Raw genomic sequence first — 61,873 nt, 5'->3', positions numbered from 1 at the left:
CCTATGATCTAGCACTCTGGATAGCTGAGGCAAGAGGATCACAACTTTGAGCACAGTCTGGGGAAGTTATTTAGTTTCTTGAGACAGGGTCTCGCTATGTGGCTCAGGCTGGCTTTGAACTCACTATATAGTGCAGGCTGGCCTCGAACTCACAGCAATCCTCCTGCTTCAGTTTTCTAAGTGCTGGGATTGCAGGTGTGCACCACCACGCCCAGCTAGTCTGGGCAATTTAGCAAGACACTGTCTCAAAAAATAATGCCCCCCCCCTTTCCGGTACCAGGGATCAAACTCAGGACCTTGTATTTGCCAGGCAAGCACGGTGCTGCTGAGCTACATCCCCAGCCCTTCGAAAAACAATCTTTAAAAAAGGACTGGAGATACAATGTGAAGGCCCTGGGTTTAATCCCCAAGATGGGGACATGGGAGATCCAGGGCTTGGACCCCATGAAATCAGAACCTGGGGAGCACCCCAGGGCTTCAATGTGCAGCGCTGGGTGGAGTGCCAATGGTGTTAAGAGGATTGGAGGCGACCTAGACTACTGATTCAGCAGGGGAAGGCGCCGCTAAGAGAAAACTCTAGCCAAGCAAGCTGGGAGGCTGAGGCAGAAAGACAACAAATTCCAGCTGGGTAACGCAGTGACTCATTGAGACCCTTTCTCAAAACAGAACAACGAAGGGCTGAGGATGTGGGTCAGTGCAAAGACCCTGGGTTCAATTCTCCAGTACTAGGGGCCAAGGGTCAGGAAATTTGAGTCTCCCTCAGCTGGGATGGCTCCCCCACCAGGTTTCCAGTTCTGATCTTCAGCGCAGCCAGGAAGTCTTCCTGAACCTGCCTGGAAGCTCAAGGGAGCTCTCAGCATCTCTGAACCCCCAGCTTGCCAGGGTAGGGCCAGGAAACAGAGCAGTCCTCTTGGTGCTAAGCATCAGCGTGTGGGCAGAAGACTGTAACAACAGGCTCAGAATGGATGTACCTTGAGACCATACTGTTAAGTGAAATCTGACGCACAAGGCTAAATGTTGCATGGTCATATGAGAAACCCAAAGTATAAAGAGCAAAAGAAAATAGGAAACAGAGAGATCTTTTGCAAATGGGAAGGGGTCCAAGAGATGGAGGAAGGGGAGGGGATATAAAAAGAATTAAGCTATGTTATGGCTGGGCATGGTGGGCAATGCTTGTAGTTCCAGCACTTGGTAGGCCAAGGCAGGACTACTGAGTTCAAGGCCAGCCCCACCTACACAGGGAGACCCAGTCTGAATTCTCCTCTCAATGTGTTATGTACATATACCAACTCCCCACAATGAGTGTAATCATGTATTACAAAAATGTACAAATTAAAAAAAGACCAGAGTCAGGTCATAATAGCAAGCTGGGGGTGGTGATGGTGTCAGTTTTAGGAGAGCCTCCCAGAACACAGACCTGAGGAGCCAGTTGGGGGTGGTCATATTTGCAGAGGTTGCTGGACCTGGTTACTGGTCTCTGAGATCAGACTGCTTCCTAATCCAGTAGGGAGGTAGGAGGAGGGAATGCTTGCACAGGGTCCCAAAGGTCACCAGACCACAGACAGATCCAACCTTGTTGATGAACACATACCTTTTCAGACAAGATCGGGTGCGTTCAGGGTGGTATGGCTGTAGACAGAACACATGCCTTTTCAAAGTGAAGGTATTCTTCACAGATGTCTCCAGATATAATTTCTTCCAGAATTTAATTTTTCCAGTTAAGACTAACATATCTCAAATTTAGCAGAATTCTCCAAGTAAAAGGCAGAGACTACATTTTAGTAGTGCTATTCTATGTATTGTATGAGAGCCAGGGATGGTGGTTTGTCAATAATCCTAGCTACTCAGGAGACTGAGGTGGGAAAATCCCCCCCCCCCGCCCCCGCTTTTTTGGCACCAGGGATCGAATTCAGGACCTTGCCCTTGCAAAGGAGGCAGTGGCACCACTGAGCTAAGTCCCTGGCTCCTAGGAAAATCCCATTTGAGGCCAGCTTGAACAAGTAACTTGGGAAGACCTTGTCTCAAAATAAGATTTAAAAAGGGAGGTGGTGAGTTGACTGGGGAAGTAGCTCAGTGATAGTTACCACTCTCAAGACCCCAGGTCCCATCCTCAGTACTAGGGAGAAAATGCAAAGGTTATTCAAGTTTTTACCATAAAAATTGGGAGTTCTCCACACGCACATAAACGGGCATGGAATAGCACAAAGATAAACTATGCTCTGAGGTGGGGAGTTGGGGGCACAGAGATGAAGGACAGGGGCCTGGCTGAAGGAGTATATGAGGCCTTTGGCAGGCCTACCAACACAAGTGTCCTCTGATGCTTCCCCCAAAGCTCATCAGAAGGGTCACCAATTGAAAGAAACAGAAAAAGATTTAAGACAGGTGTGGTGGTACAGGTCCATAATCCCAGGACACTGGGAGGTTGAGGCAGGAGGATTCCAAATTCAAGCCCAGCCTGGGCAATGTAGTGACTTAGGGAGACTCTATGTTAAAAGAAACATTAACAAAAGGTATTTAAGAAAGGCAATTTAGGTAATGTCCAACTTGGAACCTGGCTGTTTTCCATGACTCGACTTGGAACAATTCCACTTAGCTCACGGTCAGCAAATACTTAGACGCCTTCATACATGGATGCTTAGAAGGAAAAATGCCCAATTTCTCCATGGTAGTTCAATATGTGAGAAGAACTGCCCCATATTCAGAAGACTAAGACCCAGCAACAAGATCTTGCTGGGAGCAGATTCTTTCTCTTTTGGAAGGAGGCCCCAAATGTCGGAGTTTGGCAAAAGGTGCTCTTGGGGAGCAGCAGCAGCACGGGTGGGTCTCTGAGAAGCACCAGGAGTTTCACCATTGCTTTTACTGCTGGGGAGGTTGGCGGGGGCTAAGGATAAACTGAAACACTGAAGCCGCCACTGCCACCACCGGCTGATGCAAGTTTTATTGAGACAATGTACAAACAGGCCATGGAAACAAGGGTTTGATGCTGGGACCAGTAACGTAAAATAGAATACAAAAATAAAAAGGCACTAATCTGTTAAGAAAAGACACTCGATGTATTCTAAGAATATAAGTCATTTAATACTGTTAATTTTATAGCACAAAATAAAACAAGCTATGATCCCCAAAAATAATTTTAAAAGCTTACACAGAAAATATTATTGCCTGAAGTTTATGATCTTTAAGTTACAGGTCAAAAGAGTTTTGACATTGTTGTTGTTTTAAAACACACAGTGAAGACCGTCTAGAAGCAAGGCCACTGTTCCTCCTTTAAGGACAACGATCTTGTCTCAGAGAACTGTCCTTCTCCTTCTTTACAACATACAAACAGTTCAGTGTTCACACTGACAGCAGTTACCGGGGACATGGCTCTTCAGTCTCAGAGGGTGGAGTTTGAGGCAGAGCTCAGTGGTGTCCACAGAAAGCGTTAGTCTTAGGTACTGTGTTAAAACAATCAAGAATTCACTCATTTTAAGAGGTTAATGAACATAATATTAAAGGATTAAATTATAAACACCTGGCACAAAACACGTCATCCCTTTTAAAAAATAAAATGTTCATATTCCTCTGAGTGAATGTCACAAGAGCAGTTGGCCATCCACCTCGGGCCTGTCTCGCCTGTAAACAGCTGTGAAGGAAGGCCAGGGGCACGAAGCTCCAAGCAGGGGCAGCAGTCCTTTCCTCCGGGTGACCAGTCATCTTAATGCAGCTGGTCAATGCACCCTCTTTGTTAAGCATGTCATTAGGTGGTACCACAAAGCGCAGAAATGACAAGGAAAATTCCTGTACTGGAGGTCTTTCCTAGGACAAGCAAGTTTTTAATCAGAATGTTGGGCCGGGGATTTAGCTCAATGGTTCCGCTGCCTGCCTCACAAGCTCAAGGACCCAAGTTCGATCCCGGATACCAAAAAAAAGAAGAATGTCAATGCCCTCTATACATAATTTGTTTCGTTTCCAGGTGAAAAACCATAGTGAGTTAATTTAACATACAAATATTTTCTACAACACAGCAGAGCAGAGCAAGTAGCAACAATGAACAATCATAAAAGATAACCTACCCCTGGGTCATATTCACACTGCTCTAGGAAGCATGAATGTCTTTCCAGACCAGCAGGGAGCCGGGTATGAAGTCGAGGCAGGGGTGCTGCTTTCCATTATTTAGTGTGAAAAAGAGAAATTTCCCTGCTTGATTAAAAAATGGATAAAGTTCTAAGTCAAAAAATTACTACTTTTGGCACATATCTTGAGAGTTCAGAACTCAAGACTCAAGCTCAGAATCTCCCAGGCAGCCCTGGAGACATTTACATGGGCTGAAGTAATTCATTATGAAACCAAACTCTAGGTTTACCAGGTGTTCTGATTCTGAAGTGCTCCACAAAGGGTGGATCAGCACACCTGGTTGAAAAGAAAGCCTACTTTCCAAAATAGTTATTTACTGCTTGGACTGTGTAAGCCAACTGCTATAATCAAAAGGTGTCAAGAAGCCCTCCAACTTAATCTGGTTCAAAAAGGCCTTAGGGCCTATGCCCTCTTTGTAAAGACATGTATTTCACCTTCTGCTAGAAGGTGCAGGGCTGAACCAGGTCACTAGCCACAAGGCAAGCAGTTTCTAGGTAGAGCTTGGGGACTGTCATATGTCCACCACTTGTGGGTGTCAGGCTGAGCCTTAATGAGAACAAGCCCACTCAACAGACATTGGCAGAAAAGGCAAGTGGAAGGGACTGGCTTCATCACAGGACATGGTCACACCTTTGATTAACGAAGCATGGATCTCTATGCCTTTTTTAGGAAAACCACAAACAGGTAGCTAAGGTGTTTTTTCCAATTCATTATTATTTTGCTACAGGAATACTCTCAAGATTCTTTAAAATGGCAGTTGTCAGCCTGAGAAAATATTGAGTTATAGAGAAATTAAAAATGAAATGGAAAAATGGTTGCTTTGCTGGTTGACACCAGGATATATCACTTCAAACCTCAAAACCTCCAGTGACAGGATCACAGTTTTAGCAGATGCTTCATAAATGCTAGAATTGCTGTCTAGGTTGTTGCTACATTTCTGGGTCTGGGGTGTTCATTCTGAGCTGAGGTTTGTCTTTACCAGGGTCCAGAAGGGAGGACAAACTGAACTATATAAAGGTTCCAGAATTCTAGTCTGCCACGTGCAGATGAGGGACCAGTCATTTGTACCAGTCCTCTTTTAGCTAAGAGAAAAATGCTTTCACATTAACAAACTGATAAGCGGTTAATGTTAAATTGGTTAAGGGTTCTTCCTATTCACTACAACACTAGATCTTGAGTGCATTAACCAGTTTTCTGAGCTTGCATTTCCTTTGCTCAGGACCATGGAACCAGCATGGACAGCACCATCTTTCTCTGGCAGCTTGAGGAGGACTGGGGTGGGCTTCTGAAAGGAGATCGACTGATCCAGTTTTATGATTCATTAATGAATCTAAAACCTCAATTTTAGAAGAAACTTTAGTCCTACACCTTAAAGGGATATGTTTACTGAAAAGGTGGACAGAAAACTGGCCAAGTACTCCACCCTCCTCATTAATCCTGTCACTGGCAGAGAAGGTCGGCAAAGGTTTCCCAGTATCACTCTCCACTCTGATGCTTTTGGGACATAGTAATCCAAGAGGCTGTGTACAAAGCTTGGCACACCATGACTGCTGACTTGTTTCTTATATGGCAAAACAGGGTACAACTGGCAACCAAGACAGTAGAAGCCTCTGCCTCAGGGTTGTTCTTTTCATATTCCTTTAGTTACAGCAGCTTCAGTATACAAGCTCAGAGGCACGTAATTCCTTGGACTACCACAAAAATCCAACCTGCTACTTAAAAATCTGTTCAGGACACACAAGTGTAGTAAGTCTTCCAAAACCAAACCAAAACAAAGAAAATGCAAGAAAAGCCATATGTGGGGAAAATTTAGGACAAAATTCTCTCTTCCGTAGGGTTCCTCTGTTGTCCAAGGGAAAACAAGTTGGCGTCAGTCACTGCTGCGGAACATCAACAACGCAGGATCTTGCCGTGGCCTCAAGCTTTCTCTGACAAACATGACAGAATTGGTACCAAGTACAAACAGGGCAGTGAGGAGGAGGAAGACCCTTTCCTTGTCAACTTCTCTCCACTTGTGTGCTTCCACCACTATTTCCAGTTTATGATCCAAAAGAATTCTAAAACCAGCTACTCTTTGACAATACAACTATGATACAAACCCCAGGAGGCAGCCGTTGTGTGCATTCCAAATGTGGATGAGAGACCTCCAACCTGCAGAGAGCTGGACGTCGGCAATGCAGTGTAACTTGCCTATGAGAGAGAATGCTTTCCCACTTCAAGGAGACTATGACAGGCAGAACAACAAAGCAGCAGAAAACAGAGCAATAGCAATCACTCATTTTCATCTGGGTTTTGAGGGTCGATGATTTTGACATGCGTAAAGGGGAAAAGCCCTTTGCGCCCATTCACCTCGCCTTCCCACTGGCCATTTATATTCATCCTTGTGACTTTTACAATGTCACCAACCTGTAGAGATGGAGAAAAAAGACAAAGTTAGGAATTACTTAGGAATTGGTCTAATTTTTTTTTTTTTCTTGAGACAGGGTATCCCTATGTAGTTCAGGCTGTCCTTGAACTCACTATGTAGCCCAGGTTGGCCTCAAACTCCAGGCAATCCTCCTATCTCAACCTCTTGGGATTATAGGCATGTGCCACCACGTTCAGCTTGATCAGTTTTTTAAGGCTGTTCAATTTTCTCCCCAGTGCTTGGACCTAAAAATCATGCAGTGCCAAAGATATAATGAGCCCAGTGATCTACTCAGATAGTAAGAACGCATGCCAAAAGCAGCTTCTGAGCACAAAGCACCTCACCATTGTCTACTAACCCCAACAGGAGAGAAATGAATGCTTGACTCTCTCAATTGTTTTTTTTTTTTTGGTACCAGGGATCGAACTCGGGTCCTTGCGCTTGTGCAGCAGGTGGAGGAACCACTGAGCTAAATCCCCGGCCCTCTCAATTGTTAAAGTCAAATAATTCAAAGCATATAAAAAAATCAGAAAGAAATCTAGCTAGATGTGGTGGCACACTCTTGTAATTCCAGCACTTGGGAGACTGAAGCAGGAAGATCTGAGGGTAGTCTTGGCTACATAGTGAGATGCTGTCTCAAAAAAACAAAAACTCTATCAAAATTAAAGGAAAGGAGGAGGGGGAAGGGAGGAATAAATTTCACCCAAATGTACATGAGATGCAACTGCTGTCATTAAGGCCCTTAAACAGCAATGATGACTCCAAGTTGTCCATTCCCCATTCCCCCTGGGGAACAGTCACTGGGATAAGAAGCCCAGCTCTGAGTATTTTAAAACTGCAGGGAGGGCCAGGGATTTAGCTCAGTGGTTCCACTGCCTGCTTCGAAAGCGCAAGGACCCGAGTTTGATCCCCAGCACCAAAAAAAGGAAAAACAACAAAAAACTGCAAGGTGGTGAGAATTCTATTGCCAGAGGATAGGCAACAGTTAGAGGCTGGTCTGCTCACCAATGAAAAGCAGGAATTTTATTTTGGAAGTGGTTTTAAGGCTACAAAGCTCTAGCGAGTTGCCTTAAGGGTGTTGCCTTAAGGGTCAGTCCAACAAATTCCGATTAGAACTTCAATTAAAAAAAAAATGCATTTCATGCTGGGTGTGGTGGTGCATGCCTGTAATCCCAGCACTCATGAGGCTGAAGCAGGAGGACTGCCACAAGTTCGAGGTCAGCTTGAACTACATGGCGAGACCCTGTCTCAAAAATTAGTTTCACAGGGCTGGGGATTTAGCTCAGTGGTGCCGCCTGCCTGCCTCACAAGTGCAAGGTCCCGAGTTAAATCCCTGGTACCAAAAAAAAATAATAATAATAAGTTTCATAAAAAGCACTTTCTTTTTTGGGGGACTTTCAAATATGCTGTAGCCTCTCACGCTTTTGGTGGTTTTCATACAAATCTTCTTTGAGAAGGTTCTTTTGCAAAATGGCAAGGTAAAGGGGTTTAAATAAGAATAAATATCTGTATCAACCACTTAGAACAAAAAAAGGTCAGCAGCTGACTGGATGCTGGGACTGATACAAGATCGAATCTGTCATTCATAATGGTACAGCCATTTTGGGGGGGTTTTGTTTTGCTTTTTGAGACAAGGTCTTGGTATATAGCCCAGGCTGGCCTCAAACTCCCAGGAATCTTCCTGCCTCCACCTCCTCCCCCAGTGCTGGGATTACAGGTGTGTGCTACCATGTCCAGCTGGCCAGGAGATTTTTTTTTTTTTTTTTTTGAGGCAGGGTCTCACTTTGTAGTTCAGGCTGGCCCTGAACTCACTACATAGCCAAGGGTGGCTTCAGACAAGTGACAATCCTCCTGCCTCAGCCTTCTGAGTACTGGGATTACAGGTGTTGGCCACCATGCCCGGCAGGCCAGGAGATTTCTGATGATCACCTTACCATTAGTGACTCAGTCTGACCTTGTAAGAATTTCTCTGGGCTGGGTCCTGCTGTGAACTCAGAGGAAAGGTATGTAGTATATACCAACATAGGGAATAAGAGGAGCAGTAAGATGGCTGTAAAACTAGGATTTTAGGATCTGAGCCTGAGCACTATATAGTAGAGTATGGAAGAAACTGGTCCACAGCTAGGCCTTCAACTGTGGGCAGCAGGCAGCATAACAATTAGGACACTTCTGAGTGGCACTTTGGAGGGTAGATCAATCTTGAAGTAGTTGGGAATCAACTTCGGTTAAGGAGCTAACTAAGGCTGGAAGATGCTGCTGATATTATCAACAGACCAAGTAGAGGCACATAAGTAAGGTACTCCCTTTACAAAATTTCACCCTTTAAAACAGGACAATCCTAATCATTATTGCAATTGTCAAAATAATACTTTTGTGCTTACCACTTGGTATCTATATGTATTAATTCTAAAATCAAGCATATCAGCTGGACATGGTAGCATGCTTCTGTAGTCCTAGTACATGAGAGGCTTAGGAGGACTGCTTGTGCCCAGGAGTTCAGGGCCACCCTGGATATCAAGTGAGACCCTAGCTCAAAAGAGAAAATGAGTGAGGCAGGACTGGTGCAAGTTCAAGGCCAGCCTAAACTACATAGTGAGATCCTGTCTCCGAAAAAAAAAAAAAAAACAGAAAGAAAAGAAAAAACGGTGGGGATATAGCTCAGTGGTACAGCACATGCCTGTCCTGCACAAGGCCCTGGCTTGATCCTCAGAAGACATACAAAAATAAATAAAATTAAGCACATATACTTGGGACATGGCCCCTTTCTGCCTAGTGTAGGTCATGCAAGGAGAAGGCAAGAAGGGTACTTCCTGCTACTGGAAAGTTTCCTACAGCCCTAGTCATCCAGACTGTGTCCTGGAAATAACTACTATCTGACTTCTGGCGTCCAATATAAAGATCAGTCAAGGCCTTAGAGCAATGATGGTGAACCTTTTAGAGTTTCCTTTTTTTTTTTGTGGTACTGGGAATCGAATTCAGGACCTTGCACTTGCCAGGCAGGTGAGGTGCCACTGAGCCACATCCCCACCTTTTAGATTTTTCAATGATACACGTGCCATAGGTTCACCACTACTGCCTTAGAAGGTCCAGGCACTGGTGTGTCACAGCAATTTTTGGCTTCCCTCAATCAGCCTCCATTTCTCATACAGATACTCTGAGACTACAAATTCTTGGGGTATGTAAAAGGAAGATCAGGAGTGCAAAAGTTATACCAGGTGATATGAATGGGTCTTTGAAAGTATTAAAAATTGTATATAAATGCATTAATGTATGTTGTTTTCCTATAGAAAGATCCTCAGCTTTCATTAGATTCTCAAAGGGGTTTGCACGCCTGTAATCCTAGCATTCAAGAGGCTGAGGCAGGAGGATCACCATAAAGTTTGAAGCCAGCCTGGGCTACATAGTGAGTTCAAGGCCAACTCCAGCTAAACAGTGAGACCTTGTCAAAAAAACCCCAAAAGCCAGGGCCGGGGATTTAGCTCAGTGGTTTTGCTGCCTGCTGCGCAAGCGTCAAGGACCCAAGTTTGATCCCCGGTACCAAAAAACAAACAAAAACCAAAAAAAACCCCAAACCCAAAAACAAAAAACAAACAAAAAACCCCTCAAACAACAACAAAGGGATGTATGATAACCCCAAAAAGATCTAAAACAAAACAAAGACTCATGTACTATATAAAATCACTAGGCAGATATTATTCTGGTATTTGTGACTTTTATTCATTTAGTCATTCAACAGATTTACTGAGTACCTATGTGCCAGGTCTTGAAAAGATATATTATAAAACAAACACCATAGGCCTTTATGGAGTGCTTGGGTCCACCCATTTTACCATCTGCCCATTTTCTCTGTGTACCTGTACCTGAATCAAAGCTGTCAGAGCTAGAGGCTCAGAACCTTTGTCTGTGTGCCCTGGGTAGCAGCTAAGTCTCACAACTGAATGCTATCTGACTATGATTTTTTTAATATTCAAAACCTGGGCCGGACATGGTGGTGGACACTTGTAATCTCAGCTTTTTCTTTTGCAGAAATGGAAAAACCGATGATCTTCAAACTTTTAACTTTTGAGGCAGTATTGGGGACTGAACCCAGACAGCACTGAGCTATATCCCCAATCCATTTCTTTCACTATATATATATATATATATTTTTTTTTTTTTTTTGTACCAGAGATCGAACTCAGGACCTTACACTTGGGAGGCAGGTGCTGGAACCACTGAGCTAAATCCCCTGCCCTCTTTCATTATATTTTGAGACACGGTCTTACTAAGTTGTCCAGACCTCAAATTTGTGATCCTCCTGCTTAGGCCTCCTACAGAATTGGGATTATAGGCTTGTGGCACCAGGACTGGCTTTGATCTTCAAATTCTTATGGAACTGCAAGGTATACTGATGAGTCAACAGAACCTTGAAAACAACCAAAGTCAGAAGACTCATACTTCCTGACTTCATAATTACCACATAAAGCTATAGTAATCAAAACAGTGTGGTGAAAAAAAAAATTGTGGTATCGGCATATGGAGACACACAATAATGTAATAGAACTGAGTTTAGAAATAAATGGACAGTTATAGTCAATTGATATTTGATCGCTGTGAATAAACACTCTTATCAATGAATGGTACTTGGAAAACTGGATTGCCATAGTTCAAAATAATTTGTACCATTTCATACCATGCATAAAAAATTAAAATGAATCAGTGACTTAAATATAAGAGCTAAAGCCATAAAACTTAGAAGACAACACAAGGGGTAAATCTTCTGACCTTGAATTTGGTGATGAATTCTTAGATATGATACCAAAGGCACAAGCAACAAGAAAAACAGGTAAAATGGATATAAGCAAAAAGCAGAATGTATACTAAAGAACATTATCAAGAAAATTAAAAGGTAACTTACAGAACCCCCAAAATATGTGGAAGTTATATATTTGATTCATAAGAGTTTAATAATATTTAGAATATGTAAAGAAGTCCTAAAACCCAACTAAAAAAACAAGAAACCACCCACCCTAAACATAAAACCCAATTAAAAAATGGGTAAAGGGCGAGACAGTGGTACATGCCCTGTGTGCTTCCAGGTATTTGGGAAAATAAGGCGGGAGGAGGATCACAAGTTGGATCCCAGACTGAGCAACTCAGTAGACCCTGTCCCAAAATGTAAAAATAGGGCTGGAGATGTAGCTCAGTGTAAAAGCCCTGAGTTTACTCCCTATTACCAAGGGAAAAGTCAGCAAATCACACAATTCTCAAGTTCTGAGTGTATAAAATGAGGCTGGTGCAACCTGCCCCACAGGGCATGAATGAGAATAAACTATGACACCTCCAGCTTACTCAATGGCTATTACCAGATTCCAAAACTGAGGTCAGCATAATGACCAGGTTAGGGCAAAGCCTTGCCCTCAATTTCATGGTATTATTCTCTCCCGATGCACACATTAAGAGAAACAAAAATCTTTTTTTTTTGGTACTAGGGATCGAACTCAGGTCCTTGAGCTTGTGAGGCAGGCAGTGGGACCACTGAGCTAAATCCCCGGCCCAGAAACAAAAACCTTTAAAAAATAATTATCTGACTCATAATCCAATGAGACTATGATATGATAAAAGGAAAAATGTTATTTGAAGTATGAGAACCTCCTGGGCATAGTGGCACAAGACTAATTCCAGGTATTTGGCAGGTTGAGGCAGGATTGCTTCTTAAAACTCAAAAGTTTGGGGTTAGCCCAGGCAACAAAAAGAACCTGCCTCAAAAAACAACAACAAAAAAGCATATACACTGGGCTACCTAGACAGAGGAGGGGGCTGGTTGTGAATTGCTTCTCCCTGGTAGACAGCTAGAGCTACAAGAAGTTAACCACCAGTGCCATTCAATCCAGGACAAATTGCCTTACAAGACAATATTCCAGAAGTTCCACAAGGACTGAAATCTTCTGTTTCTTTGTTTGATAGGGTCTCCTTATGTAGTTCAGCTGACCTTGAACTCACTACATAGCTCAAGTTGGCTTCACTGCAAGTGATCCTCCTGTCTCAGCCTCCTGAGTGCTGGGATTACAGCCGATCATATCTCAAATTCTTAGCCAGCCACCTAAATTGAAGGAGCAATTGTTTTCAGAGATCTATGAATTGAGACTGAAAGGCAAACACTATGGAAGGCTAAAAGCATTAGGAAGATGGTTAGATTTAATAACCCTAAGGGACTGTCACAACCTGTGTTTTTCTTTGATTTTCATCAATTCTATCTCTAGCCACTTTAAGTCTCACTTGCAGCCTGAGAAACTGATATTCTCCTCCACAGAATGTTTCACTTTGGTTTTTGCTCATGTCACCACCAACTGTTTTCTTACCTAAAACCATACAGGAATGTGGGATTATGGCTCTATTTGGACACTTGAACACAAATTTTCATAAAGTGACAAGCTTGGTAGCACAGGCTTGTAATCCCAGCATTCTGGGAGACTTGAGACAGAAGGACTGAAAGTTCCAACCTGGCCAGAGCAATTTAGTAAGACCCTATCTCAAAATAAAAAATTAAAAATAAAAATAAAAATAAAAATTGAGCTAGGAATGTAGCTCAGTGTCAAGCCCCAGGATTGCTATTAAACCCCTCCCACACACATAGCAAGTAGCCTTGAATATGGGTACCCAAGACTAAGTACAATTTTAAAGATGCTAAGGAATTTCTTCCCTTTCTTTTTCAGTCAGGAAAGCATACTGGAATATAACTATGTGATAATATTACAGAAAAATCAAGCATTTGCTCTACATTTTAATGAATCAAAATAGGCAATTACCTATAAACTCCAAAACTTCCACCAGTTGTGAGAAACTGGCAGTTTTATGCCTCAAATGAAGGCAATGGAGGAAAATTGTTCATCTCCTCAGAGTAGCTCTTTTTTTCTCTGCTTTTAAAAGACAAGATCTTTCTGAATAATTTAGGCTGAGCCAGGTGTGGTGGCACATGCCTGTAGTCCCAGCACTTGGGAGGCAGGAAGGCAGGAGGACTGCAGCGAGTTCGAGGCCACCCTGGTTTAACAGTGAGTTCAAGGCCAGCCTGAACTACATAGCAAGTCCCTGTCTCAAAAAAAAAAAAAAAAAAAAAAATCAAGCTGGCCTTGAACTCACTATGTAGCCAAGTCTAGCCTCTAACTTGTGGCCTCCTTTCGCCTCAGCCTCCCAAGTGCTGGGATTACAGGCATGTACCACCATGTCAGGCCTCAGTTTAGCTCTTTTGTGATAAGACAAAAGTCAATTTCTCCCGCTGTTTTTTGCTACCTTTGTCTTTTTCCCAATGTGCCTAGTGTGGTCATATACCTGCAGCTATGTCACTAGTATTAGTCTCCTGGCTTGGTACGGTTTCTCCAACTTTACCTAGTTAATGCTCATCTCTCAAATCTCTTTCTCAAGATCAGTACTTATTCATCCTCAAGTCACCCTCCCAGACCAATACCTACCCACCCTCCAGTCCCCACATCTTCATTCTCCCTCCTACTTACATTTCTGGTTTCAGTCTTTATTCTTTCACTAAGTGGTAAGCTTCTTGGTGTACGTATCCCACCAGCTGGCTACATGGATGGTAATTAATGAACAAACATGAATTTTTTTTTGTGGTACAATACTGGGGATTGAAGCCAGGGTCCTCACACTGATTCATTTCCATCCCTTTTTTGTTTTGAGACAGGTTTCACCAAGTATCTAAAATGCCCAGGTTGGTACTGAACTTGTGATCCTCCTGCCCCTGCCAAAGTGTGGGGATTACAAGCATGTGCCCAACCAAGTATTAATTCTTGAAGCCAGACTGTTTTTAGTTCAGGCTCAGAGAATTTAAGTAACCTGCTCAAGATTACACCAGTAAAAACTAGAACTTGAATACAGAAGTGTGATATTTCCCTAACACTTGCTCTGACTTCCCTAACACTTCCCTGACACTTGCTTCTCCAGTGTCAAAGAATGCTACATTGACTACAGGTATTTTATACCACAGCAGCAACCTTGCTCCAAGCATTCTCTTCTAGTCGATGATCCTTTACAAAAGGGTTAGAGTGGTTTCCTCAACCTTTCTTTTTTCTTCTCTTCCCCGCCTCCTTCCAGGCCCCACCCTACCCTGCCCTTTGGTACTGGGATTTAACCCTGGGCCTTGCACATGATAGGGAAGTATCCTACCACAGACCTATAGGCCCAGACCCTAATTTTCTTTTAGGATGTGACTTACTTCCTAAGAGCCCTTCCAGTCCCACTACAAAGACCACAGACAGCTCTGCTATTTTCAAGGAGCAGGGACACTCACCCTGGTTCATGTTACACAGGTCACTGAGTGTTCCCTTTCAAATCAAACCTTAGTATCACCTCACTTCTTGAAGTAAGAGAGGAAAATGGCTAAGCACAGATTAGTTTAAAAATTTCTACTTGTGGGGAAAAAAAGAAAAAAAAAATTCTACTTGTGGGAAGACTTTCAAAAATCAAATTTTAAGAAAAAACCTTGTGAATTAATTCAAGGAATACAGTTCATCTAAGCTATCATTCTTCTCTAGAACAGTCAAGGGGAATAAGGAAGCTTCAATTACTGGCACATTTTGTCCTACTTGTCTCTCTGTTTCTCATTTTAATTTTAATACTTCCAGGTAACCTAATTGCAACAGTCCCAAGAGTTGTTTTTAATAGTATCAGACAGCCATCACTCTCCTCATGGTTGAAGATAATATAACCATAGAAACATTTACTTACATTAGGGTCCAAAGTCTCTCTACACAGAAAAATACCATTAAGTAGAGGGTGGCAAAGGTGTACTTCTTGGGTTCCTTTTAACTCTCTCTACTAAAAAACCTGTGATGAAGCTTAGATGGCTGGGTTAGTACTGTAAGGAGGCTCAGGCCTAGAGACCTTTCTCCGGGGTCTGAGAGAGTAGAAGAGCTACATAATGACCAAGTATGAAGATTTTCTTAAAATATACATCATTAATTAGGCTTTCTTACTCTTAGTCTATTAGGCACCTACCTGCCCACTCACCAAGCTCTAAGCCAGTGGTGGCAAACCTATAGGCTGTGTGTCACAGCAGACTGTATCACTGAAAGCTCTAAAAGGTTTGTCAACACTGCTGTAAGCAATCCTTCGACAACTCCCTTGTACACATTCATCCACACAGAAGATACAGGTTGTTAAAACACATCTTGGCCGGGGATTTAGCTCAGTGGCTACGCTGCCTGCCTTGCAAGCGGAAAGACCCGAGTTTGATCACCGGTACCAAAAAAAAAAACCAAAACACAAAAAACCCCCCAAATCTTAGAACCAGAAGTGAACAGACAGGTGCCTGAAATTCTGACTAGGTACACCAACCCTGAGGGTCTCAGCCTGGTATGCCAACAACCAACTACCTAAAACTACCTAATATACAAGTCACACACACTGAATCCCTGCCAAGATTACAGAAGTGAAAATGCTTCAAAAGCCTGAAAGCACTATATAGACTGGACAGTATTAAGAGCCTACAGCAGCCAGGTGTGGTGGTACATGCCTATAATCCCAGCACTCTGGGAGACAGGCAGGAGGATCATCAAATTCAAGCACAGCCTGGGCAACTTAGTGACTTAGCAAGAGCTTGTCTCAAAATAAAAAGGGCCGGGGATTTAGCTCAGTGGCACCACGCCTGCTTTTCAAGTGCAAGGCCCTGAGTTCAATCCCCGGTACCAAAACAAAAACAAAAAACAAAAAAAAGAAAAGAAAAGAGCTGGCGATGTAGTTCAGTGCAAAGACCCCAGGCATAATACCTAAAACTGCCAAAGAGCCCAGAGAATCCATGTTATTTAAAGATGCTGCGGGGCAGGCCTGGCTACAGGTATACACTCATATATAAGAACAAATCTGAGGGCCGGGGATTTAGCTCAGTGGTTCTGCTGCCTGCCTTGCAAGCACAAGGTCTCAAGTTTGATCCCCGGTACCAAAAATAAAAAAAGCAAATCTGTGTGGGAGTGAGAAAGCTGGAGAAGGCCTGCTCCATCAGGACTCTTATCTGTGGAGCTTGTTCTGGTTTCTTTCCTGTTCTGTTAAGATGTACAAAACCACCTGGGTCCTCCCCAGTCTCTGGTCCCTGCTCTAAATCTCAGGTGCTTACTCTTTTTTCCTTACAGCCAAAATGACGGGAAATGTAATAGCAACTCTTAAACTTTCAGGTGTAGTTCAGACATTACTCCTTGTCCAAAGAAAATTGAGGACAACCAATGGAAAGATATACATAAACACATTTTCCTAACTTAACTGTGTGCAGGCTGTACTGTAGGTTAAGTTTTGCTTTTTTGAAGCAAATGACTCTATTAATCTTTTTGTGATGCTGGGGCTGTCTCTCAACTCTCCCCTATTTTGACCCTGGGGTGAATCCACAGCAAACTATTACTAATTTAATCTTTGTTTCTCTAACACATATACAGTTTGTTAATGGTAAGTAAGAGTATTCAACTGTAATTATATTATGATACTTATGTGGCACTTTGTGGTTTACAAAACATTTTAACAAGCATCATTTTGGTCTTCACAGCAGCCTGAAGATAGCTAACCAGAGCAATTCGCATTTTACAGGTAAGGGCAGACAAACTCAAGAGGTGAAGAGATCTCCCCCATGTAACAATAAGTGAAAGAGGCATGATTTCTGATATCCAGTCCCATGTTTTGACACAAAAATACTTGGAACTCATCTGACTGTACGTACTTTATACCTCAGTAAAAAAAAAACTAATGACCCCTCAGAAGTAGTTAAATCTGTTTTTCAGATCTGCCCCCTTTTTATCTTCTGAGGTCCACTATAGGGTTTGTGCTCATATACAGTCATTCATCCTGCACTTATCAACTGTCTCAACAGACATCTACTTTTTGAGATACACAGCCCTCACTCATAAGCTCATCAACACTGATCTTTGGGACCTTTTTATTGGGGGGGGGGACATGTTTTTTAATACCAGCAAGCCACAGAAAAATACTGATCTTTGAAATCTTTTTAAAAATCAGTTAACTAAGTATTTAGTTAGAAGGAAATGACTTGGTGAGTCAGGTGTTCAAGTTTTACTTCATGCTATTATAATTTCTAAAATCTATAAGCAAGGGCTGGTAATATTTCACAGCTAATAATATTTCACAATCATTCCTCTAATTGAAAATAAATTCTAAAATACTATTTCTCCTCAACTGATCACAATGTTAGAAATATGGATTCATGTAAGTGGCTATGCACTTGTACGCTGATTTTCCTCTAGGTCACTGGTCTTTTTAATTATCTCTCCTTACTGGAAAAAAACCCAACAACTGCTGAAATAAATCTATGAAAGCTTTGGGAGCGGAAAAAAGAGCAAGGTGGTGGAGTACTTGGTAGAAGTTCAAGGAATATAAAGGACAATCAGTGAAAAGAACTTTCCCCCTAATATGTGGAATCTAAAAAAGACATGAAAGTAGAAAGAATACCATTAGACAAGGGGAAGAGAATAAGGGAGGAGGGAGAGGAGAATGTAAGGGAGGATAACACGAGGGGATGGCTATAATCAAAATATGTGCACGCAAGAAAACACCACATCCAAGTCCTTTTTTTCTTTTTGTGGTACTGGGAATTAAATCTAGGGTCTTTACACTAATCCACATCCCCAGCCCTTTTATTATTTCGAGACAGTCTTGCTAAGTCACCCAGGCTGGGCTTGAACTTGTGATCCTCCTGCCTCAGCCTTCCCAGAGTACTGGGATTATGGGCATGCACCACTACTTCTGCCTTGAAAACCAGTATTTTGTAAAATTAATAGGTACTAATAAAATTAGGGGGAAAAGAGAAAGAATCAGTGAAACACTAACAGTGTATCTTCCAAAAATCACCCAGTTCTCTAATTCCAATGAATATAACTTTAAATGAGCAGACATTACTTTGCAGAACCTAAAACTAAACCCGAAAACCCAACGTCCAAGGAAGCACAAAATTTTACCTCTAATGCTAAGGCAGTCTTGTCATAAGCACAGGGCACTCTTTTCTGGATTGCTTTAGCAAAGACAGGTCCATTCTGTGTAGAGGGCAAAGGGTTGATCGTTGCTCCAGGAGTATTGGAAACTGCAGGTAGAGGAGTTGTGGTCTGAGGTTGAGCATACGCATGAGCAGGTTCTGGGATGCCATAACTGTTGGAATTCCTATTGCCATGCTTTCCATGTGGCGAGGATCTCACAAGCTTTTCAACATAAGGGACAGGAATCATTCCAACCCGGCCATCCTTGTTCCGGGCACTCCACCACTGTTCTTCAGGCTTCTCTATTATCACCAGGATCTCACCCTTTTTAAAAGGCAGGTCTTCAGCATCATTCCCAGGAAAATCATAGAGAGTCCGTACATATTCCAGATTTTCTTCTGCTGTAGGCAGGTTGGGTGCTGAGACAGATCCGATGGGTGGACTTGGGTACCTTAAGAGAGAAAGAAAGTTATTCTATGGGAAAATCTTACTCTATACTAGTGTTTGTCAAACATAAACCAGTCCTCTCTACAATTATTTCTCCCTGTATTCACAGAAGTTTATAAAGTTTTGTCATATTGTACTTTCTTCACTCTGGACTGTAACAAGTTAATATTCTGAACATGCCTTTTCAAACTGTATGTCATGTGCACAGACACACCCAATTGCTCTACCTGACTTGTATTTTTAAAATCTGAAGTAGGCTCAGCAGCTGCCTTCCTTTGGACCCTGTCACAACCACTGTACACTCTTCTTCCCAGGCCTAATCTAATGATTTGCATCCTGCACACTTTCTTAGGCACATAAAAATGACAGTCTTCTGTCTTTAGTTTCTCAAAATATAAAAAGCAAAAAAGGGCTTATTTGCTTTCCAAATTTTAAAAACAAACAAACAGGCAAAAACAATAACAAAACCCTACATTCCATCTTGTGAAAGAATTATCATCTAGCTGGGCACACACCTGTAATCCCAGCACTCAGGAGGCTGAGGCAGGAAGAATCGAAAGTTTGGGGCCAGCCTGGGGTACATAGTGAGTTCAGGACCAGCCTGAACTCAAAGCGAGACCCTGTCTCAAAAAAACAAAAAAAGGGCTGGAGGTTTAGCTCAATGGTGCCAGCGCCTGCCTGGCAAGCAAAAGGTCCTGAGTTCGATCCCCAGTTCCGACAAAAAAAAAAAAAAAAAAGAAAAAAGAAAAAAAAGAATTACCATCTAACTATTAAATGAATACCTGTAAAAGTTCCACTGCAAAAATCACAGGCAAGGGGGCCGGGGATTTAGCTCAGTGGTTTCGCCATCTGCTGCGCAAACGCAAGTACCCAAGTTCGATCCCCGGTACCAAAAAAAAGCGTTTTAGGGCCAGGGATTTAGCTCAGTGGTTTTGGCACCTGCCTTGCAAGCGCAAGGTCCCGAGTTCAATCCCTGGTACCAAAAGAAAAAAAAAAAAAAAAAAAAATCACAGGCAAGGGCTGGGGATTTAGCTCAGTGGTGCCTCCACTAGCATTGCAAGCACAAGGTCCTGAGTTCGTCCCTGATATTAAAGAAAAAAAACCAAACAAACAGGCTAGAGCTCTCATGTAAAGCATCAGTCCAAAGGCACCGCTGCCTTCACTGTGTTTATAGACCCAGTGTGTATTTGCTGAGTGACTCACAGCATGCTTTCCCCAGAGTCAGCTACAAAAGCAGAGTCCCAGCTGGGGGGCTCAGTGGCAGAGCATGTACAAGGCCCTGGTTCGACCCAATAGCACTACATGCACAAAGGCAGCTCGGCAACTGCTCTCCAGAAACATCCCATGTGCAAAGCAGTGTAAATCTCTTTCCACTTAAAAAATGTTCAGAAAAGTTGCAAATACATTTAGTTTTGGAAAAAACAATTTCACCATTACCCTTCCTTAATTTCTCTGAAGCATAGAATCTATACTAGATTAAAAAACGCTGGGCTTCATCCAGAGTCCTGTATATACCTGAGGCAGTTTCTCTACCTAGTATTACACCAAGGTGTTTCTCCACATTTCTGGTTCTCATCATGATCATTTATTTCCATGGCAAAGTAACATTCTATGAGCCTACTCAACAAAGCACCTATGGATATTTAGTTTTTCTAATTCTCCTCTATCTAACCATTAGTATTATTAAACCCTTATGAGTATATCTTCTTTTTTCTCTTTTTTGGTTCTTGGGATCCAAACCATGGCCTCAAGTATGCTAAGCACATTCTCTACCACCAAGCCATACCTCCAGTACTCGGCATATTTTCCCTACATTAGATTTCTATAAAGCTCAGACTCCCAGAACTGGAACCAGATTAAAGAACACAAACTTTTTTTTGGCACCAGGGATTGAACTTGGGACCTTGCGCTTTCGAGGCAGGCACTGGAACCACTGAGCTAAATCCCCAGCCCTACACAAACTTTTTTATGGCCTTTTGTACACTACATTGCTTTCCTAATGGCAGCCTTCATAATTTAACAAAACCTCCATCTTTCTTTTGTTTCTTTGAGACAGGGTCTCACTGTGTAGTTCAGGTTGGGCTCAAACTCACAGTGATCCTCCTGCCTCAGCCTCCTAAACGCTGGGATTACAGGTGTGTGCCACCATGCCTGGCTCATCTTTCTTTAATGCAAATAACTAGTTTTATAAAATCCTCAAAAGGCCTTGTTTTTTCTTTCTTTCCTTCCTTCCTTTATTTTTTTGAAGATGGGGGCTGGGTAGGCACTAAGGATTGAATACAAGGCGTTGGCATTGAGCTATACCACAACCCTTTTTATTTTGAGACAGGATCCCACAAAGTTGCTAAACTGCACAGGCCAGGCTCAAACTTGTGGCCCTCCTGGCTCAGCTTCCCAGAGTGCTGGGATTATAGGTATGTGGGACCATACCAGCCTGTCTTATTTCTTTTCTTTTGTTTTTTTGAGACAGAGTCTCATATGTAGCCCGGGCTGGCCTTGAACATGTATCAATCCTGCTTCAGCCTCCCAAGTGCTAGGATTACAAGTACGAGTCACCATGCCCAGGAGTCTGTCTTATTAACCAAGGCACCCACATAGTATCAGTCCATCCAAAAAATGAATAGCAGAAGTACTAGGAATGGCAATAGTAATAAAGAGTTAATACTTATTATCTATGCCAAGCACCGTGTACAGTCTATAAAGACATTAAGTCAATCTTTACATCAATCTTGAAAGATAGGTTCTGTTATCCCAATTTTACAGCTATGGAAGCCAAAGCAGAAATTAGATTTGTACCCATGCAGTCTGGTTCTATAGTCCTCGCTCATTAGCTGTAAGCTAAGTCAGCTTTGGAAATAAAACTGCATCTTTCAGTTATAAATGAATTTATGTCATAAGGCATATAAAATATTCACATCAATTCCTGAAGAACAAATTAGTACACATGCAAGCATACTCCTAAAATATATCCCTGTTTCTACTTCAAGAGCCACAGAGATTCTTTGAATAGTTTAGTGAGTACCATATATATTTCAGACACTTTATAAAGGGCACAATCAGTTCTACATCAGAGCTCATTGTAGGGTATTTTATTATAGTTTTTGTACAGTTATAAATAGTTCAGGGCTGGGAATTTAGCTCAGTGGTGCCGTGCCTGTCTTACAAGTGCAAGTTCCAGAGTTTGATCCCTGGTACTAGGAAAAAAAAAACGTTCTTCAGCCTGGCGTGGTGGTGCGTTCCTATAATCTCAGCACTCAGGAAGCTAAGGCTGGAGGATTGCCATGAGTTCGAGGACAGCCTGGGCTACATAGTGAGTTCAAGGCCAGTCTGAACTATATAGCAAGGCCTTGTCTCAAAAAAACCTAAATGGATGAATGTCCTTCAGCTACTCTGGAGACTGAAGTAGAAGGATTGCAAATTCAACGCAAGCCTGGGAAACTTAGCAAGACTCTAAAATAAAAAGAACTGGATATGTAGCTCACTGGTAGAGTACCTGCCTAGCATGCACAAGGCCCTGAGTTCAAACCACAGTACTGGGAAAAAAAGTTACTTCTACAACATAAGATCATGAAGAGATTACTATTATAACTTCAGTGGAGATCAAAACTAATGAAATCCAGATAGCCACTGGCCCTACTATTTATTAACAATGTTGCGGGCAAAAAAAATGAATAAAACCAAGTTCTTACTCTCAAAAGACCGATAATTTAGTAGAGGCAGAGTTGAAAGAGAAATGAAAACACAAAGTGTAATTAATTTATGTCATGACAGAAGTCACTAGGATCCAGGGGCACTTGAGGAAAGGCTGAGTTCCCTCAAGGGTCAGGAGAGCAGGGCAAGGAGGCAATGCACAGAAAGCCCTAAAGGCAGCCTTCCTCAAGAGCTGAAAGTTTGCTGAAGACATGTTTATCTATTTCTTTCTGCATTAGAATTAAACTACAGCCTCAAATGTTTAAATGCTCTTTTCCTCATTCCTCTCACAGCCCACACTGCACACTGCTGGTTCTCATAAGCACAGGCCAGGAGTTCTACTGCTCATGGCCTTCCAGGTCAGCAAATTCTGTAAAGGACCAGATGATATTTTAGGCTTTACAGGCTACACATGGTTTCTGTCATGTTTCTTTCTTTCTTTCTTTCTTTCTTTCTTTCTTTCTTTCTTTCTTTCTTTCTTTCTTTCTTTCTTTCTTTCTATAACCCTTCAAAAATGTAGTAACCATTCTTAGCTCCATTACGCCACAGAAAAATCATCTGTTGAGTCTAGTCAGGTGTCCACATACATAGCCTAGGGGCCACCTGGCCTACTTCACGTGATTGAAACTAGGTCCTCTGTGTTGGCATTACATTCCCAGCCTCTTCTTTCCTCTTCAAAACAAAACAACATAGGGGCTGGGGATTTAGCTCAGTGGCACTGCACCTGCCCCGCAAGCACAAGGTCCCGAGTTCAATCCCTGGTACCAAGAAAACAAAAAAAACCTTTGAGACGGGGTCTCATTAAATTGCCCAGGTTGGGCTTGAACCTTCTTTTTTTTGAGACAAAGTCTCGCTTTGTAGGTCAGGCTGGCCTTAAACTCACTATGTAGTCCAGCTTGGCCTCAAATTTGTGGTGATCCTTCTGCCTCAGCCTCCAGAGTGCTGGGAGTATAGCATGTGCCACCACACTCAGCTACACTGCCTACTTTTGTTTGTTTTTTGGTACTGGGGATCGAACTCGGGTCCTTGCACTTGCCGGCAGGTAGTGGAACCTCTAAGCTAAATCCCCGGCCCCACTGCCTGCTTTTGTAAAAAAAATTTCATTAGAATACAGCTGAGCTCACTCATTTATTGATTATAATTTTTTCTCCCCACACACGGACATTCTTAAGTAGCTGGATACACTACATGGCCTACAAAGCCTTAAATATTTACTACTTAAACTAAAGTTTGCTGACCTTGGGCTAAAGGAGACAGAGGGTGCTTTTTAATAGTTTTGATTCTCTGGTGAGGAGTACATGTATGTACATACTTGATAAAGATGGAAGGTGACTTGAATTCTCTTCACTACTCTACTACTACTATAGTGACTTTGAGGCTCATTTCATGATTCAGTGCCAGCATATCACTAAATTTGACATCAAATCTCTCCAGCTATGTCCCTGACATAAAGTCAAAGTCCTCCATCCATATTTCTCCCTTTCCTCCCTGGGGACCCAGGCCAGCCCTAATGGTTCTCTTCCTTTGCCTATTTGTGGCTGGCTCTTCACCTCCTTCCACAGCTGCTCCTCCTCTGTGCATTCCTGTTTGCCTGTTCCTTCTGGGCGATTCCACGTATGCTTAAGACTTCATTTCTACATAATTTGGCCCCAACTTCTAAATAACAAACTCACTGGATTACTAAATAACACTTGGCTCCCTACAGTCTCTTCAAAAAAACAAAACATGGGCCAGGGATTTAGCTCAGTGGTTCCGGTGCCTGCCTCACAAGCGCAAGGTCCCAAGTTTGATCCCCGGTACCAAAAAAAAAAAAAAAAAAAACCAAAACCAAAACAAAACAATTCTCCTCCAGAGGCTGAGGCAGGAGGATTGCCATGAGTTCAAGGCCAGCCTGGGGTACACAGGGAGCTGAAGGCCAGCCTGAATTACACAGTGAGACTCTGTCTCAAAAAACCAAAACAGGGCCGGGGATTTAGTTCAGTGGTTCTGCCACCTGCCTTGCAAGTCCAAGGTCCCAAGTTAGATCCCAGGTACCAAACAAACAAACAAACCAAAACAACAACAAATGAACTCCTCACCCTACTCCTTCCTCTACTCTCAGAGGCACCACTTAATCGTCTAGGATAGTGGTGGCGAACTTATGGTATGTGTGCTGCAGCCGGCTATTTGTACACTGAAAGCTCTAAAAGGTTCACCATCACTGCTCTGGGAAGTCAAAGTCACATCTCTCCCCTCACCTTCTGCATGCAGTTTCCCAGAATGGTTGTCAGTTCCTACTTTTATATGCACATTTGAGTTCAGTTCAGCTTCTCAAGGTCCTCTACCTAAGAGCCTCTCCCTACCCTGTACCCTCAGCATGACAAAGAAAAAAAACAGTTAAACTGATCTTGACAATTCTTTTTAGAAACTGGGGGGGAGGGGTCCTCCCATTGTTAACCTCATTTACATGGCCCAGGAGACCCTTTACAAATTAGCTCTATCCTTCTCATCTAGTTTCCTACACATAGCTCACATTAATTACAACCTGCACCTTTCCCAGCAGCCACTGCCACCACCTCTTCCACCTCATATGCTTGTTCTCAACTTTCAACAATCATTTCAAAGAGCACCTCCTCTTTTAAGCCTTCTCCAACCCTCAGGCACAGTTGTCCACCCTTCCTTTCCAGCTACCTGGCCTTCTACTTTAATTCTTTCAACAGACTGAGCTTCTCAATGACAAAAACATGGTTTACTCCCATTGTATGACTTGTGTGTAGTTTTGGGCTTTGGTGTATAATAGGCTTCAATGCACAGAACCATTTCTCAATTTTATCCTTTTATTGTGGGTCTCAATTTGTAGTTTGCTTTGTGGCCTAGAACTCACTGTGTAGTTCAGGATGGACTTGGACTCTCGGTGATCCTCCTGCCTCAGCCTTCAGAGTGTTGGGATTACAGGCCTGTGCCACCACGCCTGTCTCCCTTAGGTTTTTTTTTTTTGGTACCGGGATTGAACTCAGGACCTTGAGCTTTAGAGCCAGGTGGCAGAACCACTGAGCTAAATCCCTGGCCCTTCCCTTAGTTTTTAATTATGCTTTTTATTTGTCATGATTTTTTTTCCTACCTTGCACTTATCTATACAAGTTAGAACTAGAAAATTAAGCAAAGTAAGCTATACAAAACACATTTTCAATTTCTAAACCTGGGAAAATGTATTTCATATCTAAACAGTCCACCCAGAAATCTTCTGAAACATTCTGCTGTAAAACTGAAAACAGACCCCATTAAATAAAAACACTAGAGCTTGCCTGAATACTGACTGCAATTTAACCACCCCCGCAAGAGTCTCAATGTTGCCTACGCTGGCCTTGAAATCTCGACCCAAATGATCCTCCTGCCTCGGCCTTCTAAGCAGCTTGGGACAATATACAGGTGGATGCTGCATGCTCAGCCCTAAATAAAATCATAGAAATGTATATATACTCAAATAAAATGAAAATAAAAATCATTTCAAGATTTCTATTTTTCAACTGATTTGCAATATAAAAAATACTTCCACATGTACAAAGAGAATCCTTCATGTTCCCTCAAAAAGTAACAAAAGCCATCTGACATGGTACTCTTTTGGGGATTAAATTTTAAATCTACCCACAACAATACTACAGATAAATACAAAAAGCCAGAAGATGAATCTTGGGGTGGGGGTGTCTAGTTCAATGATAGAATGCTTGCCCATCACGCATGGGGTCCCAGGTTCAATCTCTCCCCAAAAAGATAAACTTCATAAATACACTAAATCAATGTTGTTTTTCCTCTTTCTTATCATCCCCCCTACCCACCAGCTTCAATTTTTATATCCAAAACAGACATCTCCAAGTCACTGCTCCACTGTTAGTCATAATTCGACTGTGGATCCAGTAACAGCCTCAGGGAACTCCACCTCTTCAAACTACTTCCTGCCTCTGAGCCCCAGTACTTTAAACAAAATACAACTCCCTTACTTTGACCAAACTCTTACTTTTTCCAAACTCTTCTCATAGGATACCCTTTCTCGGACCTACATTAGGCAGGTCACTTCTGTTACAATCTAGGTTTATTCCCTTCACAGTATGCATTCATCCTATACTTAACTGTTTTCTCCATGAAAATATAAATTCCACTGTGAAGAAAGTATGCCTGTCTCCTATCCCAATACCTATACTGGGATATAATCTTATACATATGTGAATTAAAATTAGAAATTAAGAAACGTTCCAGGGGCTAGAAGATGTTACAATTAGGAATTTCAGCTAAGCAAAACAAATTTTAAAATAAACTACTGCCCAAGGTACATAAAACCCTGGCTTTAAAATTCCAGTTATTAATGCCTGGAAAGTTAAACCACTGAATTTATCTCGTTTGGGATATAAGCGGGCTGGGTTGGTGGTACAAGCCTGTAATCCCAGCACTGGAGGCCGAAGGAAGAGAACTGGACTTGGAGATCAGCCTGGATTCCACAGGGAGAATTCATCTCTTAAAAAAAATTTTTTTTAAAGGCATTAAATTAAATTCTCTATTTGCCAAGTCTCAATTACCACTAGCTTTTTCTTTTTTGTGTGGTACTAGGATTGAACCCAAGTATCACTGGACTTTGAGCAATGAAGTGTGATCAAATTATACAGGGAGTGTTGCCCGGGATCTAGCTCAGTGGTTTCGCCATCTGCTGCACAAGCACAAGGACCCGAGTTCGATCCCTGGTACCACCCCCCTCCAAAAAAAAGACAAAAAAAATATACAGTAAGTGTTGAAATTTCAAAAAATTACAGTAAAGGACACATTATTATTATTATTATTTTTTGGTACTGGGGATCGAACTCGAGTCCTTGCGCTTGAGGGGCAGATAGTTGAACACCAAGGACACATTATTATTAATTGCCCTCCAAATAACCTCCTCTCCCCTCCTTCGAACACACTTACCCATTGTTCTTGCTGCTTTCTGAAGCAGCTCTGAAGTCCTCTTCCATGTATTTGGTTGTCCTGTCAAGGGTATCTCAATGCCTGAATTGATTCAAAACATTTACCTTTAAGGGCCGGGGATTTAGCTTAGTGGCGCTGCACCTGCCTTGCGCAAGGTCCTGAGTTCGATCCCTGGTACCGCAAAACAAAACAAAACAAAACACCCACAAAAGGGCCGGGGATTTAGCTCAGTGGTTTCACCGCCTGCTGCACAAGCGCAAGGACCCAAGTTCGATCCCTGGTACCAAAAACAAAAAAAACAAAAAAAAAACACCCACAAAAAACATTTACCTCTAATAGTCATTTTGACTTTGAGGAAGAGCCAGAAGTCTCATAGTGCCAGATCCAGTGAATAAGGTATATGAAGATGCACCAATGTTTTTATGAGCTTGTCTTACCATTGGATGGCACTCACCAGCAGCATTCACCATCCTTGGAAAGACATGCAAAAGGACTTCCAGAACTGCTTCATACAGTGAGATAAGTACATTATGTTGGAAGTAAAGGGGAGTATTTTGAGGGAGATTAAAGCCAATGTGTCCTTTACTGTAATTTTTTTTTTTTTTTGGTACTGGGGATTGAACTCGGGTCCTTGTGCTTGCGCAGCAGGCGGTGAAACCATTGAGCTAAATCCCCGGCCCCTACTGTAATATTTTAAAAAATTTAAACCTTCAGTATGTTTTTTTTTTTTGGTACTGGGGATCCAACTTGGGTCCTTGCGCCTGCATAGCAGGTGGCGAAACCACTGAGCTAAATCCCCTGGCCCTTCACTATATGTTTTAATCACCCTTTGTACATCCCGAGGCCTTTTTTTTTTAAATTCTTTTTCTTTTTCTTTTTGGTTCCGGGGTCCTTGTGCTTGCGAGGCAGGCGGAGGAACCACTGAGCTAAATCCCCAGCCCTTTTTTTTTACTTTTTAAATTTTATTCGGAGATAGTCTCCTTAAATTGCCTGGGCTGCCACTGTTGATCTTCAGGCTTCAGTTTCCTACATAGCTAGAATTACATGTATAGTCAGCCATGCACCATCACCACATCCATCAATCATTAGTTTTCTATAATACATCAAATCTGACCCATGAACTTCAGGCTTGGAAATAACATCAAAAGATTCAGACAAAAAAAAAAAGATTCAGTATAACAAGAAAAATAAGATTTACTATAATGGAGACTAAGAAAATAATACAAAGAATCAATGAATCAAAGTGTTGGTTCTTTGAAAGATTAAATAAAATTGACAAACCCTTAGCCAACCTTATCAAAAAAAGACTCAAATCCATGCAATTAGGAATGAAAAGGGTGAAATAACAACAGACCCTGAAGAAATTCAGAAGATCATCAAAATCTACTTCGAGAACCTGTACGTTTTCCATACGACGGAAAACAGAAGAAATGGACAGATTCCTGGATACATATGAATTATCAAAGCTGAATCAAGAAGATACAAAAATTCTAAATAAACCTGTATCAGTCAATGAAATTGAAAAATTAAAAACCTACCAACAAAGAAAAGCCCAGGCCCTGATGGATTCACTGCTGAATTCTACAAGAAATTTAGAGAAGACCTAATGCTGCTACTTTTCAAACTCTTCAAGGAAATTGAAAGGGAAGCAATACTCCCAAATTCATTCCTGGAAGCAAGCATTACCCTAATACCAGAATCAGAGAAGGATCCAGCCAAAAAAGAGAACTACAAGCCAATCTCCCTAGTGAACATAGATGCAAAAATCCTCAATAAGATACTGGCAAACAGAATGCAGCAAATCATCAAGATTATATACCCTGACCAAGTAGGATTAATCCCAGGGATGCCGGGATAGTTTATCATACACAAATCAATAAATGTAATACAGCATATTAACAGAGCCAACAAAAACCATATGATCATCTCAATAGATGCAGAAAAAGTATCTGACAACGTCTAATGCCCATTTTTCTCTCTCTCTCTTTTTTTTTTGTTTGGTACCGGGGATCAAACTCAGGACCTTATGCTTTGGAGGCAGGCGGCGGAACCACTGAGCTAAATCCCCAGCCCCTCTAATGCCCATTTTTGATAAAACTCCTACAGAAAAGTGGTATAGATGGTCTTTATCTCAATTTAATAAAAGTCATATATGACAAAACAACAGCCAACATCATACTGAATGGACAAAACCTGAAAGCTTTCACTCTAAAATCAGGAACAGGACAAGGATGTCCACTGTCACCACTCTTACTCAATATAGTTCTGGAAACACTAGCCAGAGCAATTAGACAAGAGAAAGAAATAAAAGGAATAAGGATAGGAAAGGAAGAAGTTAAATTATCATTATTTGTGGATGACATGATACTCTACATAGAAGCCCCCAAAAACTCCATCAAAAAACTTCTAGATTTAATAACCAAATTTAGTAGCACAGCTAGATACAAAGTCAACACTCAAAAATCAACAGAATTCCTGTACACAAATAACAAAGTCACTGAGAGAGAAATTAGAGAAACCACACCTTTCACAACAGCATCTAAAAAAAATGAAATACCTAGGAATCAATCTAACTAAGGAATTAAAAGACCTCTACATTGAAAACTACAGTACTCTGAAAAAGGAGATCAAAGAAGACATCGGAAAATGGAAAGATATCCCTTGTTCTTAGATAGAAAGAAACAATATAGTGAAAATGGCCATATTTCCAAAATTGATTTACAGATTTCTTGCAATCCCAATCAAAACAAATATTTTTTTTGGTACTGAGGATTGAACTCGGGTCCTTGCGCTTGCAAGGCAGGCAGCACAACCACTGAGCTAAATCCCCAGCCCCAAAACATAGATTTAATGCAATCCCAATCAAAACATACCTCACAGAATTAGCAAAAACAATCCTAAAATTCATTTGGAACCAGAAGAGACCTAGAATAGCAAAAGCAATTCTGGGCAACAAAGGCATGGCAGGGAGCATCGTAATTCCCAACTTGAAATTATACTACAAAGCTACTGTGATAAAAACAACATGGTATAGGGCTGGGGATTTAGCTCAGTGGCACCGCACCTGCCTTGCAAGCACAAGGTTTTGATTTTGATCCCCAGTACCAACCCCCCCTCAAAAAAAACCCCCAAAAAACAAAATGAAAAAAAACAGCATGGTACTGGCAAAAAAGACTCAAGGATCAATGGAACAGATTAGAAGATGCAGAAACAACTCCAGACAAACACAGCTACCTAACTTTGACAATGGAGCCAAACACCTTCACTGGAAGAAAGATAGCCTCTTTAATAAATAGTGCTGGAAAAACTGGCTTTCCATATGCCAAAGATCAAAATTAGACCCATATCATTCACCATGCACTAAACTCAAATCAAAATGGATCAAAGATTTAAATATTAAAACAGAGACACTAGGGCCGGGGATTTAGTTCAGTGGTTCTGGCACCTGTCTTACAAGGGCAAGGTCCCTGGGGCTGGGGATTTAGCTCAGTGGTTCCACAGCCCGCCTAGAAAGCATAAGGTTCCAAGTTCGATCCCCGGTACCAAAAAAAAAAAAAACCAAAACACTAAATCTGCTGGGAGATATTATAGGCAGAACTCTTGAAGACACTGGTGTAGGCAAAGACTTCATGAACCAAACCCAGATCATACAGGAAGTATCACAAAGAATCAACAAGTGGGACCTCATCTTATCAAAAAGCTTTTGCACAGCAAAAGAAACCACCAATAGAGTGAAGAGACAACACACAGTGTGGGAAAAATTTTTTGCCAGCCCTTCCCTCAGACAAAGGACTATTATTTAGAATATATAAAGAACTCAAAAAAAAATCAGACTCCCCAAATTTAAAGACGCAATCCAAAATGGCATCTGAAATGAATAGACACTTTTCAGATGAAGAAGTAGAAACAGCAAATAAATATACAAAAAAATGTTCAACATCACTGGTCATTCGAGAGATGCAAATTAACTCTGAGATTCCATCTCACTCCTGAAAGAATGGCTATTATCAAGACAACCAATAACAAATGTTGGAAGGGCTGTGAGGAAAAAGGAACACTTCTCCACTGTTGATGGGAGTGTAGACTGCTGCATCCACTGTGGAAATCAGTGTGGAGATTTTTTTTTTTTTCTTTTTTTGAGACAGGGTCTCACTATGTAGTCCATGCTGGTCTGGAACTCAGTGATCCTGCCTCAGCCTCTCAAGTGCTGGGATTACAAGTATGCACCACCACTAGCTCAGTGTGGAGATTTCTCAAAAAACTACAAGTAGATCTGCCGCCTGCCCTGCAAGCGCAAGGACCCAAGTTCAAGCCCCGGTACCAAAAAACAAAAACAAAACTAAAATTAGGGCCGGGGATTTAGCTCAGTGGTGCTGGCGCCTGCCTTGTAACACAAGGTCCTGGGTTCAATCCCTGGTACCAAAAAAAAACCCCCACTAAACTAGAGGTTTCATTTGACCTAGCTATTCCTCTTCTTGGTATCTTCTCAAAAGAATTAAAAGCATGCTACCACAGCGATATATATACATCCATGTTTATAATGGCACAGTTTGTAATAGCTAAATCTTGGAAACACCCCAAACACCCCATATGCCCATTAACTGACAAATGGATAAAGATGTGTTACACACACACACACAAAATGGAGTACTACTCTACCATAAAGAAGGATGAGCTTCAGACATTTATAGCTAAATGGATGGACCTTGAGACCATACTCTTAAGTGAGATAAATCAGACACATGTTCTGAGACCCTGTCTCAAAAAATAAATAAATAAATAAAACCCCACCAAAACCAAACCAAAAAAAGATTCAGTGCAGCCCAGTGTGGTGACATATGCCTGTTATCCCAGCTGCTCCAGAGGCTGAGATAGAAGGATTTCAAGTATGAGTCCAGCCTGGGCAACTTTGCAAGACTCTGACTCTGAAATTTAAAAATGAAAGGACTGGAGATGTAGCTCGGTGGTCCCTGGGTTCAATCCCCAGAAAAACAACAAGAAGTATAACAAAGTAAATCTAGTCAGGATCCAATTGAACCAGCATTGTGATCTTCCTGGGAAAATGAAAAAATCAGCAACATGCCTGAGAGAGAGGACACAGACCTGAGGACAAATAATTAAAGCTAAATGTGAGCGGTAGGGTCCAAAACCCCGCCTCTCTCCTCCCACAGGATCTTGGTACAAAGTTCAGGCTTGAACTCACTGTAGTCCTGGTGACTTTGAATTCTCAGTGATCCTCCTGCCTCACCCTCCCAAGTGCTGGGATTATAGTCATGCACCACCATGACTACCAACAAGAAATAGGATTTCAACAGGTGAAGATAACAGCCCAAGCAAAAGTATAAATAGGTGAGGATGGCTACCAAAATAGTGGGCAGCCTAGCAGAGGTGCACTGCAGGAAGAAAAGGAGATAAAAACAAAGTTGTATTTGGTATCTTAGAAGACACATGTATGGATAATCTGGATTTGTGGATAGTGGGAAGCTACTGCTTACTCCTTTTTCTTCCTCTAGAAGGTGGATCAAGCCATTGATTCACTTTCTGAAACAGCAGTATTAAAATACCTGTCCCTTCAATTTAAGCACATGTCTCGCACATAGCATGGCTTAATAAAACCCTGAAATTAATTACATAATTCACTTTCACAAATTAGAGTAATTGAGTTAAACATATTACCAAACTCATTACAGTGGCTTCTAATTTTCTCCAACCTGGAATTACACTGTGCTCAAAGTTGACGGCACCTACCAGTAGCTGTTAAGACCTCCAAGTCTCACCAATCAGATTCTTAGTGTTCTAATATTTGATTATTTGATTTACAATCACTTCTTCCCCCCCTTTAAAGTCCATTTAACTCAGCAGTTAATCTTATAGTCACTGTACTGTCATAGCTTTATTTCTTCTCTATCTCAAGTGCACAGAAGCAACTCTTATCCAGTAGGTGTCCTTAATTATGGTAGGTTTTAAAAAAAATTTCTTTTTGTGGTGCTGGGGACAGAACCCAGGGCTTTATGCATGCTAGCTAGGCAAGTATTCTACCACAGTTACACGCCCCGCCCTCTTTAATGTTTAAAGTTCAGAGTAAAACTTCATTAGCAAATTATAAAAGTAAAAAATATCTGACCTTGAAAAGTCTACATCAATGCTTATTAACTAGATATTTTAAGAAAGAAACTGGGCAGCAAAATATCTTTTATTTAAATTCTAGAATGGGGATGTATCTCATTGGTAGAACCACTGCCTAGCATTTGCCAGGCCTTTCAAAAACAAATAATTTTGTTTCCTCACCACCTCAAAAACAAGTAATTTTTTAAAATTCCAGGCTCTCTTTCAGCTCATATTTGGTATAATTTAAATAAAAGAATTTTGCGAGAAAATACTCATTAAGGCAAAGCAAATAAAATAATTCATTTTATTTGGGAAAGAATGTTTCATGATCAGTGTCACTTTGGATTCTTAATTTTAAAACAAAGCCATAAGACTTAATACAGAAAGTATAACTGAAAACGAACTAGTATAAAATTATGGTTAAGTGCCATCGTGCCTTGGTAATTAACCAAATTTGTCTCTACCATATTAGTGGGGGAGTTTACAAATTTTCCTAAAAATGTCCTAGTTGAAGCCAATAGATATTTTTCTTTGTAATAAATGTATAAAGAGGTGAGAGGTGTCTGAGTGCTTCAAACTTGGCATCAGAAAATTAATACTGTAAACAGTTCTGATATTTCAGTTAAAGATTTTTGTTTCTAAACACTACAGCATTCTCTCATTTGGGAACTGTTCCCAAAGTTGCAGTCCAAGTAGTTCTTAACCTGCAGTTGAGAGATCTGCAGAAGAATCATGAACCTCAAATGACGTGCAAAACTCCTGTGTACGCGAATTTTCGGGGGTGGTGGGAGGAGACATGCCATGGAATTCTTGAGAACCTCAAGCAAGCCTAGTACTGTGGCCCGCTAAACTGACAAAAGAAAGAGAGAGGGAAAAAAAGCGTGCATCTCAACTATGCAACCACCGTTAAACAGGCTTAAACAGGATTCTCTCATCCACTGACCCAGATCCTGGCATTAACCATCCCTTTGGAATGCCTTCTGTTTTAGATCTAAATGGTTCATCCCATACTCCCACCCCCAGTCTTCCAGTGACCCCATCCATTCTCGACCCTCCTCCGCGATCGTGCGGGTTGCGCGCGTACCTGGGCGCTGGCTCGATTAGGGTGGTGGTGTCCAGGTAGTGTATCTTGTAGAACTCCAGCAAGGCCGGCAAATGGTCAAATTCCTGGTCCCCGATCTTAAAGCGGCGGTTGGGCAGGGAGTTAATGATGTAGTGGGAGACTCGAGAGTTCTCAGACACCGACAGCACATAGTCCCCGGGGCAGGTGGAGGAGTCGCGAACCAGGAACATGCCATGGCGCTGGCCTTGGAGCCGGGTCTGCGCCTCCTGGCGAGACACCGGCCCCATGTACCAGGCAGAGCGGTCCGAGGAGTCGAACCTGGCGGAGGACATGGTACTGGGTCCGGGAGGCGGCTGCTCTCGCCGGTTCTGGAAGCCTTGGCGGGGCAGACTGCTCTGGGGCTGTGAAAGGGCCTCTAGGCACACCTCGAGGCGCGCTTAGCGAGACGGACCAACACCTTCCTCTCGGCTCCAGGTCCGCAGCATCCTCCGCCGCCGCCCGCCTGCTCCGGGATTGCCTCACTGAGACACCTGGTCAGGGAAATGCGGGGCAGAGCCCAAGAGTCTTAGCGGTAGAAGCCGAGCCGCCGCGGAGGCCGCCCCGGGGACTTTAGGCTGCCCTGCGTACCAGGGTGGCTCCAGTGAATCCCAGCCCGGAAAGTACTGACTCCGCAACCTCACGGATCTGCACCGATCCCTGCTGTCACTCGAAGCTCCGGCCTCCAAGGAGCGTTGCGCCTCTGGGGCGGTTATGCTCAGCCGGTTCCCAATAGCCACAGCAACAAAATGGCGGACGCGGGACAAGCAGCCGGCCACCTCCCCCAGCGCTCAGCGCTTTCCATCTGCGCACGCGCGGGGACCGGGCTCCCAGAGGCCGCCGGGGTCCTCCCCGTGACGTTAGTTCGCGCAGCCAATCAGGAGTGCGATCGCGACGATCTGGGCGTGCACCTCTCGCGCCTGCTCCCGCGTTCCGAGAGGAGGCTAAAGAGGCGGTGGCGTAGGGCACTCCCTGCCTGGGCCACAGTGCGCCACTCGGGGCGCTGCGGCCCCCGGGTCTCAGTGCTGGCAGGAAAACAGCTGGGGCCAAGAGGGAGCGTCATTTCGAAAACCTGCTTCTGGGAACAAAGCGTAAAGTGCAAGCTGGGAGGCGTGGCACTGAGGTGACCTGGCTGGCCGAGGGGGACTGAAGGGCGGACACACTGGGCCGAAGTGGCTCTGGAAGGGGATGACCTTGGGGGCTGAGGTGACCACCAAAGGACCGTTGGATGGTTAGGTGACCCGAGGGGCAGGTGAAGATTGGGTTGACTAGAGTGAAAGGTATAGGAAGCCTGCAGCCTGGGATAATCTGGTCAATTTGGGTGCTGAGTTGCTGCTATAAAATGCAAACGCTTCTCGCCTCGGGCGGGCGTGGCGTTTCGCCGCTCAGGATTCTGCCTGCTTCCCAGTTAATTTCCTCCATTCCACCTTGCTTATTCAGCTAGGCCGAGCCCTCGCATATTTTCTCCTTCCTGCCCACACTTGAGTATGACATTTTTTTTTTTTTTTTTTTTGGCGGTACCGAGGATCCTACTCGCAGGCGCGGCGCCACTGAGCTAAATCCTTGGCCCTTGAATGTGAATTATTAAGAAAGTGGGTGTTTTGTATGTCTTGTTCACCTTTGTCTTATCTGTCTTGTCCAATGTATGCCTCTGAGTGGAAGCTCAAATATTTGTTGAATGAATGGGCTACTGTGAAAAATCAAGCCACTGGCACCTGATTATTGGTAATAGCAAGAAAGCATAACCCAGGAGGGATAAAGGCGAGAAAAACGAATCATACTTAGATCCCTCTGTCCATAGAATTTCATTTTGGCCTTTTGTATCCCCCAGGTTCAACAAATCCTAGGTGGAATGGTGATAGGTAATGTCTATGCTAGGGCAGGCTAAAGGGGAAGTGTGAACTCAGCATAACCATGTTTTCACTTTCCCTGGAGATTCTTTCATGTATTAGTTTCAGGTGCAATTTGAATCGCACAGAATTTGAAACACACTGCCTGAGTTCAAATCCTGACTCGACTGTCTGGGTGACCTGGGGGGTTAATACCAGCACTTACCTCCGAAGTAGAAATAAATGTATTAAACAAGCTAATATATGTAAAGTGTTTGGTATAGTGCCTGGCACGTGCTAAGCAGTGTTATAAGAGTTTTTCATTATTATTCACTCACTCTCAACCTGAGCCTTTTAACTCCATAGTCTAAAAGTGTGAGTAGATCTCTGTGAGTGGGTGAGGGTGGGGAGAAAATATTCTACTTCATTTTATAGCTTCTTTTCACTGGTAGATTTAGCATTTCACCATAACCCATTCCTTGCCCAGCCTTCTTGATCTGGCTTCTATCCTTGCTTTGACTAGGACTAAAATTTTGAAGATTGTTAGTGATCTTCATGGAAATTATCCTTCTCTTTGATGTACCTGGCATATATGTTTAGAAGATCTCAGGCTGGGGATTTAGCTCAGTGGTTTTGCTGCCTGCTGCGCAAGAGCGAGGACCCGAGTTTGATCCCTGGTACCAAAAAAAAAAAAAAAAAAGAAAGAAAATCTCTTTTCTGGGACACCCCCACACACATTGTTTTAGCTCCTATAACACGAATGTAGTTTTCTTTTACCTTTCCAAATATACCTTCTCATTCTCTGTAGCACTTTTGTCTCTAGGCTAGTAATCATGAACACCTTAAGGGTTACCTCTAGTGACTCAGAGATGTATATTCTAAAAGGAGAAGGAAAACTGACCATAGCCTGTGATTATTAGGCAAACTGTAGTCACAGCCTAAATCAATTTTTTCCACACAATCACTTCTCACAATCTATTTTAATTGCCTAATAGTACCCCTCCTTACCTAATCTGAGCATTTTGGGGACAGACTGCAGTGAGTTTTTTTTTTGTATTCCTACTACCTGCCACAGTACCCAGCATATAATACATACTTAATAAATGGGTTTTGAATGTAGATGACTAAAATGGGAAGAAGCCTGATAAAAATAAAAATTTAGGCCGGGGATTTAGCTCAGTGGTTTCGCCGCCTGCTGCACAAGCGCAAGGACCTGAGTTCGATCCCCGGTACCAAAAAAAAAAAAAAAAAAAGATCAGTGGAAAAATAAAAATTTAGGAAAGATAAGTCAAGGCAGTAAGGTGACTATAATTTTAGTTAACATGTATATATAGTTTTTAGTTAACATGTATATTTTTTAAAAATAGCCAGACATGGTGGCTTATGCCTATAATTGCACTACTTGGGAGGCTGAGGCAGGAGGATTGCTAAGAGTTAGAGGCCAGTCTGGGCCACAAAGTTCAAAGCTAGTCTGAACTGTACAGTAAGACTTTGTCTCAAAAACTAAAATATAGTGTCAGGGATGTAGCTCAGTGGTGCCTGCAACTGCCTGGCCAAGTGCAAGATCCTGAGTTCGATTCTTGGTACAAAAAATATATAAATAAAATATATTTGGAACTAAAGTTTATTAGCTCCATAGTTCCCTTTCTGTTTAATCTTCCATTTGGATTACATTTTACATTTCAACTTCCCTTTTTCTGTCAGTAGCATCACTGTTTTCCTGATTTGTAAGCTCAAAAGTTCAGTCATCTTTCACTTAACTGAAGAACTCAATAGTAATACCCAATTTATATGGTGCTTTTCAACTCACAAAACTTTATAGAATCCATTGTTTTATTTAACCAAAGTCCCATGAAGTACCACTTTTACAGGTAATCCTCAGACATTTTTAAGTGGTTTCAGGTTATATAATGTGCAAGAGGCAATTCTGGAAATCTTTCAAACTAGGTCTTTTGATTTAAGGTCAAAGTCCCATATTTCACTTGGCAACTGCCTATGATTTAGACCATTTTCTGTTTTGCAGATAGGGAAACAGGTCTTTCAATGCAACTTTTTTAGCTGGGCATGGTGGCACATGTCTACTTTCTCAGTACTCTGGGAGGCTGAGGCAGGATGATCAAAAGTTCAAGCCCACTATAGGCAATTTAGTGACTTAGGGAGACACTGTCTCAAAAAAAAATTTTTTTTTTGGTACTTGGGATTGAACTCGGGACCTTGCACTTGTGAGGCAGTCAGCAGAACCACTGAGCTAAATTCCCGGCCCCTTTCTCAAAAATTTTTAAAAAACCTTTTTTAGTTGTTGTTTTTTGTTTTTTGTTTTGAGACAGGGTCTTGCTTTATAATGTAGGCTGTCCTTGAACTCACTATGTAGCCCAGGCTGGCCTCAAACTCAAACTCCTGGTGATCCTCCTGCACACACCTGTAATCCCAGCACTGAGGAGGCTGAGGCATGAGGATCACAGTGAGTTCGAGGCCAGACTGGGCTGTATAGTGAGTTGAAGGCCAGCTTGCACTACAAAGCAAGACCTTGTCTCAAAAAAAAGAGAGAAAGGCCGGGGATTTAGCTCAGCGATTCCGGCACCTGCCTCGAAAGCACAAGGTCCTGAGTTCGATCCCCGGTACCAAAAACAAAAACAAAAAAAGAGAAAAATAGTTGGCCATGGTGGCACATACCTATAATTTCAGCATTCCGTGAGGCTGACACAGGAGAGTCACAAATTTGAGCCCAGTCTGGGCAGATTAGCAATTTAAATGCAATCCTGTCTCAAAAAGGACTGGGAATGTATTTTAGTGTGAAGGGCCTGGGTTCAATCCACATTACAGTAAATAAATGGGCTGGGGATGTAGCTCAGTGTAAGGCAGACCCTAGGTACAATAATCAGTACTGCCAAAAAAAAAAAAAAGCTGAGGTCCTTCAAAGTAACTTTTTTAGCTGGGCATATTGGCACATGTCTACATTCCTAGTACAAAGAAAGTAACTTTGAGGGGGTGCTAAAGATTGAACCCAGGACCTTGCACAGGCTAAGCATACTCTTTACCACTGACATATCCCTTAGGTTCCTTTCTGTGTTACTTACTTTTCTCTCGTTGCTGAGACAAAATACCTGACACCTAAAATTGAGAGAGAAAGGTTTATTTAGCTCATGGTTTGTAGAGGTTTCAGTCCATAATTGGCTGGCTCCAAGGCAGGGTGGCACATGGCAGAGGGGCAGCAGTTCATGGCAGACCAAAGGTAGCAAAGCAACAAGGGAACCTTAGCAGCATCTTTCTACCCTTTTTATCCAGACTACTGAGGTTATGGTGGTGCCAAACCAGTCAGTGTAGTGGTTTAGTAATCACATGCCCTTAATTCCAGCATCACACACTCTAGATTCAGCCACCTCTGAAAAAGCTGCCTATGACTGGCTTTTTTTTTTTTTTTTTTTTGGTACTGGTGATCGAACCTGGGTCCTTGTGCTTTCGAGGCAGGCGGCAGAACCACTGAGCTAAATCACCAGCCCAAGCTGCCTATGACTGGATGAAGCTTTGGGGGAACATCTAGACTCAAACCATAACAGTTCCTTTCAAAGTAAAATTTAGTCACAGAAGGGAGTATTAGTCTTGCGGGGGGGGGGTGTTGGGGGGAGTGTTAGTCTTGAAATAGAATGGCTGGATTTGTCTCACAGTTGACATAGATTTCAGATGATACCAGCATTCTACTGCCAAAATGCCTATTTCCCTCTTTAAAATTTCTTTAAGATTTCTTACAGATAGACTAAAGTACCTTTCTGGAATAGTCCTGAGGGAAATAGGATGTAGGGTAAAACAAGAATGGTCATATGGCCAGGTGGTGGTACATGCCTATAATCCCAGCACTCTGGAGGCTAAGGCAGGAGGACTGCCTCAGTTCCAGGCCAGTCTGAACTGGAAATCTAGACCCTGCCTCAAACCCATGCCCTCAAAAAAAAAAAAAAAAGGTCATGTGTTGTTGATATTGTTAAAGCTGGGTTACGTGTGTGTGTGTGTGTGTGTGTGTGTGTGTGTGTGTGTGTTCTATTTTTATGTTTGGAATTTTTTATAGTAAAAATTTAAAAAATACTTTCCTACTTGTTATGTTGGTATGTGCTTTTTTAAAAAGCTTTTAAAAATTTTTATTAGTACATATTTGGAGTACATGTAGTTTACAATCATCTTGGGAGTGGGTATATGTACATACTAAAGCTAGTTTTTTTTTAATCCTTTTTCCTTTCCCTCTCCCTGATACATACTATTAATCACAATACTCTGGGAGGCTGAGGGAGGAAGATTACAAGTTCAAGCCCAACCAGGACAAAGGCCCTGGGTTTAATCTCCAATACTATTTTTTTAAAAACCCTTTATGATTATTTAGCACACACAAGACAAACTTTAGAAGAAAACTTTTCTCCAAAAAAATAAACCTAAATACTAAGAGACAACAAAATGGAAACGAGTGAAGACACAGCATGGAAGATCCTATCATACCTTGCTTATTCCCGGGTTTTCCAGGTGATATTATACTTAGGTTCCTGTTTTCTAAGATAATAATAGTCTAGACTCAAAGAACCAAAAAGACTTTTTGAGCAACTTGTCTGGGTTCTTTACTTTCAAGCCCTGATGCTGCCTCTGGAGAGGCTACAACTTTGGAACCTATTACTGACTTTTTCTTCTCTCTACCTGGGCAGGCTCAATCCTTTGGGCAACAGTTAAGGCCTGGCAGTCTTCTCAGTTTGCTTTCTTACTTAAGGCACAGAATAAACCGGCTCTTCCTTCTGCCCTTGATTCCTTTTCAGGAGTGATGCTAAGAATAGAAGAAGCATGGCAATGTAGATATGGAATTACATGATATATTTATTTCAGTGAATTGATAAGATCAGCAGTCTTCATATGCTCTACAGAAAGATTTAGTTGACCTGTTCCATTTCTATTGTGTTTACTAACTTGATTTCATGATTTCTTTGTGTTTCTATGTAATAAATTTTCTCTGTCATCTGTTCTCAGTCATTCTCCCTAAGTTTTGAGTAATTTTTTTTCAATGCTGGGGATTGAACCAGCCTTGCACGATAGGCAAATGAGACACCCCCAGAACTGACACCTTGGTTCACTGATGCTTTTCTTTTTTTCCCCACACTATTACTTTGCTGCTATAATACTTATGAAATAATATTCATATCCCAATTATAATTGTGTGTATGTTGCTAGGGATTGAACTAGGGCCTCATTCATCCTAGGCAAGTACTCTACCACTGTGCTCCCCTCCACCCTCAATTATAATTTTCCATACCAAGCTATCAATTTACCATGAACCTTTTTTTTTTTTTTTGGTACCAGGGATTGAACTTGGGTCCTTGTGCTTGCGCAGCAGGCGGTGAAACCACTGAGCTAAATCCCTGACCCCCAAGCTATCAATTTAATAATCACCACTGAGTTGGGCATAGCTCACTGGTTGACCCCTTCCATAGCATGTGCAAGGCCCTGTGTTCCACATCTCTAGCACCCCTCCACCCCTCAAAGTTCTTTCTTTCTTTCTCTTTATTTTTTTGAGACAGGGTCTCACTATAGTTCAGGCTGGCTTTGAACTCACTATGTAGTCCAGGCTGGCCTCAAACATGTAGTACAGGTGTGTGCCACCACACCCAGCCAAAGTCACTTCTTTCATAGGGTGCTGTCTCTGACTTAGACTTAGTTGCCTTATCCAGGAGTCCTTTTGACCACTGTAAAAAAAAACACTGGCCTTTTGTCCAAATGATTGATTGATTGATTATTTTGTGTGGTACTAGGAATTGAATCCAGGGTTTTCATACTAAACTACATCCCCAGTCCTTTTTATTTTTTGAGACAGGCTCTCACTAAGTCACTGCTGAGTTGCCCAGGGTGGGCTTGAACTTCTGATTCTTCTGCCTCAGTATGCCAGGGTGCTGGGGTTACAGATGTATGCTGCCATGCTTGGCTCATTTTAGTTTATGATCATTAGCTTTTGCCATGTTCTTTCCTTCCTTCCTTTTTTTTTTTTTTTGTACTGGGGATTGAATCCAGGGCCTCATGCATCCCCCCTTCCCCCTTGACATAGCATTTCACTATGTTCCCCAGGCTGGTGGGCTCAAGTGAGCCTCCTGCCTCAGCCTCTTGGTAGCTGGGAGTATGGACATACCACTGTGCATAGCCTCACCATTTTCTAATATAGTTTTAATAGTTTAGTCATCTCTTCAGTGTTTACTTTCTTTTTTGTTTTGTTTTGTTTTTTGAGATAGGATCTCACTATGTAGTTTTGGCTGGCCTAGAACTCACTATGTAGTCCAGGCCGACCACACCTTGCAGTGATCCTCCTGCCTCAGGCTCCCGAGTGCTAGGATTACAGACATATACCACCAGTCCCGGTTCTTTCTTGTCACTTAGCTAATTCTGGTCTGAAAGGCAAATTCTCTTGTTTCCCCTGGATTTCAGAACACTAACACGTCATTATTTTCAAGCACGATGATTCTTCCACTAGTGGTCACTGATTCCTTCTCACACTGAAAGAAGGCAGTTCTATGCCTTCTTTGAACCAGGGCTCAGAAAGTGTTTACTGCCAGCCAGTATATACATTAGGCTTTTTGGGCCAAGAGGAAAATCAAGGATATTATTAAGTGATTTTTTTCTCTTTTTGAGATGAGATCTTGCTGTGTTGCCCATGCTCACCTAGACTGATCTCCTATCTCACTTGGCCCCCCAAGCAGCTGGAATTACAGGAATGCTTCACCAACCACAGTTGGCTAAATCAAGGATATTATGTAGGTATTCATGTAATGAAAAACCTTTCTACAAATTTTTATTGATTAAATTCAAAATATTAGGGCCAAGGATTTAGCTCACTGGTGCCACTGCCTGCCTTGCAAGCACAAGGTCCTGAGTTCGATCCCAGGTACCAAAAATAAATAAATAAATAAATGATAGTGATATATCACTAAATATAATAAAAAGGATTTTGGTTTTTTTTGTTTTTTTTTTTTTGGTACTGGGGATCAAACTCGGGTCCTTGTGTTTGCGCAACAGGCAGCAAAACCACTGAGCTAAATCCCTGGCCCTGTTCTTTCTTTTTTTTTGTAGTGCTGGGTATCGAGCTTACTAAGCTCATACTAACTAAGCAAGCACTCTGTCGCTGAGTATAGCTGTTTTGTAATCCATGTATACCAAAGAGAAGAATGGAATTCTTTTGTTTAACATTCTAATCAGGAATCAAAATTAATGTTCCCACCAGGTGTAGAAGGTGCATGCCTCTAATCCCACCACTCTGAGAGGCTGAGGTAGGAGGATGACAAGTTTGAGCACAGCCTGGGCAACTTAGTGACATAGCAAGACACCATCTCAAAATAAAAAATAAAAAGATCTGGGGATGTAGTTCAGTGCAAAGGCCCTGGGTTCAATCCTCAGAACTGCCAAAAAAAAAAAAAAAAAGAATTTTCATTATTTGTGGAGCTATATTAATGCTGATCTGTAATGGGATTTTACATATTTCATTTTTGAAAATGTCTTTCATCTAGATAGTACTGCCAGTACCAAATAATTTTTTTTGTATATATATATATATATGGTACTAGGGATTGAACCTAGGGTCTTCAGGATGTGAAGCAAGCCCTCTACCACTGAGCTACATTCTGTTTTTTGAGATGAAGTCTCACTAAGTTACCCAGGCTGGATATAGACTTGCAATCCTCCTTCCTGAATCTCTGGAATAGCTGGGATTACAGGCATCCATCATTATACAACATATTCTTCCTTGTTGGAAGGCATTTATAGAATTCTATTAGTTTCTTCTCTTGGTGTTTGTTTTTTAGCATATTGCAAATTAATCACCATCACTTGGAAGTGGTATGGAAGCTACTTAATCACCCAACTAAATGGATTTTTAAATATGGGACTTTCCATTGCACTTGGTATCAAGGTCTAAAAAATGTCTCTGTTACTATAGTTTGAACTGAGAAAATATATCTGCTAAAAATCTAGGAGATCTTGCTCTTAAATATTTTTTTTCCTGCAGTAGTGGGGATTGAACCCCAGGTCTTTGCAGACAGGGTCTCACTAAGTCACTAAATTCTGTAGGCTGGGTTTAACACTGTGATCCTCTTGCCTCAGCCTCTGAGAGTACCTGAATTACAGGTATACACCACCATACCCATCTTTAATTCAACTTTTGACAGCATAAGAGTTTAAAGCAGTTTAACACTACTTGTGATTCAAAACAATGTTATTATTAAAATGGCTTTAGTACAAAGATACATTTTACGTATTGACACTCTCTTGTGCTGTAATTGTGCTGTAATTTGAGGTTCAGTTCATTAAGAAATATCAAGCCCAAGTTGGCTACAGTGGTTTACATCTATAATCTCAGCTACTTGAGAAGCTGAGGCAGAAGGATCACAAGTTGAAGACCAGTCTGGCCAAGTTAGTGAGATCCTGTCTGAAAATGTTTGGGCAAGACATGATGTCCTCTAATCCTAGCACTCAGGAGGCTGAGGCAGGAGGATTGCTACAAGTTCAAGGCCAGCCTGGCCTACATAGCAAAAGACCTTGTCTCAAAAAACAAAAACAAACAAACAAACAAACAAAAAGAGCTATTTGAAATAGGAAAAGGTCCAAAGGTGTAGGGGTGGTGGGAGGGGAAGGGGAAGGGAAGAAGGGAAAGGAAAAATTATGAGAAAAGAAAAAAAAAGGAAACAAAATCTATATAAATACAGAAGGGTGGAGGGGGTGAAGGGCGCACAGGTAATGGGGGAAAAATAAGTACTAAGATACATCATGTTCAGGTACAAGCACCCAATAATAAATGTAAGCGTATTGTATACCTAAAATGTACCAATGAATACATGAAAAAAAAAAAGAGCTGTGGGTATCCCTGGTACTGGGGGAGAAAAAGGTGAGCTAAAAAATAAAAAAATAAAAAATTTAGGCTGGGGATTTAGCTCAGTGGTTCCGGCGCCTGCCTCGGAAGCCCAAGGTCCTGAGTTCAATCCTTGGTACCAAAAAAACCACTCAAAACCATTCTCTGGGCCGGGGATTTAGCTCAGTGGTTTCACTGCCTGCTGCCCAAGCTCAAGGACCCGAGTTCGATCCCTGGTACCAAAAAAAAAAAAAAAAACTTGGGCTGAGGATGTAGCTCAGTAGTAGGATGCCTGCTTATCATTGCAACAGGCTCTAGGTTCAACCTCCTGCCCCAGAAAAAACAAAAAGACAGTTACACTTTACCACTACTAAGCCATAGAATTGCCACAAAGTAGGACAAATCAGGATATTCAGCTTCTATTTCTAACAAAAATTTATAAACCTGATGAAGGTTAAATATGAAAGAAAGCCAGGCACAATGGGGCATTCTTGTAATACCAGCACTCTGGGAAGCTGAGGCAGGAAGATCACAAGTTTGACTCCCACCTGAGTAACTTAGTAATTTATCCAGGCATGGTGGCACACACCTGTAATCCCAGCACTTAGGTGCTAAGGCAAGAGTATTGCTGTGAGTTCCAGGCCAGCCTGGGCTATATATTGAGTTCAAAACTAGTCTGGAATACACAGTGAGACCCTGTCTCAAAACAAAACAGAAACACCAAAAACAACAACAAAAACCTTAGTAACTTAACCTGATGTTGTTTCAAACTAAAAAATAAAAAGAAGGTCTGGGGATGTAGCTCAGTGGTAGAGCACCTATGGTCTTGATCTCCCATTTGTGTGTGTATGTGTGTGTGTGTGCTTTCCTAGCACCATGAATTGAAATGAGGATCTTTGCACTGAGCTATACACCTAGCCCTCTTAAAAGCATTTTTGAGACAGAGTCTCACTAAATTCCCCAATCTGGGCTTGGACTCATGATCTTCCTGCCTCAGCCTTCCAGATTGGTGGCATTACTAGCATGTACCACCACACCTGGATTAAATAAATAAATAAATATATGTGTGTGTGTATGTATGTGTATATATATATGTATGTATATATATCAACACCATTAACATTTCTAGTTCAGAGATCCCAGTGAGAAGCCTTAGTGGACCAGAGTGGCTTGGGGGTGCATGTCCCAGCCAGGGCCCCATCCAGACAACAGCAGCTTGGGCCCACAGGTCCCCAGCCAAAGGCCCACTTAGAAAAGAGCTACATAGGTCCACAGGCAATAGCCAGAGACTCACCCAGATACCATCGGTAAGTGTGTGCAGACTCCAGCCAGAAGCCTACTCAGACACCAGCAACTCGGGTGCATAGCCCCCAGCTAAAAGCCCTCCCAGATAACAGGTACAGTGGAGAGGCCTCAGCCAGAGGCATGCCCAGATACCACCCCAAGTGTGCACAGACCCCAGCCAGAACCCCACTGGGACAACAGGGCAGGTCAGGGATCCAGAAGGCCACCATTCTGAACCCGGGAATTGGCACAGTGGTAAGCAGCAGAGAGAAGGCCTCTCTGAGGCTTGCTGAGAATTGAAGCCCACTGGGCAAGCAAAAAGTTGCCTCAACAAATGCACAGCAGGCTGCATCTGCTGAAATGAGAAGACTGGTAAACAAGTCTCAAAACCAGTCATCCAGATCACCTAAGACAACCCCAAGGGGCAACAAGATGGAATACTCTGATATTCAACCAACTGGACTCCTTAAACTGCCAACCAAAGAGGATCTGGAATAAATGAAAACAGAAATAATTTCTCAGATAACAACAGACATTGGGTCCATAGTGAAAGATATGATTAATAACTCTAGAGCAGACACAGATAAAAAAAAATATAGAGAGGAGCTGAGGAACATGATGGAATCCCAGCATAGGAAACAAATGGAATCCATAAAACAGATGCAAACAGATATCCAGGAGATTAAAAACTCCATTGAAAGGGCTGGGGATTTAGCTCAGTGGTTTCGCCACCTGCTTCACAAGCACAAGTACCTGAGTTTGATCCCTGGTACCAAAACAAAAAAACAAAAAAAACTCCATTGAAAGTTTATGCAGCAGAATGAGCCAATGTGAGCGCAGAATATCAGATATAGAAGACAGGATTGCAGTTAGTGACCAGGAAAAGAAAAATTTTGTTAAAATAGTAAGGGACTTGAAGGGTGCACAGGTAATGGGGAAAAAAATAAGAACCAAGATACATCATGGAACCCAATGATAAATGTAAACATATTGTACACCTAAAATGTATCAATAAAAGAATTAAAAAGAAAAATAAAATAGGGATCATGAAAAATCAAACCAGCAGCTGCTAGATAATGCAAAGAAGAATAACATAAGACTGATCAGAGTCAAAGAAAAAACAAGAGAGTGCAAATGACAGACACAAAAAAACTGTTCACAGAAGGAATGGCAGAAAACTTCCCACGCAGGGGAAAAGAATTTGACATACAGATAAGTGAGGCATACAGGACTCCAACTAGCCATGATTTTAAAAAAACAAACAAGGGCCAGAGATTTAGCTCAGTGGTTCTGCTGCTTGGCCTGGAAGCACAAGGACCTGAGTTCGATCCCTAGTACCAAAATAAATAAATAAACAAACAAACAAATAAATAAAACAAAAAAGCTACGCCTAGGCATATAATAGTTAAGATTCCAGAAACCCAACAGAAGAACAAAATTCTATAAGCAGTTAGAGAAAAGAAACAAATCACATACAAAAGAAAGCCCATCAGAATCACAGTAGACTTCTCAACACAAACCCTTAAGTCAAGAAGAGCCTGGAGTGAAGTATTTTGAGCCCTAAAGGAAAACAACCTCCAACCCGGATTGACATATCCTGCAAAACTATCTTTCAAAATTGATGGAGAAATAAGATACTTTCATGACAAAGAGCACCTGAGGAACTTCATGAATGCCAAACCAGCACTCCAAAAAATTTTAAACAATATCCTAGGAAAAGACAATGAGGATCAAAACCCCAGGAAGCCCAGCAGAATGAATCCATCAGGCAAGACAAGAAATTAAATGGAAAGGGGGAGAATCTAACAACAAGAAAAGGTCATGACAAGGATAGGTCTACATATCAGTTATAACCATGAATTTTTTTTTTTGGTACTGAGGATTGAACTCTGGTCCTTGAGCTTGCGAGGCAGACAGTGGAACCACTGAGCTAAATCCCAGGACCCCAACCATGAATGTTAGTGTTATCAATTCACCAATCAAAGAAATAGACTGGCAGAATAGGTCAAGAAGCAAGATCTAACAATATGCTGCATTCAAGAAACACACTTAATTCAAAAAGAAACTCATAGGCTGAAAGTTAAAGGGTGGAAAACAATACTCCATGTGACAGGAACCTGAAAAAATAGCAGGAGTGGCTATCCTCTTTCCAGATCAAATGGATTTCACACCATCACTAAGAGATACAAAGAAGGCCACCACATCCTTGTAAAGGGAACAATCCAAGAGGAAGAGATGACAATTATAAATATATATGCACCAAATACTAGTGCACCCAACTATATAAAACAAATAATAATAGACATAAAAAAATCAAACAGGCACTAATACAATAGTAGTGGGGGACCTCAATACCCCACTGTCACAAATAGATCAACTAGACGGAAAATAAACAATGAAATACTAGAACTCAATCAAACTCCTGAACAAATGGACTTAACAGATGTTTACAGAGTGTTACACCTCACAAAATCAGAATACACATTCTTTTCGGCTGCACATGGGTCATTCTCCAAAATAGACCACATACTTGCTCATAGAACATGTTTAAGTAAGTGCAAAGGAATTGAAGTTATCCCCTGTATATTATCAGACCATAGTGTGCTGAAATTGGAGATCAGTAGCAAAAGAAACCACAAGAATTTCATAAACACATAGAAATTGAACAACATACTTCTGAATAACCAATGGGTCACAGAGGAAATTAAAGAAGAAATCAGTTTCTACAATTAAATGACAATGACAATACAATGTTTCAGAATCCATGGGACACAATGAAAGTCTTATGAGGGAAATTCATAGCAGTGAATACTCATATTAGGAAAACAGAGCAAGCTCAAATAACCTAATGTTGAACCTCAAGCTTCTAGAAAAAGAAGAGCACGACAAACCCAAAGCTCATACAAGGGAGGAAACTGTAAAGATCAGAGCAGAAATTAATGCAATAGAGACTAAGAGAATGATAAAAAAAATCAATGATGTAAAGAGTTGGTTCTTTGAAAGAATAAACAAAACTGACAAACCTTTAGCCAACCTTATCAAAAAAAGGACAGAAAAGACCCAATTCCATGCAATTAGGAATGAAAAGGGTGAAATTACAATGGACCCAGCAGAAATCCAGAGGATCATCAATACCTACTTTGAAGACCTGTACACCAATGAGATGGAAAATACAGAAGAACTGGACAGATTTTTAGATAAATATAAATTACCAAAGTTGAACAAAGAAGACCTAAAAATTTTAAACGACCCAATATCAATCAACAAAATTGAAAACATAATTTAAAACTTACCATGAAGAAAAGCCCAGGTCCTGATGACTTCACTGCTGAATTCTACAAGACATTTAAAGAAGAACTATTGGCACTACTGTTTAAACTCTTCAATGAAGTTGAAAGGGAAGCAATACTCCCAAATTCATTCCTGGAAGCAAGCATCACCTTGATCCCCAAAGCAGAGAAAGACCTAACCGAAAAAGAGAATTATGGGCCAATCTCATTAATGAACATAGATGCAAAAGTCCTTAATAAGATACTGGCAAACAGAATGCAGAAGATCATCCACCCTGACCAAGCGGGATTCACTCCAGGGATGCAGGGATGGTTCAACATAGACAAATCAATAAATGTAATACACTATATTAATACAGCCAAAGGCAAAAACCATATGATCATCTCCATAGATGCAGAAAAAGCATTTGACAAAATCCAACACACATTCATGGTAAAAACCCTACAGAAAGTTGGAATAAACGGTCTCTATCTCAACCTGATAAAAGCCAGCTATGAAAAACCAACAGCCAATATCATACTAAATGGGCAAAAACTGAAATCCTTCACACTAAAATCAGGAGCAAGACAAGAATGTCCACTATCTCCACATCTGTTCAATATGGTTTTGGAAACATTAGCCACAGCAATTAGACAAGAGACAGAAAGAAAAGGAATAAAGATAGGAAACGAAGAAGTTAAATTGTCATTATTTGCAGATGACATGATACTCTATATAGAAGACCCTAAGAACTCCACCAAAAGTCTTCTAGACTTAATAACCAAATTCAGTAGAAAAAAAAAATAACCAAATTCAGTAGAGTAGCTAGATACAAGGTCAACACACAAAAATCAATAGCTTTCCTACACATGAACAACAGACTAACTGAAAGAGGAACTGGAGAAACAACTCCCTTCACAATAGCTTCCCCCCCAAAAATGAAATACCTAGGAATTAACCTAACGAAAGAAATCAAAGACCTCTACTCTGAAAAAAGAGATTGAAGAGGATATCAGAAAATGGAAAGACATCCCTTGCTCCTGGGTAGGAAGAACCAAATAGTGAAAATGGCCATATTTCCAAAACTGCTATATAGATTCAATGCAATCCCAATTGAAATTCCAACAGCATACTTCACAGACCTTGAGAAAACAAACCAAAAATTCATTTGGAACAAGAAGAGACCTAGAATAGCAAAGCAATTCTAGGCAACAAAGACAAGGTAGGGGGTATCACAATCCCCAACTTGAAACTATACTACAAAGCTACTGTGATAAAAGCAGCATGGTACTGGCAAAGAAACAGATCCAAGGATCAATGGAACTGATTAGAAGATGCAGAAACAACTCCAGACACACTCAGCCACCTTATCTTTGACAAAGGAGCCAAACACTCTCACTGGAGGAAAGATAGCCTCTTTGGTGCTGGAAAAATTGGGTTTCAACTTGCCAAAGAATAAAAGTAAACCATGCACTAAACTAAAATAGAAATGGATTAAGATTAAAAGAGAAACACTAAACTGGCTGGTAAAGAGGTTAGGTGAAACTCTTGAAGACATTGGTGTAGGAAAAGATTTCATGAACAAAACCTCAATCTCATGTGAACTAAACAAAGAATCAACAAGTGGTATCTCTTATTAAAAAGCTTCTGCACAGCAAGAGAAACCAACAACAACGTGAAGAGACAACCCACAATGTGGGAAAACATTTTTATCAGCTGTTCCTCAGACAAAGGTCTATTATCTAGAATCTATAAAGAACTTTAAAAAATCAGACCTCCCAAATTTAAAGACCCAATCCAAAAATGGGCATCTGAAATGAACAGACATTTCTCAGACAAAGAAATAGCAAATAAACATATGAAAAAATGTTCAACACCACTGGTCATTTGAGAGATGCAAACGAAAATAATGCTGAGACTCCACCTCACCCCAGAAAGAATGTCTGCTATCAAGAAATCAACCAATAGGGCCAGGGATTTAGCTTAGTTGTTCCTCTGCCTGCCTGGCAAATGCAAGGACTCAAATTCAATCCCCGGTACCAAAAAAAAAAAAAAAAAAAAAAAAAGAAATCCACCAATAACAAATGCTGGCGGGGCTGTAGGGAACCCTGCTCCACTGCTGATGGGAGTGTAGACTGGTCCAACCGCTGTAGAAATCATTATGGAGATACCTCAAAGAACTAGGATTAGCAGTTCCATTTGACCCAGCTATTACCCTGCTGGGTATCTTTCCAAAAGAATTAAAAGAATCATACCACAGCGATATATTTGCACCCATGTTCATAGTGGCACAGTTAGTAATAACTAAAACTTGCAAACAGCCTAATTGCTCATCAACTAGAGACTGGATAAAGAAAATGGTTTTTTCAAATAAATTTTTATAAAATGACATACTACTCAGCCATAAAGAATGAGAAACTAGAGACATTTACGGATGCATATTGAGGCCATACTCTTAAGTGAAATAAATAGGACACACATGTGTAAATACTGAACAGTTGCTCTGTTGTGAGAAACTGAAAGTGTAAATAAGGGTCAAAATGTGTAATCGATAATGTGAAATACTAAGAAAAGGTCCAAAAGAGAAGGGGAGGGCCGGGGATTTAGCTCAGTGGTTTCGCTGCCTGCTGTGCAAGCGCAAGGACCCAAGTTCGATCCCTGGTACCAAAAAAAAAAAAAAAAAAAAAAAAAAAGGGAAGGGGAAGGGGAATTGGGAGGGACAGGGTAAAGGAAAGAAGGGAAAGGAATAAATATGAGAAAAGGAAAAAATGGAAACATCGTGTTAGTAAATAGGGAGGGGTGGAAGGGTTGAAGGGAGGACAGGGGAATGGGGGAAAAAAAATAAGAACCAAGATATATTATGTCCTCTTCTTGTAAGCAGCCAGAGGTGACCTGTGAAAATGGTTCACTACTCTCTTGACCCAGAAAACCCCATAAAATCATGCAAATCAAGAGGCTCAAATCTTTGTGTTCACTTTAAGAACACCCATGAAATGGCCCAGGCCATCAAGGGTATGCATACCTGAAAGGCCACCAAGTATCTGAAGGATGTCACATTAAAGAAACAATGTGTGCCATTCAGGGGTTACAACGGTGGAGTTGGTAGGTGTGCCCAGGGCATACAGTGGGGCTGAACACAGGGCCGGTGGCCCAAAAAGAGTGCTGAATTTTTGCTGCACATGCTTAAAAATGCAGAGAGTAATGCTGAGCTTAAGGGTTTAGATGTAGCTTCTCTGGTCACTGAACATATCCAGGTGAACAAAGCACCCAAGATCCGCTGCTGGATTTACAGAGCTCATGGCCGGATTAACCCTTACATGAGCTCCCACTGCCACATCGAGATGATCCTTACTGAAAAGGAACGAACTGTTCCTAAACCAGAGGAGGAAGTTGGACGGAAGAAAAAGATATCCCAGAAGAAACTGAAGAAACAAAAACTTCTGGCATGGGAATAAATTAGGCATAAAATAAAATGCAAATAAAAGTAAAATTTAAAAAAGTTATATTATGTAAAGCTACAAATTCCCAATAATGAATGTCAGCATATTGTAGACCTAAAATGTACCAAAAAAATTAATGGAAAAAAATTTCTAGTTCAGTAACACAATGTAGATTGAAATATTTTCTCCAGATTAGTTCCAGATGAATAATGAGTAGCTGTAGGGACTAAATACCTGTTATGGCTTGTGTTTAGATGTCCCCCCAAAGCCTCATGTGGGGCTTTTTCAGAAGTGGCTAGATCTAGAATGTGTGATTGGTTCGTGGTGCAATGCTGGGATTAAGGGTGTGATTGGTTTGGCACCACCCTAATCCCAGTAGTCTAGATAGAGGATAAAATGGGTAGAAAGATGGTGTTAAGGTCCCTTGTTGCTTTGGTACCTCCAGTCTGCCATGAATTGTTGGCCCTCTGCCATGTGCCACTCTGCCTTGGAGTCAGCCAAGTATGGACTGAAACCTCTACAAACTATGGGCTAAATAAACCTTTCCTCCTTTAACTTTGGGTATTGGGTATTTTGTCTCAGCAATGAGGAAAGTAAGACCATACCTTATACTTTCTAGAACTTTATAAATTAGTTAAACTAAGACTTTCTGCTTCAGGCATCTTTTCCACCAGTTATGATACATCTTAGCAGTTTCCTCTTCAGTTTATATTGAATTAGTGTTTTTTTCAACTTGTCTGGAAATAGTTTTGCAGGTGTGTGGTCACACCTGTAATTCTAGTACTCTGGGAAGCTGCGGCAGGAGAATTGCAAATTCGACTCTAGCCTGGGCAAATTAGTGAGACACTATCTCAAAATTTTAGAAAAGGGGGTCAGGTGTGGTGGCACACATTTGTAATCCTAACGCTTGGGAGGTTGAGGCAGGAGAATCACCATGAGTTCCAGGCCAGCCTGAACTATATATAGCAAGACCTTATCTCAAAAAATAAAAATAAATAAATAAAAAGGGGTGATGTAGCTCAGTGAGCAGACTCTGGGTTCAATTCCCAGTATATTAAAAAAAAAACCAAAACCTTGCCTGTAGATATTCCAAGAGTTGAAGGTATGGCTTGGCTTGGCTTGACTTGGCTTTCCTTTCCTTTCCTTTTTTTTTTACTCTGAGAGAGTTAAGTTACTAAATTGCCAAAGCTGAACTTAAACTTGTGATCCTCCTGCCTCAGTCTTCCAGAGTACTAGGATTACAGGTGTGTGCCATCATGCCAGGGTATTTGCTTTTCTTTTCTTTCCTTTGGTACCAGGGCTCGAAGTCAGGGCCTTGCGCTTGTGAGGCAGGCACAGCACCACTGAGCTAAACCCCTGGCATGTCCTTAAGTCTATAGAACTATTCACACTAAAAGGTAATAGTCTAAAAAATGGTTTTGGGGGGACACTTTTCTTTAGCAACTACAATCAAACACAATTTATTGAATTCACCACTAGCAAACTTTCTTGTATGGGAACTTGTTTTATAATAGCTTCATTTTCCTTTTTGTGCAGAAATTCTGGTGAGTTATTCTATTTGAAATTTTCCAATATTTTTACTGTTCTTTTCCCATAAATTGGGAATACTTTGTTGATGGCCTCATCTTAGTTGAAATGTATTGTATTCTTTTAGCACAGATACAGTGTCATTGCATAATAAACATAATGCCATGCCATTTTATTCAACAAAATAATTGACATTTCACTTTGCATTAAAAGTGTAACATAGGGCCAGGGATGTAGCTCAGTGGTGCTGCACCTGCCTGGCAAAAACAAGGTCCTGAGTTAGATCCCCGTTACCAGAAAAAAAAAAAACAAAGCATAACATTCACGCTGGGTGTGGTGATGTGTGCCTGTACTCTCAGATACTTAGGAGGCTAAAGCAAAAATCACTTGAGCCAGGGATTTAGCTCAGTGGTTCTGCTGCCTACCTCGAAAGCTCAAGGTCCCGAGTTCAATCCCCAGTACAAAAACCCCCCACAAAACACTTGAGTCTAGGAGTTTGAGGGCAGCCGAGGCACCACAGTAATACCCAGTCTCAAAATTTATTTATTTATTTTTTAAGCAAAACATTTAGTGGTACATTTTAGATATACACAATGATAAAACACATCATAGGGAATTTGCACCTATACATGATATACTCTACCCCTCCTCTTTTTCCCTCTTAACCTCCCCTACCCTCCCTATCTACAAGGCTTTGTTTCCATTTTTTCCTTCTTTTTTTTTTTGGTACTGGGGATCGAACTCAGGACCTTGCAGTTGTGAGGCAGGCGCAGTGCCACTAAGCTACATCCCCAGCTCATTTTTTCTTCTATTAAAAAAATTTTTTTTTAAAAGTGACTTTCAAAGGGCCGGGATGTAGCTCAGCAGCACTGTGCCTATCCGGAAAATGTAAGGTCCTGAGTTTGATTCTTGGTACTGGAAAAAAAAAAGGTGACTTTCAAGCCAGGCATGGTGGAGCCTTCCTGTAATCCTAGTACTGAGGAGGGTGAGGCAGGAGTTTGGGGCCATCTTGAACTTCATAACAGACCTTATGTGAAAAACCAAACAAACAAAAAAAGTGACTTCCAGCTGAGTGGTACATGCCACCCTTGAGTGCATAAGGCTTTGGCAGGCAGGTGGGGGGCATTCACATATAAACCATAACAACCCTAGATAGCCTAGCACCTCATTTACTGTGACATTCCACAGCACAATCAACATCTATTCCCACTTGGCACTCCTTTTTTTTTTGGTACCAGGGATCGAACTCAGGACCTTGCACTTGTGAGGCAGGCGTGGCACCACTGAACTAAATCCCTGGCCCTTGGAGCTCCTTTATCTAGTGGTCCTATTCCAAAGATAAGGGGTGACTTGATCATTAGGATTCAGTTGTAGAACAGAGTAAAGGCCAAGTACTACCCACCCCACAACACAAACTTTCTGATCCTTTGTCTCATTGGAGACTGAGGCATAAAGCAGTGACTCTCAATGCTGCCTGAACATTTGTCTACCTGGGCAGCATTAAAAAGGGCTGAGGGTCCAGGTGTGGTGGCACACGTCTGTAGCGCCAGTGCCAGAGTCTAAGCAGGAGGATTTTGGAAGATTTTTTTCTTTTCCAGTACCAGGGATCAAACTCAGGACCTTGCGTTTGCCAGGTAGGCACGGCGCCACTGAGCTACATCCCCGGCTCTAAGCAGGAGAATTTTGAGTTTGAGGCCACCCTGGACTTTAATGAGACTCTGTCTTTTAAAAAACAGTCTGTTGGGCCAGGGATTTAACTCAGTGGCACCGCGCCTGCCTGGCAAATGCAAGGTCCTGAGTTCGATCCCTGGTACCAGGGAGGGGGTCGGGGGTGGGAGGGAGAGCCTGTTTTCCCCAGCCTCATCAACAGTGTGCTTTAGAGAGGCAAGCAACAGAGGCTTAATATAGCTTTATTTCCGACAGGGACAATACAGCATTCCTCCAAGCAGTGACTCAGAGATCTAGGCAGGTAAAAGTTCTGCCATCCTGAGGCTACACCAAATGGAAGATTTGACCTTCTCTCTCAGGAGTTGAATGAAGGGGCAGAACTGGAGACATTATGATTTAGTAGCACGAGCTATTAAATCCTTCAGAGCAGAAGAAACATGTTAATTCTGCTCATATTTCACGGAGCAGAGTGATTTATGTGCTAAGCATAAATTCAGGAGGAGCAGGGAAGTATATACTCCATATCCTCAGAAGGACAGGGGAGCTGGGGATGGTAGTGCAGCTTGTTCCCGCACTCAGGAGACTGAGACAGGAGGATCTCCTTCAGCTTTGAGTACTAGGGCAGCTGGAGGTACAAAAACAAAACAGAAGAAAACTTTAAAAAATGTTCAGATTAGTTTTATTTTGTATTTTTCTTATTGGGAGCAAGATTGAGCACTTTTTTTCCCCCAGTATTGGGGATTGAACCCAGGGCCTTCATACTGTGCTATATCCCAGATTTTTTTTTTTCAAATACTTTGAGACAGGGTCTCACTATGTAGTTCAGACTGGCCTTGAACTCATTGTGTAGCCCAGGCTGGCCTTGAACTTGCAGTGATCCTCCTGCCTCAGCCTCTCAAGTGCTGGGACAACAGGCATACATCAACACATCCAGCCCCAGACCTTTTTATTTTTATTTTATTTTTAATTTTGAGACAAGTTCTCACTAGATTGATATGTTGCTCAAACTGGGTTCAAATTTGTGATCCTTTTTGGCTCACATTCCAGAGTGCTAGGAGGTTGGCCACTACATCAATCCTATTTACCAGTGTTATTAAGAGCTTCTAGTTAATTTCTTTTTTTTTGAGACAGGGTCTCCCTATGTAGTTCAGGCTGGCCTTGAACTCACTAGGTAGCCCAGGCAGGCCTCAAACTCCCAGCAATCCTCCTGCCTCAGCCTCCTGAGTGTTGGGATTACAGGCTTGCACCACCACACCTGGAACTAGTCTTGTACTTTCTGGGAACATCCTACTCAAAGTTTCTATCTAAGAGAAATATCTTTTCCCCCTTGTGATTAGTAGGATGGCAATGGCTTAACGCATTGTGAACATCTCCTACCTATATCAGAGATGCTCCTTTTATGTAATAACAGTGGTTTGAGTCTTATTATTAAATACTTTTTAATAAAAAATCATAGCATTCATGCTGTATAACTTATGTACCATAATGAGTGGCTGGATGGTGATTGACTGATTGACTGATTGATTGATCGAGACAGCATCTTGCTATGTAGTTCACGTGGAGTCCCCGGTTCCCGAGGTCACACAGTCAGTGGAGATCACCATCCCTGTTACCTTCGAGGCTCATGCCCAGCTTGGGGGCCCAGAGGCTGGAAAGTCTGGAGCCAAGTAAAGGCTGTCCCCCCAATGTCGACCCCTGGTAGCTATCACTGGCCATCCCCTTCCATCAATCTGTATGCTCTTTTGATACATGTGTCTTCTGCTTTTCTCAAATAAAATTGGAAGAAAAAAAAATTCAGGCTGGCCTTATACTCTTGGCCATCCTCCTGCCTCAGACTCCTAAGTTGCCATGATGTGAGCAGCTCTCCTCTTCCCAGGCCCTTGGAACATTCTGCAGAGATACTAGGATTACAGGTAACCACCAGCATAGCTGGCTGGCTGGTCATTCTTGTGATAGAGCCAGAACTAGAAATTTTGGCCTAAAAATAACCAGGGCTCAATGTTTACTAAGTGTCCTACATCAATACCTGTGCTTTTCTCTTGTTGCTGAGACAAAATACCCAAAACCCAAAGTTAAAGAGGAAAGGGTTTATTCAGCTCACAGTCTTTACAGGTTTCAGTCCATAATTGGCTGGCTCCAAGGCAGAGTGGCACATGGCAGAGGGGCATCACAGAGGAGAAACAGTTTGTGGCACCCACGTGGTAGCAAAAGCAACAAGGGAATATAGCAGCATCTTTCTGTCCCTTTTGTCTTATCCAGACTACCAGGGATTAGGGTGGTGCCAAACCAATCAGTGGACTGATTTAGTACTCACACAACCTTAATTCTAGCATCACATGCTCTAGATTCAGCCACCTCTGAAAAAGCCTATGGGTCCATGAGGCTTTGGGGGGACATACAAACACAAACCATAACAGGCACTATAGCTTGGATCTGGAATGTTCCCTGAAGATCCAAGGCTTAAAGGCATAGTCCTCAGCTTGGTGCTTTTGGAGGTTGTGGAACCTTAGGAGATCATTGAGGACATGCCTTTGAAGGGGACCCTACTCCTTTCTTTTTTCTTTCTTTCTTGATCATGATGTGAACGGGCTTTCTCCACCATGTGCATCCTGCCATGATGTGCTGCCTTGCTACAGGCCCCAAAGCAATAGGGCCAACCAACTACAAAATGAAACCTCCAAAATTGTGAGCCAAAGTAAATTTTTTTTTCTTTTTTAGTATTGGAGCATTGGACCCATGGCCTTCACACTAGGTGACATCTCCAGATATTCTCCCCCTTTTTCTTTATCCTTCTGCCTCAGCCTCCCAGAATGCTGGGACTTTCCTCTTTTTTAAATTAAGTTGATTATCTTAGATATTTGTTACAGTAACAGAGGACTAACACAAATGGTGGAAGTATTTTATAACTGACCATTATACTTTCATCTCTAATAGGCTAAAATCTTTTAATAATTTAGAAAGCAGACAGATGATTTCACCCCCAAATCCTCCTAATTTCCAAGATCCACCCCCCAGTTTCAAGACTGAAAACCTCAAAAGTTAGTATAAAACCATGGACATATTTTTTTCCACTTGGGCCCCTATTTTCACCTTTTTTTTTTTTTTAATCAGAGCAGTTCCTCTGGATATATATATATATATATATATATATATATACATATTTTTTTTTTTGGTACAGAGGATCGAACTCAGGACCTCATGCTTGCCAGGCAGGTGCTGTGCCAAATCCCTGGTCCTGGATATCTTTCCTTCTGAAACTGAAGACTGTTTTGTTTTTTTTTTTGGTACCGGGGATCAAACTCGGGTCCTTGCGCTTGTGCAGCAGGTGGTGAAATGACTGAGCTAAATCCCTGGCCGTGAAGATTGTTTTTGTTTAAACCCCAGAGGTGTTTGGGATATAGCTCAGTGGTAGAGTGTCTGGTTTGCAAGAGGCCCTGGGTTTGATCACCACCACAAAAAAAATTAACAAAATTCCAGATCGTGGTGTCTGCCTGTAATTGCAGCACTTGGGAGGCGGAAGCAGGAGGATTTTTCTGAGTCTAGGCTACATACGGTAGTGCAAGGCCAGCCTGAACTACACAGCAAGATTCTGTCTTAAAAAATCACAGATTATCTGGGGTCCTCTCAGTCAATTCAGAGTGCTGAAACTATTTGAAAAGTAGTCATGACTGAGGTCAGGGCCTAGCCTTTCTGAGATTAGGAAATCAGATCAGTCTATACCTGGAACAACAGGGTGACTTAGTGGTCTTAACAGAAGTTTGCTCACTGTGAATTGATTATACAGTCATCTTCACTGGCCAAGGTGCAAAAGCATTAGAAAGCATTAGTATGCTCCAATTCAAAATAGTTGAAGCAGTAAGGGCATTTGTTATTTCCCATAATATAAAATCTGTAGCAGTGCTCCTCAAGATGCAAGATGTCCAGTTCAGGGGACTGCTTTTGTGTGATGTGATGTGATGTGTGTGTGTGTGTGTGTGTGCAGTACTAGGAATTGAATTGGGGGCCACTGCCCAGAACTACACCCTCAACCCTTTCTATTTTGAGACAGGGTCTTGTTAAGTTGCTAAATTGCCCAGGCTGGGCTTGCATTTGTGATCCTCTTGCTTCAGCCTCCCACAGCGCTGGGATTACAGGTGTGTGCCAAGCCCAGTTCCTGTTTTCCTTTTTATTTTTTTAATTAATTAATTAATTTTTAATTAATTTTTTTTAATTTTTAAATTTAATTTATTTTTTTTGGTACTGGGGATCGAACTCAGGTCCTTGCGCTTACGAGGCAGGCGGTGGAACCACTGAGCTAAATCCCTAGCCTCCTTTTTAATTTTTATTTTATTTTGGTTTTTTTTGGAGACAGGGTCTCACTATGTAGTTCAAGATGGCCTCGAACTCATGGCAATGCTCCTGCCTCAGCCTCCTGAGTAGTGGGATTACAGGCATGTGCCACCAAACTGGCTCAGTTTCTTTCTTTCTTTCTTTCTTTCTTTCTTTTTTTGGTACCGCAGATCAAACGCAGGACCTTGTGCTTGTGAGGCAGGTTCGGTGCCAATGAGCTAAATCCCCAGGCCTCTCTGTTTCCCATTTTAAAAGCAAAGAACACTCACTGAGAAACTTTTCTGAGAGATCATCCTTTGCCCACATCATCACACTGGGTCACGTGCCCATTTTTAAGGCAAGGATAACAGGAGTGGGACCATGTGTGCTTTGCTTAGTCCAAATAAGACTGTGGCTTTGCCACGGTGGTGACACACACCTATGATCTCAGTTACCTGGGAGGATGGCAAGTTGGAGGCCAACATGAGCAACATAGACCCCTATTTTAAAAACAAACAAAAACAACAACAGGAAGAACAACAAAAACTGTGGCTTTGCCATCAAAGAAGAAGAAAAAATTATTTTTTGGGTAGGTAGACTATCAAGCAAATGTTGGACTAAAACTTCCCCTTGCTGGGTTTTAGGAAAATAAGCTTGCTCTCCCTTCCTTCCTTTTCTCTCCTTACTTCTCTCCTACCATCTTTCCTTCTTTCTCCTTTCTTTCTTTCTCTTTCTCACTCTCCTCTTTCTCTCCCCCCCCCTCCCCCCTCTCCCTCCTTCCTTCCTTCCTTTCTTTCTTTTTCTTTCTTTCTTTCTTTCAATTTTGAGACAGAGTCTCATTATGTTCTCCAGACTGGTCTTGAACTTACTATATAGCCCAGGCTGGCTGTGAACTTGGAATGATCCTCCTGCCTTAGCTTCTGGAGTTCTGGGA

At 41.8% G+C, this 61,873-nt stretch overlaps 1 protein-coding gene across 3 annotated transcripts; it reads right to left on the bottom strand.

Annotated features, from left to right (window-relative positions):
• Window positions 1–2,913: 2,913 nt before the first annotated feature.
• Window positions 2,914–35,574, bottom strand: Crkl (CRK like proto-oncogene, adaptor protein). 3 transcript variants are annotated; one of them, XM_021252234.2, is made up of 4 exons: window positions 35,351–35,571; window positions 34,745–35,253; window positions 18,469–18,934; window positions 2,914–6,522 (listed from the first exon to the last, which is right to left on the bottom strand). In XM_021252234.2, exons 2-4 carry the CDS (start codon window positions 35,053–35,055, stop codon window positions 6,388–6,390), a joined length of 912 nt encoding a protein of 303 aa, XP_021107893.1. In that variant the 5' UTR covers window positions 35,056–35,253; window positions 35,351–35,571; the 3' UTR covers window positions 2,914–6,387. The 3 variants fall into 3 exon arrangements, with proteins under 3 accessions (XP_021107893.1, XP_087058988.1, XP_021107894.1); XM_087202862.1 differs by having other exon boundaries at window positions 34,745–35,571; XM_021252235.2 differs by lacking the exon at window positions 2,914–6,522 and adding an exon at window positions 12,789–14,082 and having other exon boundaries at window positions 34,745–35,574.
• Window positions 35,575–61,873: the final 26,299 nt, after the last annotated feature.

This window comes from Heterocephalus glaber, unplaced genomic scaffold (assembly GCF_053883595.1).
Source record: "Heterocephalus glaber isolate CG9 unplaced genomic scaffold, H.glaber_assembly_v1.0 deba00001781, whole genome shotgun sequence".
In the NCBI taxonomy this organism is placed as follows: Eukaryota; Metazoa; Chordata; class Mammalia; order Rodentia; family Bathyergidae; genus Heterocephalus; species Heterocephalus glaber.
The sequence above is the reverse complement of the archived record's forward strand: the minus strand, read 5'-3'. Positions and strand labels throughout refer to the sequence as shown.

Excerpts from the sequence above, each read along its gene's own strand:
- Crkl (XM_021252235.2), bottom strand. The coding sequence starts at position 35,055 with ATGTCCTCCGCCAGGTTCGACTCCTCGGACCGCTCTGCCTGGTACATG. Across the intron at positions 18,935-34,744 it reads CTAATCGAGCCAGCGCCCAG|GTACCCAAGTCCACCCATCG; the intron begins GTACGCGCGCAA and ends TTCTCTCTTAAG. Across the intron at positions 14,083-18,468 it reads AGACTGCCTTAGCATTAGAG|CCAGCTGGTGGGATACGTAC; the intron begins GTAAAATTTTGT and ends CCATCCATGTAG.